We start from the raw sequence: 72,089 nt of genomic DNA on the forward strand, positions 1-72,089 counted from the left end.
TACTGCTCCAATAGTTCCAAGGTAAGAATTTCTCAATCTTCATGGCATGGAAATTCTCATCCATAAGGTGAGCTCATTTCTGCTAATTCTGCTTTCTGGTTCAGTGCAGTCATAGAACAGCAAGGTACTGTGAACATAATTCATTTATCTTCTGTCCTCCAAGCATGATACAAACATCACTGATGGGATAACTAAATAAATAGATAAGCATCTTCTGTTTCATATGTGAGTAAAAATGAAAAAGAATGAGTTAATTTCTTGTGATTCTACTGCTTGATAACTTAACCTGCATTCTTTTTTAAAAAGTGATTAAAAGTAATTAATATTTATAAATAACTAGGACAGGGTTAGTTAGCATGGTCCACAGTTGCTTGACTTTGCAGTGGGGGAGGGCAGATGAGGAATGCTCACACATTCAGCTCAGGCACAGAATAAATCACACTATACAGATAGGAAAAATCACTGAATTACATTCCATGTGTTTCTGTTTCACATTCTCAGTCATACACAATGACTCAATACCCCAGGTGATCTCTGTTTTTAAATCTTCTATTCACTTTTTACTTTGTATAACTACTTCTCAAAAATCACACTATGCCCTAGACCATGGATCTTACCTAAGATTTGCTTGCACTCTCCTCTCTATAGCTTGGTGTTATGTACCTTCTCTTGGCATGTTTTTATTTATTTCACATGTGACAGCTGGGTCTGTCTGCCCTGCTCTGTGCAATGCCAGCACCACTGAGCCTCACTCTCTGTGAACAACAGTGAAAATCAGTAATGAATCTGTGGCTCCATCACAATTTTGGAAGGCAAAACTGCTGCAGCATTTTAAGAAATAAAGCAAAATGGTATTACTTTGGTATTCACTCTTTTATATTTCTTAAAAACAGATACTTATTTATGAGTTAACGTGTACTTAAAGATGATTGGTCTGCTCCTCAGTTATGGTAATAACATTTTGACAGCATAAAGGCTCTTAACCAGATGGAAACCATTCCTTAAAAATACACATTCTGTGGGGAGCCCTTATCCTGCAGCCCCTGCATAGCCTCACAAGTGCTGTGAGCTTTTACAGAAGTATTGCTTCCAGAACCCAAATAAGGGCAAAACTGCGGTCTTCAGGAGTTTCAGTCTCTGGTCATCACATTAATCTAGGGAATTTGCTAAAGGAATATGAAAGAAAAGATTCATTTTTATCAAGTTTCAGCCCTCTGCACGCATGTCAAACCTCAACTGGAAAAAAAGTAAACTGGAAGATATCAAAAAGCATTGCAGTATCAGTCTGCTTCCATATTTGGACAAGGATAATGAAGTAAATTCAGGTAGAGAAAGCATAAGACTTTGTGCCAGGATGTAGGTTTTTAAAGGCCTGTCTATTCTCTGTCTATTCTAATTGTGACAGAGTAGGAACGCAAAATCTGGATTGTGTTAGAATGTGTGCTATCAAATAAAAAGGGCCATCTATAAAAACAGTTGATTAAAAAAATCTGCTCAGAAATATCCATTTCAAAGATGATTACAAATTTGTATTTCTTCTCTGACAGTCTCTTCCAAATTCCTCCCAGTGAGTAGAGGAGGTCATCTGCCTTTACTGCTAGCATTTGATGTACAGCAATTCACTGTCCTTTAGCGACATGAAAAGCCTCTAATCAACTGGCAGTGAGGACCCCAGCTGGAAAATGCTGTACACAGTAGTGAGGTTGATACCTGTTCAGAATGAAAATGTGCTGGACTTGCTAAAGCTACAGGTAGCAGATTACCTCTCCTTGCAGGTTTTCAGTTTGGATTTTAGCTTTAGAAAACTGGGGTTCTGAAAATCTGTGGAAGGTGCCAACATTTGTAAGAAGTTGACTAAAATGATTAAGCATCTGCATGCTACAATCCATTTTTTCCCTCTTTTCTTGCTCTTATTAATAATTCATGAAAAGTAAAAACACGCAGTTCTGAACGGCACTGTATTTACCTGACAAAGAAAGGAGCAATGTAAAGCACAAACATTTTTTTTAGTTTAGTTTTTAGTAGGAAACTGCTAACAACATCTCTTCTCAGACATAACTTAGTGACTAAAAAATACATAGACAAGATTGTACCAGTAGGGACAGGAGCCATTTATACTTTACAGCCTTACAGCTATACAGCCTTTATAGCTGTAGTGTATGATAATAAGTTGCCAGAAGATATCTTCATAAATGTGCTTAACAGGTCTATCAGATGGGATACTTCACACGCTAATTCCTCAAGGCATTGTACCGAAGAATTAATCAAATGTATGAAGAAGGATGCAGACAACAACTAACAAGAAATTGTGCACTTGCAGTTCTTAAATTCTTATGGTTTTTAGCAACTGCAGTGAAAGGGACCAGATAGCAGAGGCTGCCTTTATAAAAGCACATACAAAACCTGGGAAGTCACATTGTGCATAAGATGCTGCAGCAGTCAGCAGGGAGCAACCCTATGCATATAGCTGATAAAAAAGAAGCAGAAATTAGTAAAAACATCCATAAAACCTTAAAAAAAATAAAAGCAAAACAAAATCAGCTGTAATTAGACCATATGTAACTCTGCTTGTGAAAAGGCAAAGAGGAAAGGGGACAAGGTCCTACTTACTTATCTTCACTCAGATGTGAAATAGCACTCAGGTAAACTGTGGGAAGCTCCAAACTTCCAGCCTCACTCATGGCCAAGTCAAAGACAAATTGATGAAACACCAGGGAGAAGGCTACCTAGTGTCCACACTACTTACTAGGTCTAATCTACATACATACTGAAGTCTGATTATTCCTGCCTGTGAAACAAGAGTGCAATTTCTGCTAAAACACTAAGCACTAAACTAACTAACACTAAAACTCTAAGATGCCTTGGCCAAGAGGTAACCAGAGAATTTTAGATATGGACACTAAATATATTATATATATGTATGAAATGTAATATTAATATATACATTTAATATATATATAACATTCATATATACATATGGCTACACCTTGACCGTGCTTGGTTCTGCTGCCTCTTCCCATCTCTTCAGGAGATGAACTTTGAGCTGCATTTCTGCCTCCCAAGCTCATGTGTGTCAGCATTTGTGAAGCTTTTGCTCTCAGAGACTGTCAATCCTTTATTAAAATGATTTGAAATGAGCTTCCTTATAAAGAAAACATTATTCATGCATTCAACCAAAGCACTTAAAGCAAAAGGATAAAACAGGACAGGACTATAATAGGACTATAAATATTTTTTCCTTTACCAGATGCTTGATCTTTCAAGTATTATTACCTTTTCATTACATTTACTCCCTTCTTTGGCTAGGAGAAAAATACAGTATATTGTGTGAGACCAAGAAGCCCTGTCAGCACTCATGGACATTTCCAGGACAGTGCTGGGAAACTACTCAGCCCCCTTTCCCCCTTTTCCTCACCAGGGCAGGGCAGTGAACTGTGAAATTTTCTAGCAAGTTGGAACCAGGATAGCAGTACTCCACCCCATTAATAGCTTTCCCATCATTTCCCTCAGGACAGAAGGTATTTTCTAGATTATCTTTCCTATTACCGTATGTGAGGGAGGAGAGAGGTTTTCTCAATAGTCTCCATTGCTTTTAACTTTTTGTACAGAAGAAACTAAGAAAAGTAAACTCAAATACAATATATATACACAAATATTTTCTGTGTTCTCTTCCTGTCTGTACTTGCCATGGCTTCTATGAATTAGTGAGAGGAAGTCTATCAAGCAGTATACAAATATAACTGAAAAATTGTTTGGATTTAAAAGCAACATAGACGAATGTGCAGAAGGAAGCTCTTTTTCCCACTTCCTCCCCACCCCCCAATAACAATTCATAAATTCTTGTTTGTCTTCAGGCATCAGCTGCACTTTAAGAAAGAATGACATACTAAATATTTTTAAATAACTGCTATAATAATCAATTTCACGGGTTCTCTAAGATTGAGAGCAAATTAACCAATCAACCTCCACTTTAATCAACTCTTAGGTGATTAGGGGATGTGATTTGCTAGGCAGCATGAACAACATACCAGCTTGCTGAGTTTATGCTGACTCAAGAAGCCTTCTGTGTTTGCATAATAGAACCAATAAAGACTGAGAACTGCAGCTGTGGAAAACTGCCTCGTATGAAATACTCTGTGAAGGATGTTATGATGAAAACATGATGATGATCTTTCTACTGCTCTCAAACACAAAACTCAAGCTGAATATATATTTTGTTTGCACACATGTCCAATTACTGGCTAGTACTTCTCAGAATGCAGTTTTTCAAAGCATTTATAAAAACCATGGGCTGCCTCTATTTAACATTAACTACCTAATATGGCTAATCAAGCAGCCCTGTGCCATGCCACTGTGCATTCTCAGGTTAAGCTCTTTTGATTAACTTTAAATGCTCTCCTAAGAAAAACAAAAATATCTAAATGTGGGGATTTTCTCAGGATCAAATCCTTATCTGGTGACTGAGGGACCTGAAAGGCAGCTGCTGATGCTGTAAATGTTTTAAATGTGCATGACATATTTTTCTTAGAATTTAAGTGCAAATACAGCCCATGTTACAAATCAGTCTCTCCAAAGGTGAGACGGAACTCATTGGAAAACCATGTCTTTGAATCCTGACCATTTAAATCCAGGATGCAATGCAAGTTATCCAGAAGCCTTTAATGTGCTGAACACCTGTAGGCTCAGGTGTTCCCCTAAGAAAGATGCAGATGTTCAGCATTTCTGAAGACTTGTCCTAATTTTATTAATTGCAACAGCAATTGTTTGGGTATTTTCTCCAGAGAAAACATGTCAGAAAAATGAAATAATTATTCAATTGAATCAAGATACTTAACGGAAACTATTTGAAACTACGCAGTGCCTCAGATACATGTACTCAGCTTTAGGGACAGCCACACACTGCAGTGTAAGAAACACAACCGTTCCAGTGGAAAACTCATAGCTTGTGATGCCTGGTAAGCATGGCTGAGGTGGGTTTAAGCTTTAGCAGAGAGGGGCTGCTGGGAGAGCCAAGCAGACGCTTTATATGTTCCAGGCCGTCCTGGCACCTGTGTGCATTTGCCAGCAGCAGGGCAGTGCTGCACAGGACCCGCAGCTCCAGCTGGGCACTGCAGGGAAACTTTCCTTAAAAAAGTGCTCTTTTCTTATCTTAAGTGTATTTATTCACAGATTTTCATGTGTTTAGGTTCAGAATGACTGTTCTCAGCCTTAATCAGATGAACTTGCTTGTAAATGTGTATATTTTCTTCATAAACTTGTGTGGGCCGCTAACCTCAGTCACCCTTTATAAAAACTGTGTAGCAATTAACTCTAACCCACCCAAATATGTAAGCACTCTTATCTACCCGGGGCAAATTATCAGGATAAATCAGTTAGGTTATGAAAACAATATCTGGAACACTGCAAATATCTGGTTACATTAACATGCATTCCAGCATACTTTATGAAATTAAAGGAAAGACTATCCAAAGAAAATAATTACTGTTTATTCCTATTACACAGTAACTTCACTTTTTTTTTTCTTTTTCTTTTTTTCTTTTTAATTTCTCATTTTATCTCTTTAAACATTTTAAAATCAAGCTGTGGAAATGAGAAAATACTGAGTGGCAAATCTTATCAAACTTTTTGGGAAACCAAAATTTTCAGGAACTTGAAAAACAAGTCACTTGTATCATTTCTTAGAAACTTTGTGGAAAACACTGATTTGCTATTGCTGACAGACACCAGGGCCAGCCTAAAAGTAGTGGATGCAATAAAATACATCTGTTCATGCAAGTCTTCAGTCCCTCACCAGTGCTCCTGTGAGTAGGCCCCTGTGTTTTTGTGCTACTTCTAGAATGGGCTGCTACTTCCCCACGCAAGTATCAGCCCACAGACCTTGGAGCACTTGTCCCTTACAACTCTACTAACAGTGACACACAATAAAGCACCTGAGTCTAACAGAACCAGGCACTCAGCCACTATCTTTTAAAATCCTCTTCATGCCCAAGAAATAAAAACAATCACAGTTTAGTTACTTATTTACTACGTGTTGAATTAAAGTACTATTTGTATCAAACCACTTACATATCTGACTGATAAATTATTTTCTCGTTACTTGACACTTTTCTGATTTCTGAGAATTAATTAAAACAAACAAAAAACTTCATGAATATAAATGCATAAAAGTTTCAAGTTAAGATCAGTACAGCTTCTCCACAGACTACCATATAATCTAGGATTTTGCAATTAATTAGTTTGGACAGGTTTACTTTGTTCTGTGATAGGTATGAAAATTTCATGAAATTCATCTAGCTTCTCCGAATCAGCCCCACTCTCCTGCAATGCTTCTTTACATTCACTAATGTACAGAAATGATGCTAGATAAATTGAGTGCAAGAATTTAAGGTAACTCTTTTCTAAGTGAAAATTATGGGGTTTTGGCAAAATTTGACCATCTAAGAACAGCAAATCTTTTGTTTCAGGTATCTCAATATTAGTTTTTAAGTCCTATTTTCTTACTTAATCTACAGGAGCACTCCTCTGTTGGAACACGTTCGCCTCAGACCACCAGTGCATGGCATTAACGTGACTGCCACCATTGATTACTGCCTTTCTGAAGAAAGGAGGAATGTCATCAGAGAAGACCACGTTGGATCAGAACATACGAACGTCTGTATTTCTCAGGAGACACTGCAGGGACAGAGAGCTCAATCCAGAATATTTTCGTTCTAAATTTCCATTAGTATCAATGTAACGTATCTGAGGAATATAGGATTCTTATCAATTTTGATCAAAATTTATGTCCCAATTCTTCTAGACCTGCTTTGGCTATAAATTAGTTTTTTGAAGGTACTAGGGCACAGCAAACACATTCTGAAGACAGTTCAGTTTTCCTAGTTTGTAAATTAGTTGTTTACTCTTTGAAGGATAGACTCAGAGAACACACAAACCCACTGATTCATATTCAAGTGACTTCAGCTTTGCATGAGGAACTGGAAGTGAACTAATCTGACTGTTCCTACCAGGCTGAGAAATGCTTAAAGAAAACACGAAGTATTTCCCACTCCATCCTGATGCTTCTTACCAGATCACACTGTGCCTATAAGTAGTGTCTCCATTATAAACAAGAATGCTATGAAATCTGTCACTGTAAGTTAGAGCAGTTTCAATCAGTTATTAAATTGGCCCATTTGAGATTAGTAAGAAGCAATCAATCTCTATTTGAGAGTTTTCTACAAAACTATCTATGAATAGCTCCTGTTTGCGGATTGACAGAGAAGCCATGTAGAACATCTATCGATTTTGCCTCATAACTACAAACAAAACCATATTATCATCTTAACAAAGCTGAAACAGAGATAAAATATTTACTTCCAGTCTGTGGAGAGCGACTATTTTTGCATTTACATTCTGCAGTATATTTATGCTAGAAAATGAATGCTTACAGAGATGGCTGATCTTACATAGTTTTGAACACTGAAAAGAGGAAGTAATGTTCTTAAAAACAGTCTGCATAGTAGAGTTTAATTTTGTAGCTAGGGAGGCAGAACCTGGTCACTTTTCTTGTGTGCAAATTTTCCACTCAAACTACCTTCTGTAGGGACTACATTAATAAACTACGCAGGCCGTGGTTCCACATCTAACTGAAAGTTTGCCTTTTGCTCTTAGAACAGGAACTCTACTCTCCTGTAGAGGATAACAACGTGCCAGCTTGTGCCCTGGTGAAGAAACACCAGTTTGATATTTCCGTTTCTTTTCAATGCTTGCTCAATATGTAAAGGTAAGCATGTGCCTGCTCTCCTACAGTCTTGAGACCTACTTTGTCTGCACCAAAAGGAAAACATTAATTTTCTCATAGAATAGTTGCATAAACTGTTTTATGTAAAATGCTTTTAATTATATACATTCTTTCTAATAAAGCCATACATAAAAGAAACTAGCCGGAAATCTTTTCCTCAGACTTAGGGAATTAGAAACAAACTTCAACTTTAACTCTGGTCTTTAATGCTTAGATTTCAAAACATTTCTAAGAAACAATACATCTGGCATTGTAGTTCTTACTGTGTTAATCTATTCCAATCCAGTACGAGACCTGAGTTAACAAAACACTGATGGTGGTTATCATCCCCAGGGAAGTTTTGACTTCATCATGCTGTGTTTTACATTGATAGCATGTTGCTGCAGAACTAGAAGACACCTGCTCTGGCTCAAAAGCCAGAGTCTTTTGCTCAAAAGTCTTTTACATGATTCAATGAGTAATGTCATATGAATAGGAATTTATTACTGAACTTTACACACGCTAAAGTCAATATCTATACAGTGATATCTATCTGATAGATATAGTAAAATCTATATGATCCTTTAGATGTTACAGTATATAATCTAACAGTTCTATGCCAATAATCTGAATTAGCTCTGGGTACCAGAAAAGGAAACAGCCATATATTAACATGCTAGCCTGGTTAAGTATAATGTTGAGATCTAAGCAATTTTTCTAAATTAATATACCAGCCAAAATAATTTTTATGGAAATGTCATGTAATCAGATTGCTACTGGTTCTATTACAGAATCACAGAATGCTTGGGTTGGAAGGGACCTCAAGGATCAAGAATTTCCAACCCCACTGCCACATGCAGGGCCACCAACCTCCCCATTTATTACTAGACCAGGTTGCTCAGGGCCCCATCCAATCTGGCCTTGAACACCTCAAGGGATGAGGCATCCACAACCTCTCTGGGCAGCCTGTTCCAGCACCTCACCACTACCTCTGTAAAGAGCTTCTCCCTGACATCCAATCCAAATCTTCCCTCCCTCAACTTAAAACCATTTCCCCTTGCCCTGCTGTTATCAACCCTTTCAAAGAGTTGATTCCCCTCCTGTTTGTAGGCTCCCTTTAGGTACAGAAAGGCTGCAAGGAGGTCACCCCGCAGCCTTTTTTTCTCCAGGCTGAACTAGCCCAGCTCCCTCAGCCTGTCCTCGTAGGGGAGGTGCAGATCATCTTTGTGGCTCTCCTCTGGACCCTCTCCAATAGCTCTCTGTCTTTCTTGTACTGGGGGCTCCAGACCTATTTTTGACCTGGTTTCAGTTAGGACAGAGCTGATTTTTCCTTCATAGTGTTTGGTATGATGCTAAGTTTCAGCTTTAGGAAAAAGACTGTATTGATCTCACAGTGCTGTTTCAGTTGCTGCTGAGCAGTGCCTGAGCATGGCAGCCCAATTGCTGCAAGGAAGTAATTGTGGCCTCTGAGCTAGGATAGACTATTAGCTACTTTTAGTCATTTTCCTCATCACCACAATTTTCAGTCTTCATTGAAATTTATAAATAGTGAAATTAACTGGAAAAAAAAAAAAAAAAGAAAGAAAAAAAGAAAGGATCTATGATGTAAAAACTATGGCCTGGTGCTGGATAGATAATTATTAAAAAAGTCAGAAGAACAGCCAGACTTATTAAGCCTTCAGTACTATACAAGATTGAAAGCATCAACATGTCAGCACCAGAGAGGACCTAACAAGGGCTGAAAACTATAGATAAAAGAAATCATGTATTTAAAACAGTGTATTCCATTTTACAAATTTTATTACCTCTCTGCTAAATTTATTCTAAGAAAACAATTCCCACTTTCTCTTGCATACTGTATACTTTATATTTAGTTCTGTACTTTTTCCATCTGCATGATATTTTTAATAACATTCTAAGTTGCATATTAACAAAAACATGTAATATGAGCAAATAATATAAATTCAGCACCCTACATAAATTGTTTATTGTAAACAACTTATCAGAATATAACCTTCATTCCTTCTCTCATTCCTCTTCACTTTCTTATCAGTATGTTATGGCATATCATGTATTAACAGTTGGACAAGATTACCTTAGTCAGTCCCCTGTCAACAGGACTTGCTTGTCCCTACCGCATGCATCACCTCAGCACTAGTGTAAGCCTACAGCTTTCAGATACTCTTTAACTCCCAGTGCACTACATGATGTTATGATGTGGAATACTGATAACCAAAAATCATAAAACGATAACATCCACCTCAATGATTCCATGATTCTATTCAAGCCATACCTTAACTATAAGTGTAAATTATGTCTTCAATTCATTTCCATTGAACTGAAGTCCTACCTAGCAGTTTCACTTCCTTTACAACTATAGTGACATTCAAATTTTGATTAGAAAATCTTCTTGCTGACTCCATACAACTTATCTGCACTAATAGGATGATGTCTTGGTGCTTTTGCTCCTTGTTTCAGAGATCAGTCTCTACACAAAAATAAAGCAATGCAGCTAACCAGCTCTACTTAAAGGCCACCAAAGTTTCTTAACTGTTTTACTATGATAGGACAATTGTTTCAGAACAATCCAACTAAAGTCTAAAAAATATGATGTCTGGTTGTATTTATATCTGTGCTATTTTTAAAGACAAAGTCCTCTTTCTTTTCTTTCCCAGAGGCTGAAAGAGCAATCATTTTCTTTGGGTGAAAATGGATTTTTTTTCCCCCTTCATTTATAGAATTGTTCATTCTAGTAAACATTTTCTGTTATAGCTTGAAATCATCTTTCTTGTTTAATAGACCAATGTATTCACCATTTTGAAAGAGCTGCACTGCTTCCAGTCTCTTCTATATTATTTCACAGGACAATCCCTCAAATTATAACCTCATTTTTACCTCTTCTCACAACTATATTCCACTGGTAACTCATTTCTATTGTGATCAACTGAAAAAAAAACCACAACAGAAATATTCCTTTCCACATTGTGTCCAGTTGCATAACTTCTAGAATATAGTTTATATATGAACTCTTGCTTTACAGTTTTAAGAGTAAATTAAATCCTGCAGCTATTGATACAGACCAGCATCCAGCTCTACTGGAACATTCTTATCCCCCTGCTTGTAGGCGATGTCTCTCTTATCCACTTCTTTTCAATTGTCATTAGCAGTATCTAATTTCATTGCCCTGATCATTCATGAAAACATTACTGAAGATTAGCCCTAAGAGTGGTCCTTGAGGAGTTACTTGCCTGCAGCTTCACTTCCTCTTTCAGCACAACCCTCTGTCAGTTCCTTTCAGTCAATGCCTTATCCACTTTACAGTTATTGTTCTAATCCCCATCTTGCCTGGCTTTGCCAATAATTTCCCATGTGGTACCATATCAAAAGTTTTACAGAAGGCCAGAAAGATTAGAACTACCACATTTACCTTGTCTTCAAACAAGCTATTAGAGAAATGTGGGAACCAAGGGCTCCATTTAGATAACAATCTCAGAATGAAATAGGTACTATACTGGAGGGGATAGCTGGGAAGATAACACTCATGTTATGAAGAAAAAGGATAGGCACTGGGATGCTTTGTGCCTTCCAACTAAAACAGATGGCTTTTAGCATTTCTGTGAGTGAGCTGAAGGAGGAAGAATACAGCATAGCATTGGCTCTTTTTTTTTTTTTTTTCTTTTTTTTCAAGATAAAAATGAAGAGGATTGAGAGAAGATATTAGGTAATAAATACCCACGAAGAATTCTAGGCAATTAAGCTGTGGGTATGATGATATGTGAGACTTGACTCACTTGTGTTTCAAGCAGCAATCATTGGCATTTTTTGGATCACTAACAGAGATTAACTAATTACCCTTCTGTGTAATGTGGTTACAATACCAAATTAGTTAACTGAGGAGCATCCTCTCTCTTTTACTTTCCAACTTCTGAGTCTTTCGAGTGCATCTGCCAACTCTGACATGCCACACTGCATCCATGCACAGCACCTATCTACAAGTGTGTGACTAGTTTGTAGCAGATAACTCATGTGAGTAACTCAGATGCTTTATTTTTCCTGCTACTGATTTATTCATGTAAATTAAGAAATCCCCCCTGGCTTTCAGTGCAAACTTTTTGATATATTATATATTTCAGATAAAAACAATCTTTTAAATACCATAGCAAATATCTCCAATGGTGTATTTTCCATTGTAGAATGGGTAAATTCCCTGGGATAATATGAAACATTATGATATCATATTTCATTCCTTACTGCATAGACTTGTAACAAGTCACATTTTTAAAGTGATTTTTTGTTAAAAAAATCAGAACAACTGAATTAAAGTAAGAGAAGTAGTATGCTTGAGAAGCATATTATTTTCAACAAATATTTTCACTCCACATTAAAATAAAATAATTAAAGTTTCATTTAATACGTGATGGAGAATTTTTGAAGTGGTATCAGTCCATCTAATTCTTTTTTAATTTTTTTTTTAACAAAAATAAACTGCCTTGTATTTGAGTTTTAGGAAGTATGCATTTCTTTTTCTTTCCCCCAAATGATAGGTTAAGAGAGTTCATAATAAAACAAAGGACATTCTTATCAAGCTGTTCAGAGTGTAGAACAGCATATAATATTATGGTCTGGTAAACTATGCTAATTCATACACCCTGCATACTACAAATAGGAACTTTTTTTCAGACTGAAGGCAGAGGCAAAGGGGAGGCAACCTACAGAAATCCTTGAATGGGCTCAATACCACAGAGTGGTCCCAACATTCTTTCCAGCCTGGGAAATGAAATAACAGGTGTTGAAAGCATGTTGTAACCCGCATGTACATTGGGATGCTTGACTTTCATCTCCCTGCTACTTAAGCCTATTCAAAGACGTGATTATATTGGCTTTTTGTGGGTGAGGTAGTTACCCCTGCAGTGCACATCATCATAGTAACACCTGAAATACAAAACAGAAGCATTTTCTTAACAGTGCTAAATGTCCTCATTATTTAAAGGCATGGAAACAAGCCAGAAACCATTCAGATTACTAGTGAAACACTCAAGTCAGCTGTGCTAAAATAGATATTAAAACTCTTGAGAACATGCAGCAGAAAGTGACAACTCAGTTGACTGTAGGAACAGAGGCAATGACAGTATAGATAGAATATAGCACTTAGCTCCTATAGTCTGAAAGGTGAGAAAGGATCAAGTGGACTGTATTAATTGAAATCTATCTGATTTAAGGATTACAGTTGTTGCTGAGAGATAATGAAGCATACATTTGAAGTCAGTGAGTAAAATGGAGGGGAGTAATTTGTAATCTGATGTGAGAATAACCTGTCCCAGAAAGAATAATGTCTCAGATGCTGACTGACCAAGAAATGTTGCAAAGGCAAGGAACTTATCGTACTCTAATGTCCTACAAAGGAATGCCATTTAAAAAAGCAGCATTAAAAGGAATCAGTCTCAAATGGCTAAGGAGCTTTTTTTTCATTCTGATACCCCTAATGTTCTTCATGCTGTTTTTTTTTTAAATATTACAATCCTCAATTAACTCGTAAGTGCTGTCCATGCCATATGAATTATGCAGCATTTGATGCAAATTCGGGTTCCTTAGCACTGAACAAATCTAAGGCGATTTTAGAACCTTGTGTAATTACAAATGTGCTGTAGACCAAGGAAGAAAATGAGTATCATCTACTTCTTTGATCATGGTTGATTTGTATGACACTCCTGCACTAAGACCCCTTTGGGCTGCTGTGAAAGTGCAATTGCAATGGACATCCTAATACTGGTGTAAATGAGCACAGTTTAGGAGAAATAAATGGAGTTTCCTCAGCTCGCACCAGCAGTAGCTGTGCCTGTAACCAATTTTCCGATTCAGATTTTTTCCTTGGTGTTTTACTGAAACTCTCCTACTGAACTAAAATCTGAACAGAAAATACTACTGACAAAAGCAAAACCATCGTTACAATATACTACGTTCTTAATTATTTACATGTTGAGAGGTACTGCACTTATATAAAATACCTGCAGAAGATGAGTTCATTAAAATATACATCAACTTATAGGCAGGTAGACCAAAGAATCTAACTCTATCTGTATTTGTTTCTATAACCATAGATGCTGTTAATTATGAATATATACATTAGGAAGGAGTATAGATTCTAAGTGATTTCTGATAATCTTAGAATACTAAAGGTCTAAGATACTAATGTATCTTTAATACATCAGTAAATACTTATCTAATGAGAACACTGTAAATCATTTTCTAATCTTAGTATTTGAGAGACTGGATAATTTTGGAGACTGTTTTTAGGCTGCGAATATATTTATTTGGTCATTAAACATCCAGATATTTGCAATTTCTTCCAGATTTTAAAAGGAAAAGGATTACATTGCTATCCTTGATCCCAAAGCTATCTACAGGGAAATTTGGCTTAATATAAATCAAGACAGAACAAATGAATTTTGTTGAGGAGATTAAGATGAAATTTTATAAACATTTTTTAGCTAATGTGATATTTTCAGTTAAGAAAGGAGCAAAGTGACCTAGAATGGAGACTTTTAGCAAGACCCAGGGGAAGGATCTTATAATAATCAAGATGTCTAATTAAGAGAACCTGGACAAGTCTCAGCTCTGTAGGTGACTAAGAAAAAATGTATTTTCAGTGATCTATATAAACTTTCTACATGAGTTACATTCATTCTGTATTTGAGAACCTACTGAAGAATCCAAGAAAACAAAAATGATCCCAAAATTACAGAAAGAATGGTGGTTTTATCCACGGTTATCAATAAAAGGTTGTAGTATGAGAAGTGAAAGGGATTAAGAGCTCTGATTTAAAGTGGCTAGGATTATACTAAGAGCTAAATGTGCACACAAGTATCAGAGAGAAACATACCAGGATATTAGTCTGGACAGAAGAAAATGACTGATATTACAGGTGTACATCTGTGAGCCTCCAGCACTGACACTCAAGAAAAGTGAGATAATACCATTTGCAGCTGCCAGAGATGCAGAGGGAGTCAATGGCAGAGCCTGCAGAACCCTCATGGAGAGTGGTGGATATAGGGAGAAGAGATCGTGAGGAAACAGAGACAAGGAGAGGCAGGATGATCAGTAGAGATAGAGAAGACAAAAAGCAAGGTGTAAAGCAATATTTAAAGAACAAAATACAATGAGGCACGCAAAATGAAAAAGTCTTAAAGCCTACCTGCCTTCAGTGTACAGGCCTCGGTTCAAAATACAGAACTCTGCATTGAAACAAGTTGATGCCAAGCCTGACAGATTACTTTTTCTTCAGTATGAGATCATTCAAAATTGCAAGGCAACACTCTACAGAATTCTAGCCAGAAAGCCTCAAATCACACTTTAGTAGCAAACATACAGAGATTCCTAAAAAGTCTGTGGAAAGAAAGTCTAATAAGACAATCAGTAAGTTTAATGAGATGTTTTGAACTTAGCCTTAAATGTAAATAAAAATAATTCCTTTTTGAATTACACAGTTCTATAGTAGCCCAAACACATTCAGTGCTTCAATACCATTTGAAGTACTTAGAAGTGATGTACTGTAACTGGTGCAATTGAAAGAAAGCAGTATTTCTGAAACAAGCACACCAATACAACCAATAATAATACGATCTTCATCAATTTTTTCCTTGTATTTGCTGTGCATAACTACTCTACAAAACTTCCTAGGCTACACAAGTGAGATCAAATATGGGCTATAAGGCCAGGAACCTCTGGTGTTTAGCATCCTGCTATTGACTGCTATCAGTGATATTTATGCAGACATTCTGAAGTATTACCACAGCAACTTACAATCTTTGATACAAGGTATATATAAAACACAAAACCATGAATATTCCTACTTTTCAGAAGATAGGTGAGGATCAAGAAAGATGAAATGATATTATTTTTTGGTGTCTGGAAGCAAATCTGCAAAGTCGAGTGTACTGGATTCAGAACAGCCAGAAGAGAGTTCCTCATGTACAACAGGGATGACGTAAAATCTTACCTCCAGTTTTAGCCTAGCAATCCCATTCATTTATCGAACAAGTTCAGGGGGAAGAATTCAGCTCCTTTGTCAATATTCTGTAAATACATAACTTTTTGCAGGAGTAGAGATCTAACAAGTACAATTAATCAGATATTACGTGCCAGGTAATTAAAAAATATGACTTTAAAAAAATGGTTGATAATATTTTTTAACTTTAATAATCCTGGCCTCTGGGTGGTTGCATTTCCTCACTGCCTGTAAAAGAAATCATTAATATTATCCCTGCTTTGCTGCTGCTTTGTCTCCCCTTCCCCCTTCTTTCCTCTCTTCGTACAGAGACAAGTGCTGCAGTTCCTAGTGAGGGCTGAAGTATAACAGGCTAATTGTTAATCATCCAGCAAAGAGGGGCTGATAACACAAAATATAGGGATGGCTTCCAGATGAGACTGTGAAAAATAATGAATAGTTGATCTTTCATATACTTTAACTTATTTTTCTGGGTACTTTTAGCCTTAAAATCGCATGTATAAAATTAAATATCCTTAATTTTCAACAAATGTTTTTACTGCAATTTGGAAGTCAGTTGGTGTTTTGCATTGACTTTTACAGGACAACCACTTAAATGACTTGCCTAAGGTTGTACAGGAAGTCTGTGCGAGGATGAGGGAGATTTTATTAGCTGTGTACATTAACATTTTTCTCTGTCTGTGGCAGCTCTACAATTTATTGCCAGTCTCTAGGTAGTGCTCTGCATTGCTACCCTGCAATAATCTATCCAAAACGAAATTATTTGCTTTCAGGGTTCTCTTAAATGTCATAAAAAGATCAGAGAATCTAACTTTATTTCTTGGAACTTTTAAATAAAGTTGCATTGCTACTGAAACAAAATCTAGTAGTAATTACGTTTCTGTCTAAATATTTGTCAGTAAAGCTTTTCATTCTCCCCTCCCCCTTGGAAGTCTGCTCCATTCAAAGCAGTTAGTCACACCGTGGAGCACAGAGATTCCTTTCTACACATCAGCCATCCAATCCAGCTTTTTTTAGAAGCCACCAAGAAAACTGTGACCCCTTCCACACACTTATAATACAGACAGTCACTCATGCATTAACAACCATAAACCCCCAAAGGTCGTTTCCATGACAACCCCAGGGTCCTTAATGACCCTGACAGTTCAATGATTTTGTTTTGTTTGAGGGTGAAGGAATAATAAGTCTTCTCCCCTCTCTTCTACCGCCTCCATCGCACTGATAGGCGTTCATTATCTGATGCCAGGCTCAGCCCTGGAGCCAGCTTGGGAAGGTGAGCGCCACGCACAAAGCGCTGTGCAGGAGCGAGCGTGCGCAGCATGCTGCAGCAGCTCCAGCCTCATTAATTCCTGCACAGCCCGGTGCGTACAGTAAGTGCCGGGGGTATTACGGGAGGTTTTAGCAATATGTTGCATAAGTGAGCCCCAAATCACTGTATAGTTATTTAGGAAGTACATTTTGCATACCACTAGCAGGAGTGCTTTTATTAATGATGTGTACCAGAAATACAATGAGAGATTGCAGCTAGGCTGCAGCAAGACCTATAATTTTAACGATGTGATGAATAAGGCAATTAATGTTCTTCAATCTATTTCCCATATGTACCTTATTTAACTTCCGAAAATTAAAGAGATATCCAAGAGAAAGAAGGATAATAAGGCATCGCTGAGTGAGCGGGGTATTCCTGATGCTTCAAATGCATGCTTCTTCATTCTGCTCTTCTGCTGAACCTTCCATTCTTTAATTAGAAATCGTCTACAGGCATATGTGGACTTCCATTCCCAATATTAAATGCAGTGTTTTCATCCAATGATCTAGAAACAGACTCTCTGTTGGTCCTATGTTGTTCTTTAGGAAACTCTGGTAAAAGCTCCTTCCATTGTTGATATGAAATTACATACATTCATTTGATCACATTTCAGCATTATCTCATCATGACTATGCTCTTACTAGCACCATATTAAACCAGCTCTGTGGTGACCTATTTTATGGACAGATGGAAATCTAAATTGCCTTCGTTTTCCTTCATTTCATAGATTAACTGTGCAGAGAATGTAAATGGTATAAATTACAGCTTCCAAAAGGTTTTTCTATCTTGTATTGATGGCCAGTGGCCCTACGGTTGTCAGGCTGGAAGACACAGTTGTGCAGGGAAGCTACATGGTGCCTTTCTTTTCTTACATGTACACTGAGACCTCAAGGGCAGGATATTGGCACTAAAACACTGCTTGGCTGAAAAGACTCACCATAATTTCTTTTCATAGATACATATAGTGCTGTTAGCATCAGTATTACCGCCTAGATACAATGTTCATGAAAATGTGGAACAGCCTTTTCTAATGACAGAGAAAGAAGTCTTTAATGGATTTCGGATCGAGTCATATTCATTTCTCTGCATTTACTTTTATTGAATGAGGTTAAATCCTTCCATCTAGTTAAGTCCTTAACAAAAGAAACTTGGGATGGTACTACACCTCAAGATATAGTCGTCTCTCAGAACGTGGGTCCCATAACACACACATTCATGAAGTCTGTCCCCAGCTTCTAAGTTCAGTACTGCCTTTGATGCAGAAAAATATTTTAGACAAATGAGTATCCCTGAATAAGTGAATACCTTCAATTCCTGAAATTGATAAACTGCTTGAACTCGTGCTCTTTTTCATATGCTTATATTCAGTCCTTATTTGGGAAAAAGTACTTTGTGGGATAAAAACAAGCAAACAAAAAAAAAACAAAATAACCCTGCTTTATTCTGATGAATTGAATCTAGAGTGAATCAAACTAGCAACAGAGGAAGACAGAGTTCAGCCTGGAACACTGACACTAGACCCCTCTGCACTTTCCTGGTACTCAATTTCTACTCCCTCAAAAATAATGACTTGCTTTTTCATCTTGCCTTCACTCAGTTTGTTTCTCTTCATTGCAACTGAACACAAGGTCACTGGAAAGTCAAAGTAAGAGGCTGCACAGCAACCTCCAAGCCTCATGCCAGAAGGAAAAGATTTAAAGAATAAAGTTAGCATCTTTCTTCTGCAGCTAATCATTCTCAGCAGCATGTCTTGATTGTATACTACAAAGGAAATCCAAACTATTAGTTACGGGCATACTATATCCGATGTGCTCCCCAAATATGACATTTCTGCCTGTCTTCCATGCATGTTTCTCTTCACGCTGGCAGAGCTTTACAAGTTCTGTAGAGGTTCCCTACAGAGCAATGTACACGCCTTCCCAAACAAATCCTTTACCTCTCAATTTTATTACCATGTTCTATGCACAGCCTATGTTATGTGGAATCAACCTTCGTGTGATAGCAATTAAATATGCCTACAGGCATGGAGCTATTCTCCCCTCCAAGAGACCATGCAAGTCTCATTAGTGTTAATGGCAGCTACATATCTTCTGAGCACTGAGTAGCAGGAGGATTCCTAGAATTAGCCAACCTGGGGAAAACCTGGCTGGGGAGCTCAACTGTTGTGTGCACACACATAAGACACATTTCCCTTAATTTTCATAAACAATGTGAAGATGGGAGAATGGGCAAGAATGGTATTTTCAAAACAAGTTTTCTTCCTACCTAATTTACTTCAACAGTTCATGAAACAAAAATTACGCATCCAAGAGGATTTTTTTGTGAGATTCCCTCTTTCTTACATTTCATCTTGCAACAGTCATACAGCACAGAGTAAGAAACAATAATTCAAATTCTTTTTCTATCAGAGAACCAAAGACTCCCAATAGATTAGCTTCTACCAATTTTTAGGAGATGTACTCTCTCTAGAAAGCAAAAGACTGAAGGAATATATAAGACATGTCCTCGCGGCTTTCACCTATCCGAATAATCCTCATTTAAATTTGCTAGGTAAAATTCTAGAAATTGGTATTTTACACAATTACGTACAAAATGAGAATGGTACAGAAATAAGCAAAATGTGATTTAAATGGAAGGACTGTGAGGGATGTGCCATATCTGAATATGTATGAGGCAAACCTTTCCCAAGAGAATGTTCATAATGAGGGGAAAAAAACAAGTCTGCAGACCGTGATTCATCTCTCCCAATACCACAACTCTTAAGTATCATTTTATTCATTTATTTGGAAAACCTAGGATCTCAAGCTTTCACATATATATTGTCTCGTGAAATAAAATTGCTGCAAAGTAAAAAAAATCAAACAAAAACAACACTAAATCAATGGCTACAGCAGAGATCTCAGAATGAGGACTAAAAGATTTCAGTCTTTATTTTGCTATTGGCCTCCTATATGAATCTGAGCAAGTCACTTCACCTACGCTTCTGTGAAGCATGTCCTAAATGTCTCACGTGATGTGAAATGTACTTAGGCTTATAAAACATTTCAAGATAACCAGATGGATGAAGATCTAAAGTGATGATAATTGTATGGTTGTCTTAGGTACACATAATTATTTACATTAATGTAGTACATCCCTTTACTTACATAAATCAGTCCTGCACCAAAGTGGGAAATTTGTTGAAGAGGTATAATTCAAGGAGCCATTTGAAGCTCAAAAAAAAAAAAGCATTTACTTTTTTTTTTTTTTTTTTAAATAGTAGCGCTCATAGCTATAATTTCCATGGTAGTAAAAAGACAGGCACCTGAAATGAATGTGTTAGAATAACAAGTCTTTTCCATATCTTTGTTAAAAGCAGAACAAAAACTGCTGAAGTTCAGATACCGCAGACCTGAAAAAACAGTTTTGTTTCTTTTATTACCTGGCTTGCTGAAATGTAATCTCTGGCAATTTGCCCAGGCCTCCTAAGGTTGAATCAGAAGACACTACTGTTATTCCTCTCACTACCAGTTGTTTGTGCTAGTCTACGCACAGTTTGATGTCAAGAAAAAGGGTACAACTGCCAGGAAGACAGGTATTTAACACAAATTAAATTCACTGAGCAATAGTAAAGTCAAGCTTCGGTGCTCTACTTCTTTATCTGTTTTATCTATACTGGGATAGATATACACTGTATTTCATTCAAGTGTTTTGCCAGAGATAACATTTCTTCATATTTTATTTTTTTTTAACAAAGTCAAGTGGTTCTACATTGTTTCCAGAATTTCTTTAGGTTTTGTAACTAATGACAGGTGAGTATTCTTTAACTCATACAACAAAATTATCAAGATGAAAACAGTGCTTAGCACATTACTGAAAGAACACATCAATGAATGAATAAAGCATTTAGCAAATGTAAAGAACTTGTTTTTGTGCTCTAAATATTAGGGAATATTTTTATTTACTTGATCAGAGACTGTAATCCATTTTACCAAAGTTATTTAGGCACTCCGAAGGACAGAGGTTTTAGAGTTTTCAAGTGAATTTGTCAAAGGTCACAAGCACATACATGTGCCTACTGCCCTCCCCCAGAATGCACCGAAGTGCACCATGGAAATTAAGGGACGTTACTTGATTGCTTCTGTTGGATGCATTTGTTAAAAAAAAAAAAAGTAAATAAATCTCAATTCCAACTAACTCTCATAACAAATACATTTCAAAAACAAAAAACAGTTGCTGTAAACCATGGAGAAGCAGAGAAACATAATTCTTGACAGTACTGTTGAAAGCCATAGGTACTTCAAGTAAGCAACTTGTTCTCCTCCCTAAGCCCCAGAATATTTTACAAATCAGATGCTTTCCCATATCTCTTTTACCTACGCAGAACACGTAATGGGGAAGGACTCAAATTCTTCATTAATTTTACCCAGTAGCCTTTGTCCATATTTTCAGGACTAAATGAAAGAGCAAAGACATCACAGGGAATTCAGTGTTTTAATAAATATGAAGTATAGTGATCAATATTTTTAGGGATTTTTTTTTTTTTTTTCATACACTGCATAAAAATACAATTTCTAGTACAGATACTCAGGTATTTTTCATGTTTATCTTTTTGCATACACTTTCAGATTTCACCTGTTCTGTTTCACCTGTCATACGCAGGGCTAAATTTACTGTTTCCATTACTTCATGGACATTACAGTACACTTGTAGTGCTATAATGCAATGGAAAACATAGCAGTAATATCAAAGTAGTAAAGTCTACATCTACAGCAAAAGCCCAAATGCAGCAGACATGGCTGGAGACACAAAGAAAAAAAGCTATTTACCATTGGAAGGCCTCAGACAAGCAGGGATTTTTAAAGAGATCCTCCTCCACTGCCAACCCTGAAATGAGGCCTGGGAAGGGGTCAATACTGGCTCCCCCCCTTCCAGTCACTCAGGTACACTGCATACACCTGAGCTCCCCTGGGCTGGCCCTGCCTTCCCACGAGGTGCTCAATCACTGGTTCAGTCTGTGACTTTGCTTTTCTACTACAATGTTATTGCCAATTACCACATAAATGTATTTTTTAAGCAAGGCCACATTACACTTGTGAACCAAACACTGCAAAATGACTATGCAAGCCTTGAGGTGCTTTGAGTGTATTAACATTTACAGTACAACAGATCTTTGGCCAAAGGGCCAAGTAATTGATCACAAGGCTATGAACATCACTGGATTTTATGTATAAAAATTCCATAAAACTGGCTGTGCTTCATGCAAAATTAGTGCTGGCAGGTTTAAAAAGTTAGATGCTCTTAAGTGAATTCAGAAGCAAGCAATCTTTGGAGCAATTCAAGTAGAATAAGTAGGAGCACATCTCACTATGGTTACTATTTCTCCTGGATTCATGGGCTCTAACAATTAGGCAAATGTTTTACATAGGCTTATGTAGATATTATAGATATCTGTCTTGCTATAGAATGAGTGAACATGAAGAAAACTTCTCCATTGGGAGTGTTACAAGAAAATCACAGCACTGAGTTATGTCAATAGTAATTTAGGAGAAAAAGTATAATAAACTATCAGGAATATTTAAAAATATAAAGAGTTGAATTTTAGTTTCAAATGTAGATATTGAATAGAGAATATCAGATTCTTGACAAGGAATATATTATTATAGGATTATTGTTTTTTTTTCCTGTACTGTTTACTTTTTCCATCAAATCTTAGTTAGTTGTTTTAAAAGGTAAATAGAAAATTTCTGTGGAGAAGCAGAATGATACGCAATGAAAATAAACTGTATAACTTCCATTAAAATAGGCAGGATTTTTACCTTTAGAGATGGCACTATTAGGCACATATATGGCAATAAAGAGCCTTGCAGAAGCATGTTAGCCTTTAGTTTTACATCTGCAAAACACAAAATCCTTGACCCACAAAGTCATTTTGACAATTAACTTTGCACACTGTGTTAAGCCTATTAACATATCATCTCATCCAGAAACACTCATAAAGGCACATACGTGGGTCCTTTTCTGGAGCTGAATTTGCCTCCTTGACCATTTCTCAGCATAAATTGGGATTTTTCCTCCCTTTCTTCTATTGGTAGCTGAAGAAACAAGTGCAAGCGCTCCCCAGTCTGCTTTACTGCAGACAGACACCATCTTTTCAGAATGTGATACCATCTTCAGTACTTGTCACAAAGCTCCTCAATTTCCTTCTCTCAGAAGTACCAACTCATGGACTCTAAAAAGGGGCCTCTAGACACAACTGCCTACAGACAATACCTTTCTGGAACTTTCCTTGAATCTCTTCAACACAGGTCTATTTTCCCTTTAAATACCAACTCCATCATGTGTGCTGCTGTCAGGCAGAGGGAAAAGTGAGTGTCACTGTGCCCCAAGTAACAGCACTGGGACAAGAATCTCTTTTGGGAGTTCTGAGCTCCTCAGTGACACTACCAGTCATCTCCAAAATCAGATACAACCTCAGAGAAAACTGATTCATTTTTCAGAAGACCCACAATAAGCAAACTAGAATTCACACAATTCCAGCTGTTATTTGGACAAGATTAATGATGAATAAAGTTTTTTAAAAAATAAGCAGATAACAGAACTGTTTCTCAGATTTTACTCTGATAGATAACCTTCTGCACAGAAATATATAGAGGGGGTGGGATTCTGGGGATAGTATCCAAAAGCACTTTTCTAGAACAGAAGGCCACTGACACTGAATGAGTTAATTTAAAGTGCAATCTATTAATTCCATTTTTTCAATGATATAACTGGCAAATAATTTAGGAAGACCTGTGATGTGTAGTATTTACAGAGCCACAGCGCCTAGAATGACAGTAAACACTATTCATGCATTGCCTATTAGGAGCAATGCCAAACTACCTCTGGACAGCTCAATGGACCTGAGGAATACAAAGGTGGTTTTGGGCTTCTTCTGGGGTCCTGCCCTGAACAAAGGTTAGCCAGATACATCTAAGGTCTCAGAACAGCTAATGTGCTTTTCTTTGTGCTGGATTAGTAATTGGAAAGCTTTAGGAGCAGTGGGAGAGCAATCATGCAGTTCTGAGGGACTAGCTAGCAAATTTCATCTGTCACAGCAACAAGAAACAAATCACTTCCAATGGTAACGAGCCAACAGCAGCTTCTCTAGAATAGATATGGAACAGACCTGCAGCTGTTGGAAATGATAAAGACTTATTGATCTGCTTGCCCAGTCAGCTGCACATTTAAGAGTTTACAGGATATCTCCTACTGCTTTTTTTCTATACTGTTTTTGAAAGACAAAATATTGATGATCCCATGGCTTCACTTGATATTTTATTCCAGTTTTCACAGATCTCTCTGTCAAGAATGCTACTGTTGGGGGTTTGCTTGATATCCAGCTTAATTTTTTTTTTCAGATAATTTCTTGTTTTCTTGATAGTTAATCCCCTATAGGAAGGTTATATTGCCTTTATTCACCCAGGTTTGATATTGTCTCAGATATCACCATCTTCCAGATTGTTAGACTCTTATCTTATCTGAGTTCTGTGGGCAGCATAATTCTAGCTATTAATTGTCATGGATGACAAGCACAAAGAATAAGAGAAATTCAAAAGTAGAAGTACCTAATTAATAGAAAACTGGGAGAAGCTGGTAAATGCATGGTATTGGAGCTTAAAATGAAAATGGGGAAAAATGTCTCATGTCAGAAGTGCCCAAGGCTAAACAGCCTTTGGTGGATTGATAAAGGACCAATGTGTCGGGTCTTATTTAGTAGAAGAACCCAATTAATTATTGTACTGAATTAGATGCCATTTAGCATTGCTTATATTACTGATGACTCGCTAATTTGGCTGGCTCTGATGTAATTACAATTAATTTATGTCCTTAATCCTAATGCTCTAACCTGGCTTTGATTTAATCAGGCGATGTGGAGGTATCACAATCAAAGCAGCATTGAGCAGCTCACTGCTAAAAAGAGATAATTACACCTTACAAAACATATCCTTCCTACCACTCACATCTCTTGAAACACTAAATTAGAACAGTGAAAATTCTCAGTCAGAAAATCTCAGATTGCAAAGATTGATTGAAGAGAAGAGCTGAGGACACTGTTCAGGGTTCTTTCCCTTTTCTCAGATTATTCACAGCTCATTATATTTATTTAGCTGAAGTCTAATATTCTCTGGAAAATCTCAAAGAAAAATAAATCTTCATGTCATGCCACTCGGGACAGGTTTTATTATTAAAGCAGAGATACTTGTACCATCTGAAAGAATACATCAATGCAAACAAAAAATAATAACAGGGAGCTTGATTCAGGTTTGCTTGATGCAAAAGCAATTTATAATCTCCTTATTCTAGAATCACAGAATCGCAGAATCACAGAATCACAGAATGGCCAGGGTTGGAAGGGACCCCAAGGATCATGAATCTCCAACCCCCCTGCCACATGCAGGGCCGCCAACCTCCACATTTAATGCTAAACCAGGCTGCCCAGGGCCCCATCCAACCTGGCCTTGAACACCTCCAAGGACGGGGCATCCACAACCTCTCTGGGCAGCCTGTTCCAGCACCTCACCTCTCTGGGTAAAGAATTTCCCCCTGATGTCCGACCTAAATCTCCCCTCGTCCTACACATATCAACCCTTTCAAAGAGTTGATTCCCCTCCCCTCTGTAGGCTCTCTTTAGGTATTGAAAGGCTGCAATGAGGTCACCCCACAGCCTTCTTTTCTCCAAGAGATGCTGGTCTTTCTGCTATTATGCATTCTTAATCACCAGCTCTCTTCAGCCCTTTACCACTGTTGCAGCTTAGAGATAGCTGTCCCTATCATGTCCCCTTCTGTTTCATTCTAGGCAAACTTTACAGAGAATCCTAAAGAAGGGAGAGGCCTTTCAAAATTTGCTGGGGATTTGGGCTGGTTCTCTGGTGCAACGGAGATGGACAGTTTTGGGGAATTAATCTTCAGCTGCTTTCTGAGGAAAATGAATGTAAGATAATCATAGATCTGTAGCATGTTACTTTTCTGGATTCTCTTCCCTCATTATATCGCATCCTGATTACCCACTGGTCTGCAGATCTGCACCCAGACCCTTAGAACATGCATTATTTTCAGATATTACCATTCTCTTTTTACTCCTGTATTGCATGGTTCTGGTAATTTCCTGCTTGTTATATTCCTACACTTCTTAACCATTAAGGCATAGGATATTAATTCAATTTAAGTAATTATTGGGCATTTTTTTTAGCTAGTTGTTCACTCTTTAGCAGACAGCTAAACTGTGTTCTATTCTGAAAATTTTCTTGGCTGCTACAGAATTGGAAGTCATAGAAAAAAGTCTTTCCTTCTCACTTGGAGCGTGGCCTGACAGAAAAGGAAAATCACTTCAGCTGTAGAAAGACTACCACAGCAGAATTCACGTGAGGGCAGTGTGAACATGCTGCTTTATTTACAAATAACACATCTTACAGTCCAGAATATTTTAGTGAGGTTCTCTTAACAGTGGAAGGTAGAGAGTTCACAGGCTGGAATGCCAGGAGGTGTTCTGCTGACAATGCAGGGAAGTTAACTCAGCTACTTTGCTTATGTTTCTTTGCAACCATCAAATTGCTTTTATTTCCTACAACTGTGATGCTGTAAGCTGCAGTACAGCTAAAAAACACGAGTTACCATAGCTGATGGCAACAAAAGAAGCTGCTATGACACATTTTGTACTTTGCTATATAAAAGGAGGATACTTTTATAAGAAGGGACATTGGGCTCCACTTTTGCTTGCCTGCTCTTCCTCCTCCACATGCAAGTCCAAATTTGTGAGTCCATGTGAAAGAGTATCTTTAAAGGACCCACAGCTTCCCATCTCTTCCTTTTTTTCATTCATGGCATAAAACAGAAGAGAGGCAGAAGAGAGAGACTTGTCCCTTACCTCCCCTCTCCTTGTCTTCCTTATATATTCATGCTCCCACACATTCAGTTATCCCTGATCACTGCAGCACTGAATGTTACCAAATACATGCTTAAGTCCTTCCACAGTCCCTGAGAGTTAAACATATCTATATACTTTGCTGAATAGAGCCAAGCTGCTAAAGCAGATCCTCAGAAAGCAGCCTGCATACTCCTCTGTATTCTAAAGAGGTCCAATTGCAGGAAATACTTTCATTAAGATGATCTCTAAGACAAGCCTGACTTTGTCAAATTGTCACAGTTTGTTCAGAGGAGAAAGAAGAGAGGAAAGTTGAGGAAAGTTTGAGAGGGAAGGAGAACAGTTCCTTTTGGATATATGAAAACAGCTCCCCAGTAGCTGAAAGCACTCCGCAGATGTGTTGTTTTGAGATGCCTTCTCTCTCTCTCCAGTAGGCATGTTCTGGTGGAGATAATGGCTGCCATCCCACCGAGAATGCAGCATATGATGCTCTTTCAGTTATTTGAAATATGGACTTCACTCAGAGAATTCTAGGAATAGCTGCTCCAGCTGTTCTGGAGAGATAGAGAGCTGTCACAAGAGACATCATTAGACTCTGGTAAAATCAGCAGCTGCACTAAAGATCTCACATAGCTCCTTAATGGTTTATACCATTCAGTCATGAGTCAAAGAGAAGTGAAATGTGGTCTATGACTATAAGGTGGTTTGTATTCCATGCATCAAGGCTGTGCTTGAATTTGGCAGACAAGATAGAAAAGAACCTAAACAAGTCCTTTTATCAAGTGTCTGAGCAGTTACTTGATCTAAGGGGTTTGTATACCTGCAACCAGCAGTGTAAGTGTCTGAGACAAATTACAAGGCAGTAGTAGTGTTACATTGAAGGATGAAAGTGCACACAGAAAGGCAAACAAGCAAAGCATTACAACAGCTAGTTAATGGCAAACACATTTATTAACATCAAGTGCAATGTTTGTAGGTTTTGCCTGCCACAACCAACTGCAGATGCCAGCTACTTGAAAAGATGAAACAGTGCAGTGAATTAAATAAAGGGATTTTATTTATTTTTTTTTTTCACAGCTCAGTCTGTCTGCATTCCTGGCAGTGGAAGCAGGCTCCTAGCTCTGTTTTCCAAGGAATAAAAGCCATGTTGGCACACAGCAAGCAACTTAAATTCATAATGCCTCCTGGGAAGAATGTGCAGGAGCATGGCTCTGTGTCTGGAAGCCACATCCTTGAATAAAAAGAGGAGGAGGAAAAGGGCACAAAGGAAGAGGCACACAAGATCCCCATACCATACGTGAGAAGCTTTTACACACAATTGGACATCCTTGCCCAAAGGTGTTCAATAAAAGAAGTGTTCAAGGTGAACCACTATACTTACTGCACAACAGGACAGTACATTTCACAGGCTACTGTTCTTTTATTAGAAAAGCTTCTAAAAGGTTTTCTTGCCACCCATAGATAGTAAGTGCTTAGATTTTTTTTAAGCTGCAGAAAAATAATGAAGTAGTAGAACTGAATCAAAATTTTAAAATTCAGGATACATTAGAAAACATAATTCTTTCCTTTTACCTTTTTAATTTCAGAGATGTGCAGCAAAACCTCCTGTGGTGAATAATCCCATTCCAGTGGAGTACAGTTTATTTCAATTCAAAGGGATTGCATCAAATTGTATGACATAGAAAGAAAACTGCTAGAGAAATAAATGCATGACTCAAAGTAAATTCAGACAGAAACAAAGACATTCACGTTAGTACAGGATGAGCTCTGAAATTCAAGAGCGGTGGCTAACCTCTGTATGTGTGGAACTGATTTGCATTAGGACCTGACCTAAGGAAGTGATGAGACAAATAAAAGCTTGCTTGCCTGCTTCTGAACCTTACAAAATATTACAAAGTTCAATGGAGATGATCCTTTTCTTAGCAGGTAAATAAAGTTAAGGATTTTCTCTGTTTCAAAGTCATAGGAGAGTTCTAAGCAATTTAGGAATAGAAGTAAGGCAAATTATTAGCTCTGGAATTATATTGGTGTCTTGGCATATTTCTAGGATTGGTTTTTTCATTGAACTCTAGTGTATGTAGACTCATGAAGGGAATTAATTTGATCATTATACAGTGAAAATGATGACAAATTTCCTTATGGGCATATTGATGTTTTCTCTCCTTTGTTCATGACTGTAGATGTAAACAGGAGCTGCAAAAGAGAATATCTTCTCTTGTCTATTTTGTATTCATAAATCACAGGAGGGCTTAATCTGACAAGCCCCCCTTCCATAAGCGAGGAATGAGGGAGGCATGCACTCCCTGAAAGTAAACCTCTGGCAATACAGCAAAAAGAAAAGCACGTTCAGTACTTTACACAAGATTACTTTAGTCTGAAAACACTGTCAAAGAGTTTATCTTAAATATTAGCAGTAATTGGTGTATTGAATTATCTCTTTATTCTATTCTGAATATTTTAGTTGAATAATTCTGTTGACTTCATCAGGACTCTTGGTATAAGGAAGACTGTTGTAGGTCTTTTTTTTTTAGAGAACCGAGTATTTAAAAAGAACAAAAATTCTTACACATGACTTATTAGTTTTATGCCAAATCCTTGCTAGTTAGGAATTATTTTCCATATCAGTCAGAACATACTGCTGATTCAATATTGTAAATGTTGCTGCAAGTTTATGATAATTATGTATCCTAAATAAAACTATGTTGGACTGTTTACGGTGCTCACCTTACTTCTTTGTTGGCTGATCACCTTGGGTTAGCAGTTTAAGTAGCTTACTCTTAGGAAAATCAAATAATCCTATCTGGGCACCCACTTTACATTTTACTAGTCTTTCGTTATTCAACTCTAGTACAGTTGATCTAAATAATAAGATTCTTGAGCCTCTTAGGCTTTTAACTTGTTTCTCTTAGATTTTATGTGTTGTATCTTACTGCATCTGCTGTGTCACTAATGGTCCAGTTTTTTTTTTTTTTCATTTTAACCAGCCATGTAAAAATACATTATGACTCTGAAGACAGTCTTATTCTTGCAGATGTAAACTGAAAAATCTTTTTATTTCAAACATGGGCTCCATGGGAATTGGCATATTTATTTCTAATCCGCTTTTAAAATGGCATCAATCAGAGGTGTTTAACCACATTACTTCATTTTCACTCTGTATTGGTATTGATTTCTAATATTCTCTCCAGATAAAGGACATCACTCAATAAAGCATTTTATTTACTTAGCAAGTTTATCTGTCATCAATAAATAAATAAATAAGCAAAAATCTGAGAAATCCTACTAATATATTTGTAAATTCAGAACAATGACTTCCTTCACTGATGAGTTGATATGGATGTTTACCACTCTGATAGCTAAGTATACAAACAATATTTTTCAAGACGTTTCTGAACTAAAATTGAACACAAACTACTAGCATAATTTGATTTAAAACAAACAAGCAAACAAAAACTCCACAAACAAATGAAAACCTTTTAAGGCAGACTCTATGTCCGAGCTCCTCCTCTTTTCTATTCAAACACTAGAGTTCCTTGGGTCTACCGTCTTAAGTGATAAATAGTAAATCTTGATGAATGGCAAGAAGAAATAATCAGATTTACAACAGTAATCAAAAAGTTTGCTGTTCTTTTTTAATGCACCTATCATTTTTCAAAAGACTGTCAGTCAGTTCAGTGAATTCAGTCATGTCCTTGAGAATGCAAGGTCTTGTCACGGACAAGTACCAACTGGATATAAAGTATGCATATTCACAACAGTAAATATATAAATACCCATATAGAGTATGCATTTGATCCATGCTATCTTCAGTGTTTAGTATAAGATTTCTAAATTTCTATTTACAAAGATGGAAGGTCTTATTCTGAGTAAGGTTAGAGAGTCCAAATCAGAAAAATCGATTATTAACTTGTGTAGTACACCAAAAATAATGTCAATACTTTTTGATTAAGAAAAAAAAAAGAGTGATATATCATAGTAACCTCTTGAAAGAAAGAAATAGTAACATTTCACAGGAAGTCTTTTATCCATGTAGTTGAAAAGAAGAGCTGGATAAACAAAAAAATTCCCTTAGCTATAGCAACTAAGTTGTGTTTGAATATATCTGCTTCTGAATTCACTGCTCTGAAAAGTTTCCTCAGTTTAGAGAGAATGAGAATCAGAAATGAAGTTAACAATGTTTTCATAGTAGATGTGGAAATTTGCTCCTAAGGATTACTATTATTGTCAGAAAAAAAAAAATCATCTATGTATGCAGTCAAAAAAATTAAAATCACAAATACAAATGATGAATATCAAATACTCAAAGGACCAGTAACAGAAGAACATTTTCTCAGCAGTTCAATGCCTGAAATAGATAAATAATGAATATTTGCTGAGTAATTCTAAACAATAAATTTATTGAAACACATCCAGTTGAAAGATGATAGGAAAAGGAAGACAAATATATTTATTTTCAGTACTGTTTTTCTTTCAGTACCATTACAAACATGAAACTGGGAGGGTTATCACTGGTCTTGCCACTATGATAGGGTCTGCCTCAATGTTCTTATTTGGTCATCGCCTGACCATCAAAATGCTATTCTTTCAATCTTGGTGAGAAGCATGAATGCTGTCCTACACAAACATTTGCAACAAAAATTGTTACTGGTCCAGCATTCTAACTCTATCTTGCAAAGCTTTGCACTTGCATCTAACTACGTAATTTATAAACACAGTCTCACTCATATGCATACACTAACAAATATCATCTGGTCCATCATGCCTAAGGTACTGACAGAATTCCAGCTATGCACAGTTAGCTGCATGCCTTAAGAAAATGGAATTATAACCTAACTTTCATGTTAAAGAATGAGCCGATTTCCCACAGACTTAATAGAAATATCACTGTTCCCAGAAATGGTATTCCTCTCCTCCTGAAGTGAGAAATATTTATATTGAAGAGAGTACGTATGTTTGGAAACAAATAAGAAACATGAATAAAACTGTATAAATCAGAAAAGACTTGGCATAAATAAACCAATTACACAGGCTCTTGAACTGAAATCCTTAATAATTTATAAAGTAAAACAGACACGCAGCAGAGCTAATACTTGCAAATGAGCAATACTGCAAAACAAAATACTGTAAAGCAAGGATAACATAAAGAATATTGTATCTAAATACAATCTCTCCCATTCTCCCCCTAAATAAACTAGGAATAGGAAAAGAGAATGATTTAATGAAATAAGATTAAGAAAAAGTCAATTCAAATTACATTTAGAAAAAAAATCAACAGACTAAAGAATCTGAAGTCTAGTGGAGACCAATATATCACAGTAAACCTACTGTAAATAAATTAGCATGATTCTTCACAGTCTACATTACTAGCTCAAGCTTTCTACAACCCATCCTCTCTACTGTTACTCAGTTAATTTCACTCAGTCAATACATATGTACTCAGTTAATTGGTTCACAAGAGTTCCTGGGATTAGCTCTGCTCTTTCACTTTTCCTGTTAAATCTGAACTGCTCTAAGGAGCTGGAACTACAGTTTTGAGGGCTAGAAATCCCTCTGCAATTGCAGAAAAGCCAAGACAGTACAAGTTCCTTCATGACAAGACTGCAATGCACTTGAACAGTAGAGTGCATTTAGGTGGCAAAAGGCAGCAGGCTCTCCCACTGGTCCATGCCAGTGCCTCTCCCAAGGCCATAAGGAAGGGCACAGATCCATGGATTGCACAGGGACACATGAGCAGCTGGTAGGAAAACACACCAGCAGTTCCAAAGAGTTGTTCCCTCTGATAAGTCCTTTAACAAAGATCCACCCCAAACTCCTGTGATGATTACAACTATGATTGCAAGGCACTAGAAGAAAAAAAAAAAATCATTTTTCATTCATTCATTCAGAATTTTAGACTCTTGCTCATAGACTTCCATATCATAATCAAATCTTCGATCAAAACTTTTACAGTCATCAGGTTAAAAAAGACTTTTATCTGTACCTTGATACCTATTGGTACCTGAACAGTTTCAAGATAAGCCTGCCCCAATATCTTCTGCTACTTGATTTTGTCTTGCTGTGAGAGCTATTGCCATAGTTGAGATGGGTGCCCGGTACAGGGATGGTAAGTCCAAAAACTGAGGTGGTTGCTCCCTACCAAACTCATTGCCTGAGTCCATGCTTTAGTTATGGATCTTAATTAATAACTCAACCTGCTCCTTAATTGGAACAAAGAAACAATATATATGTTCTCTCACTCGCAGTGGATTATCTGTGATTGACTGAAGTAACTGCCTCCAACGTTCCCTCATGACCTCCACCTTCAAAGGCTAGTTCCTGCCCATGGTTCTGATACATACCCAGTCTGTCTCATTTTTTTGGAAACCCCAAATCAAGATATATTCATGAATTTTAAACAGTTGTCATTGAAAAATGCAGTCTAGCCATAGTTATTTTCTTAATGAATTCCAGTAATTTTTGCTATGATTTCACAGCTGAATGTTGGGCAAAACTTAAAAATACTACAGGAGGAAGAAATATAGTGTACAGAAAAATAAAGTACTTAAAAAAATCCGTAAGATAAAATAGGTTAAAATCACAAACAATGTAACTTAGAAAAAATGGAGGTTTGGGGGGAGGGTAAAAAGAATAAAAAGATGTGGCAGGAAAAGAAAGAATATGAGAAGAGGCTAAGTGAAATGACACAGAGAATTTAAGAATGGTGCAGAATATGAAAAGCCTCAAGAAAAAAATCCACTGTCAAGCTAAGACACATAGCAGAGATGTAACTGTTCTTATCTGCACTTGAGGGCATGAAATAATTCCTTTTTTAATTTTGCCTTTTTAATCCTGTCAATTGGAGCTGTCACTATAGATGTAATAGCAAGTATCCCAATCACAATATCAAAGACACTTCACTGACACTCCTTGAAATAGCATTAATGTCTGCTCACTAAGGATAGTACATTTAAATGTTCTTGTACAATGTTGTTACTCCCCCTTAGTCAGGTATCAAGCTGATATTTCATGCTCTGCTTGTAAAATTATTAACAACTGGCCTAATGTTAGATCAACTGGAGTACGGTTTTCTAGAACAAGATAATGCTTAATCAGATTACTTCCTATTTGATCAATTATTTCCTTTTATTTCCAAAAATCAGCAATGGCCTTTCAGCTCAAAGCAGGATCTAACTTTCAAAGAGGGACAGTCCTGAACCAAAATCTCAGACTTTGATTTCCAGAAAAGTTGAATGTTTAAAATCTAAGTTTGGATCTACAAATGTTCTCTGCACTTAACAATCTCATCAAAATCCATGTTACAATAGAAATAACTCTTGATCCTATAACATTTTATAATTTGAGTTCCAGGTAGCACTTTGTGCTACTATCTACTTAGGACACCATATATTTCAAGATCAAAAAAGACTCAACATACAACCTCAAATTTGTCTTGAACAGACCTATTAAAATCCAGAACAGAAGATTTGTCCAATGCATCTTCTCAGTGTGGAAAATTCACACAACAGTAATTTGGATCAAGATTCAGTCTCACCAGCTATTGAGTAAATCAGAAAACAATAACTTAGTCTTTGAATCAAAGAGTTCACTTTGTCTTCAGGTGACCACTTACATCCACCAGGTCCTTCACCATCTTTATGACTCTCCACTGGACCCTTTCCAAGAGATCCCTGTCTTTTTTGTACTGGGGAGCCCAGAACTGGACGCAGTACTCCAGATGAGGCCTTACCAGGGCAGAGTAGAGGGGGAGGATCACCTCCCTCGACCTGCTGGACACGCTCTTTTTAATGCACCCCAGGATGCCATTGGCCCTCTTGGCCACAAGGGCACACTGCTGGCTCATGGCCAACTTGTTGTCCACCAGGACACCCAGCTCCCTCTCCGCAGAGCTCTTCTCCAGCAGGTAATCTATGCTGCAATGCTAGAAATGAAATGATTGACCATACCTAGGATTTTTGTCTCAGACCATTGCTAGTACAGACATGTTTCAATAACAGAAATGTTACATTAGAAGTAATAAGGTTATGTATCATTCTGATTCTTTCTTTCTGACACACAAGAACATCTAGCTGAGGTTTTTATTATCACTGGGTTTTGATTGTTTGATTAGGAAGAGAAAACTGGTGTAGCTCTATGATACATTTTCTCAGAGATGCAGCCTCTTCATTTTTCACAACACTACCCAAAGAAATAAGTGCAGCTGTACATATATAACTTATGCAGTGAAAAAATCCAGGTTAAAATAACAATAAAAGTTGTGCTTTTTAATATTTTTTTTAATTATTTTTAAAGACAGTACATCAAAACTTCTCTAAACTCTCCGCCAGTGGACAAGTTCTACAGAGAACTTCTACACATCAAAGAATATTTTGCAGCGGTTCTGTGTACTGCCAAAAAATTAATTAAATTAGCAAGATAATGATACACTGTTTTTCATGCCATTTTCAATTCTGTTTTCGCAAAGGCTATCCAAACAGGGGGACAGGTTTCCTGCATGAAGTCAGCTGAAACATATTGTTCGGTAATGATTCAAAGAAGAACTCATCTTTAAATAGCAATTCCCTAAATATTCAGAGCTTGGGTACAGAAGAAGTTAATGGAGGAACACATTATCAACCTCAGAAAATCAAAATCTGGATATGTACCTTTTGAATTTAAATTTTTGTACAAAGAAGAAACAAACAAATGCTGTCACCGCCAAAAAACAAAGCAAAACAAAACAAAAAAAATCCAAACCCACTAGCAAATATGTATAATTGAGGATCTAAAGCTAAACACAATTTAGCATTCTGAACTATGTGTAGATAGTCACTGTGACATGACTTTTCAACAATTCAGTCACTTCTATCAGAAGTGATATTTGTTCAAAGCTAAGCAGAATGCATTAAAGGCCTGTATTCTGCAAGCTTTCATTACAAAAATTTGTCTGCATTTCAACACATTCAGATCATTCTCTCATTCTAATGGTGCTTAAATATTTTGGCATATTTATTTCTACTGGAATATTTATTTTTATTTTTTTCTTAAACTATTCGAGAATGAATTGTTTGAAGAATATTGTTTGTGAATGTACAGAGCATGCTGCAGTCAGGTCATCAAGTAGAAAGTGTTATACATGAGACAAGAGCGGGGTTTATACTTCTTAGAAACTTATCCTACCACTTTATTTGGAAGCAACGTCTGTCTGTTGAGAGCCAAGATTCTATTAAAATATTCTGTGGGTTAAAAACTATCTGCAAATGATTGTTTCCTTTTACCTTTCCTTGAAATTACAAGCATAGAATTCTCAAAATCTTATGGCTTTATGATTTTGATTATTGGTATTCCACATCATAACATCAAGAAATGCACTGGGAGTTAAAGAATTAATGCTCCAGTTCCATGGACTGCCAATATTTCCAGGTACCTGGTTCTCAGAAGAGAACTATACTCCAGAGGACCTCGCGATGTTCTGTTTCTGTTTTCCTTTCAGAGGGAAAGATAAAAGCTGTTTGCAGATCACAAGATATTCTCTCTTTTCCCTTTTTGCTCATCCCAGCTAAACATCTCATCTTCAGCATTAAAATAAGCCCTTTGGGGCTTATTTTATTAGCTCATTTTATTAGCTTCAATTCCTGTGAAAGTGCACTATATTGTGTTACCTTGCATTCCGATATCTTTTTGAGTAAATTAGCTTTCCTCCTCAAATTGTTGTCACTGTTTTGATTTTAGGCCCATCTCCCAACCCATTCCCTTTTCCTCTTCTTCCCTTTCCAGGGGTGTGGGCCTATGGGTACCCCCACTCCGTTAGTCAAGAAACTGGGCCAAACCAGCCTGTAAACTATTGGCACTAAAATATCACCAGAAAGTCTTTTGGCAGAAAGACAAGAAAAAGAAAATCAGAAGCAGAAGCTCAGGAGATCTACGCAGGTTGCTCTGAAGTAATGCCTCCTATTAATTTCCATGGAAATTACAACAGATATGAACAGCACACTAACAGCACTTGATTGAGCAAATTCTCAGCAACAAAACATTATTATTCAATTTATTCACCACCATTAGCTATGCATTTTTGCCAGCTACAAACAATGTTTATGAGCATGCTATGCTCATAAACTGTGTTGATGCACGTCCATAGGTGACATTTTCTCCATATGAAAAAATTCTGTTCCACACCTTTGCACAACATGGTCAAACACCATTTTTCAGACTGCTCCTTTGCTGTTATCTGTCACATGGCAATAAAATATGACAGGATGTTGGTGAGGACGTTCAGCCTCTACTGCCTTACTACCAGCATCTGCCTCAAATGTTGTGGGTCAACATAATAAAATAGGAGCCATTACTTCTGGAGAAGCTCTCATATGTTATAATTTAAATTCAGATTCAGAACCTTGTGTTGCAGATATAATTTTCATTAACTCAGTGTGCGCTGCAGACAATGGATACCTCAAGAGACTACTAGTGGAATGCCTGAAGTTTCTGCACACAGTTGTGGCACAGTGAGTCTAAAAGATGTGCCCTGTCTGGCTTTCAATCTCTCAGCATTGGCTGGTGGCAATGCAAGCTGATAGCTTGAACTGGAGGAGCACCAAACCCATCAGCTGGAGTGAGGGAAGCAGTACTGGCACAACACTCAGCCTGTGATTTCTTTCCCTCCATCTGAACAACTGCTGGGTCCCTTGCATGTATGGGTGGAGGGCAATGGGGCCAGGGGCTCTAAGAATAAATGAAAGTAAAAGAAAACTGAGCGTATAAGGGCCAGCAGGAAAAAAGTGGGAGGAGGTGCTGACATGAGGAGAAATAATTAAGGGCTAAAAAGGCTAAAATGCAGATGTAGAGGGAGGTGCCAGATTTCAGCAGAGAAGAATTTCATATCTGACACCTGTGAGAATAATTTCATCATGCTACGTATAAAAAATGACACAGACTATAAGTGATCCTTCCACTGAAAATGCTTTGCAATGCTATGTTATTTTAATGCCATTTATTGGAATAAATTTTCATATGGGTACTTATAAATTAAGAAATAAAATAAAAAATTCCTATACAAAGAATTAACTTATTCAGATACGTGCAGTACTGACTGATAAGATGGTAGAAAATACAACACAAAACTCCTGAAAATATAAATTAAATGTTTTAAAAGCTTTTGTTGTTGTTCTTGTTTGTTTGTTTTTTTTTTAATATTGTATGCTTTGAGTGTGTAAAATATTGGCCACCTCTAATAGATGCTTACCGTTTTGGTTAATGCTGTTGTGCTACCACCATCATAGAATCTGGAACATGTAAAAGGATATAAAAATAAATAAAAAATCTCACATAACAATTCAGTAATTAATTAGTTCACACAGGCAACCATGTAAGAAAAGTATTAAATCACACAATTTGATGGTCAAGGATATGCATGAAAAAAGAGTGATTTTCTAACTCAATGTTACATTTCCTTTAAAACACAGGTGATTGATGCTGAATGACCTATTCACTCATATCTACTTACAGGATGTTGTCCTTAATTGTTTCAGTGGATTTCAGCTATATTAAATTTTCAATATATATATTTGAAGAATGATAAAACAGATTAAAACTGTCCTGCTTGTATGAAATATTTGTCTAGGTAAATGATAAAGGAAAAGATAAGGCATGGGGCTCAGAAGCAGGTTTTAGAATTATATAGAAAGATACAAAACAATCTATGCTAAATTCATTTGGAAAGCATTATTATACTCTCATTATTATTTCTGTCATCATGATTTCATTAAGAATTTCATAAAACTGCATTACAATTTGATTTGCACTGGAAGATCTGTGGGAGTGTGAATGGGTGAAGTGCTTGTCATCTTCAGTCTGGAAAAACAGTTCTTGTCTAGCAAGAGTAAAGCTGAGTATTCGTTTACATGGTCTATCAGCAATCTATCAGTTTTGCCACCAAGTACAGTTTAAAAACAGAGAAAATAGTCAGTGCAGCACTTCCATAGTTATATTTTTGAAAATGCACTGAATTTAAAATTTTCTTCATTTATTAAGTAGGTACAGAATTCAGATATCAAAGATTGATATCTTACACATTACAGAACCACAAGAAGATCTAATAACAAAATGAAGAAAGTATGAGAGATACAACTATTATGAATCACAGCAATTTGGGAGGTGCTCAAGTTAATCTGACAAGAATCATCATCTGGCAGTGAATGAATTTGCATTCACTGATTTGTAATATGCATTTCAAGTTGATTGACATAACTCCTAGACAGGAAACTCAGTCACTTGCTGAATTTAATAGACTAGTAGTACTTTAAAAATGGGGTTAACATCTTGGAGTGTATAGCTGCATACAGGCTTACACTGAAAGAAAAAAAAAAAACTTCAAAAGAGATGCATAAAAGTATTAAAAGTAAATAAGGAATTAAGAATTTATGGATTTTTCTATATAGTAAATGAAAGATTTTCATATTTTTAGATAGAGCTCTAGGGAATAAAGAAAGCCTCTGGATATTATGAATTCATAAAATTACACCATATTAATTCTGAGTGAGAGTAAAATTTGATATTTACCCATACACAACATATTCCTGCTGAAGTAGGATACCTGCTTTCAAGATATAACATTATTTTTATTTTATTAAAGCTTTTCCACTGGGGTAGCAATCTTAATTTTGCAAACACTGCCATTAAATTTTATTTTCTACAACGGGGTCAGGATCTGTTCTTCACCTGTATTGCAGAATACATACAGATATCATTACTCTGGTCACTGAACACAAGAACTGATTGGGAAATGTATTAGCAATTTGTCCTATCACAACGATGAGTTCTGTTTTCTGTACACTTCTTTCTCTACCCTACTTTCAGACTAACATGGTATGCTGCCTTTTGCTCAGAAGCTGCACCAGTATCTTGCATCCCTCTGCCCCAGGCTCCACTACCCCCCTTCCCCCCCCACTTCTTCACGTTTGCATTCATCTCCATTCCTGGGCACTTTGAAACTTGCTTTACAGTCATTTCTGGTTTGTCTATGGAGGATATAGATCCTTATTATATCTATATTTAAAGCTATGGAATGGAAATAGTTGCAGGTATGTAGGTAGGTAGGTATTATGCTGAAAGTTATTAAGGGAATGTCATCAGTTGTTTTTTATTGTTACAGCTTTATCTAGGCTAACAATTATTTAGGGTCTGCTGATCAGATTAGAAGCAATATTGCCTGTCTCTAACATTTTCCTGTGCTTTTCTTGAATTTTCATTAAAAAGAACAAAAAACAAAAAAAACTTACTTTTGTTGCTTACTAATTGTCTGGATATAACTTTACATTTAATGCATTGACATCCAGTGCAAGTACTTGAACTTTTCTGCTAATAGTAAAACATTTAAAACACATATGTGTAAGAAGGGAATCAGTCTCCCGAAAGAGCCTTGCATTAGCACTGCAGGTTCCAGGCTTGGTGATATGTTGGGCTGTAGCTGCTTCATGGCCAGCAGGCAATTGGTACAGCTACATGCATAGCTAACTACCATGAAACACAATAACTCAGCTCAAACTTGCTTCTGTAGATCACCAGAAGGCTGATTAAACCACAAGAGTACTTCTCAGATTGGAGCACTGCAAACTGTGGCTCCACCATGGCTATCATGTCAGTACAGCTGGACTTCAGAAGCAACTAGCTTGTATGAATTTCAACAGGAATGTCAAAACTCCGGAATTAGAACTGACCAAATAACACAAAATATTTTGGTGGAACGTGTCCATGACCAACATCCTGCTAATGCTGCCCCAGCTTTCCAGAAACAACATGATTATATCATCAAAGAAATGTAAAGAATATGTGTAGTTCTGATCATTCATATTTCAGTACTTTCCTGATAAAAAAAAGTTGAAGGATATTTCTGGGTTGGTTTTTATCCTTCCAAATGAATTAATCTAGCTCTGTATGTAAGGGCTGCTTGTACCTCTAAGTTCACAAAACAGGCTGAGGATATTAACATAAGCAAAAATTCGAACATTAACAAAGCTCATTGACTCAAAGTTGTTCAACCCCACAGATTACTATAAATCTATATTGAAACAATGATTTTATGTTTGTGATTTAGAACCATGATCTAATTTCATTGTATAGAACAATGCGTACGCCATTTTCATTTTTGAGAGCAAAATCTAAATTTCAACAAAGACTTGAGATGATAAAGTCAGAGGCGTTCCTTAGAGAGAGAAAGCAGAATTCTGGAAGGCCACAGATGTAACAAGAATTTGAATAGAGAAAGCGCATGGTATGAGAAGGATCACTTGCTGGTGTAAAACACTACTTCTGATTCCCAAATCCCTGCCATGAATGCTGAGCATATCTTCAATATGTTGTTCAAAGAGTCATGGGTATCATACATGTCTGTCTGAAACAATTCCTAGTACTAACATGCCAATATGGGTGGCAGAGGGAAGCATGTGGGCAGCACATCTCTGATTTTTTTTTTTTTTTTCCAGTAGTGACATCTATTTGAGTCAACCCTGCCCATGGAAGAGGATTGAAGCTCAATGATCTTTAAGGCCCTTTCCAACTCAAGCTACTGTATGATTCTGTGCAGGATGACAGCATAAGGAATATTCATACAGCAGAACTTATCAAGATGGAAAAAATGATGAAAAGATTTAAAGTAAACAATTTGAGACATTTAAACTTTCATGGTGATTTCTTATGTGTCTTTTCAGTGTCATAGAACAAGTATAACATCCAAAATTTTCCTATGTAAAATTTATCTTCTGAAAGTGAATTGTGCATTTATTTTATATTGCTGAATCCTTAAAATGCAGTTGCCCATGAAGTAAATGAAATTTATTCTAAATAATTATTGCTTTTTCTTTATTTACTGAGGTATAGACTTCTTCAAATGAAATTATCTTCAATTTTGAGCTTTCAGGTCATTACTAAAGTATTTTTGTTGGCTTTTTTAGTTTCTATTTTTTCTTTTTCCATTTTTATATTTATATCAGAAATGTCAAAGAGCCAAAATGATAAGCCAATTGATATCAGAAGATCTGGCCTAGTTTAATTTTTTTCATAGCTGCAAAGTTTCCTTCCTATGCAGAATATAATGAAGAATATTATAAAGCTCTTTTATTCTTTAGAATTAAACTAATAGCACTGGAATTTCAGTGGTGTTTTCTCTGCTTACATTGACCGCAACCACAGAATATGGTATCTGCATATTTCCAAAGAGATCCCCAGAGGACTGGCACTTGAAGCTTATTGCAAAAGATTGAACAATGAAGCAGGTCAGCTTGTCCTATGAAATCAGGTCATTCAGCTGTATCTCATGTTATCATTTTGACAACAGAGGATGGGGGAACTGACACAGTTGTAAGCCAGTTCTTTGGAAGAACAATTTTATAGAACGTAGTAAGACAGCAAACACTATTATTGTAAAAGCTAAGTTCATTTCTAATATGGTACACTATGGGTGCTTGACTCTCAAGCTTTTTTCTTTTTAAGCAAAAAACACACACTGAAAAGTGATTTCTTGTTGACGTTTCTTTGTTGTTGTTGTTCCTGTAGATTTTTTTTTTATTTGGTTTGTTTGATTTGTTGTTGTTTTGTTTTCATTTTTGGAAGGGAAGCATCACTATTCAAATATTCACCATGGAGGGCATTTTATCACTGTGGTTATTTGCAAGAACACATGGAACACATTTCATCAGGGAATTTTAGTTTGCAGCAAGATGGCCAAAGTAAGAGAATTCCCTTAACTATGAACTAGAGAGTACATACAAGATTTCTTTCTCTGCAAACATCCACAGATAATTCCAACTTTTTCCAAAAAAGTCAATGTATCTTTCCTGAGTAGGCTAATTGCATGCTTTTGGTAGATCATTATGTCTTTGTCCTGAGGTAGCAAAAAGTGAAGCCAGTGAAGCTATGTTATATAGTCCCTGCACAGATGGCCTAGTGCAGAGAATGCATCGGAAAAATACTGAACAGAACTATAGAGATGGCTGATTGTTTGGTGCGCCCTCTGGGTATGAGAGAGCTCACAGAGATGGAAATGAAGCTGTGATCAGATGACAAGTTGAAGCAGCTGGAAATCAGATCACTCTTCAAAACTTCTAAGAGCTTAATTAAGATGGGAGTTTTCAAAGCTCTCACAACGCTATTGCAGATCTATAAGTGGATCTGTATCTACCAACAGAACTGTTCTTAGTCCTTTTGTACAAATTATCTGATGTGCTAAGATTTTAACTGTTTCTGAAAATTATGTCTCTACAACTGTGGCAAATATAAAGCAAATCAGATCAGATTGATAGGTTTTTAGTATAACAGACAGTGTCCGTGACTCCTAGAATTAAACCAGCCATAGAAGTCAAACATAGGAAATGGAAATGTTAAAAAAAAAAAGTTTTGGGGTTAAATATCATTACTGTATTGGAAGTTTTCTTTATTTCCTGTTGATAGGAAGCTTATACATATACATACATACAACACTTTCCAATGGTTTTCTATTATGTACTCCTCTTCTCTATAATACCTGCTTAAGTTCCTTTTGCTCTCAAAAAATGGGCAAAGTATAGGCTCATTCAAGTGTACATGAAAGAGAAGGTAAAGTCTGTTTGACACACTCTACTGAAATGAAATCAGTACTCTGAAAGTGTTTCCAAGTGCCTAACTGAGCAAACACAGCAGAACACAAATCATATGATACATCCAAAACATCAACTGACTGTGATTCTTGGCTTGCACCTACTTAGTTGAAAACAAATGTGAGAGCTCAGAAGTTATGAAAATGTTGGCAGGGCTCTATATTGGCCTAGAAATTGCTGATTTTGTCAAAGGAATGAAAACATACTGCAAGTCAGCAGGACCAAACCAGGTTGGAAGAAGTGGTGTTTGAAGAACACCACATACATGGAACTTTGTTAAGAGATATTTGTTCTGGACAGGGCATGAGCAAAAACGCAAGCTGGGGATACCAAAGACTATGTATTTGTACATCAGATAGATACACTGGCTAGGTGGCCTGCTAACTGTATGCAACTGCAGAGTGCTGGGCTGTGTTTTGTGTAACAAGACAGGAGTATCTAATCTAGAGATTTTCCTCTTTAGATGGCGTGTGTAGCTCCTACTGCCTAGGTCACTGACCACAGTTGCAGTACTTGGCTGCAGCTCTACTAGTATCGCTTCTTGAATAAAGGAAGTCACACTCCCAAACTGCGTAGCATGGCAAATGTCTGCCTTAAGGACCCTATATTTTTTACCAGCTGAGAGGAAAAATCTTGGAAGGAAAAACAGGTTTTTTTTTAAAGACTACTTACATATAACAGAAGAAGCATTTCACCACAGTTTAAATAAGTAAATAAATATTAATATGAAAAAAAATCTGTAAAGGAACTCTCTACTGAGATAATGTCCACTAATCTAAATCTTTCTCTAAAACAACATGAAAGCTTATTGAAAAATTAATTACTTCTTTGTTCTTTGACTTTTAATTCTGCCAAAGTTACCCATACAAGCTTAAATTCCAGGCAACATTTAAAAAAATAAAAATAAAAAGGCCCTGCTGATTCTTCCCAGATAAACCAGCAATTAGAAAAACCCAATTTTCAGCAAATTTCAACCAATTTTGGTTTAGAAGTTAATTTGTGACTACAACACCAGGTCCTAAGATCTCTGCAATCTATGAATTGCTACCGATGTCAGACATGAAAATCAATTGGGAAAAAAGGCAAAAATATTTCATGTGCATCTGGAGTACTTAGGAACATGGCTTCATTTGATGGTAACTTCTATAATGCATTGACCATCAGGCATTCAAAAACATGTTATTCAAGAGACACTGTATTAGAGAGGATAAGAAATAGTTGAACCATGATAAGTCAGCTGGCATTTGGCAGTAACAGCTGCATTCATTTCAACAAGCTTGTCTTTTAAAAGTCTATTCTCTCCCCCTCAGTATCCCTGAGGAATTAAATATGACTACAGCTAGTTGCATAGAGAATTCAAAATATCCTTGAATGGAGCTGTGAAATTCTAACCCCAAATCATAATAAAAAAGGTGCAGAAAAAACATCTGTGGAGCTGTACAACAAAGTCTTCTAAATATCACAAACACTCTGGTCAGAACATTTGGAAGATGCATTATCTAGATAAGCATTAACAGAAAGGCCTATCAGAGAAATTTCACCAAAACTACCACCTTTTATTAAACCCAAGGGAGATTTTAAAATCACCCCATTGTTCTGATGGTTTTACAGGGCCTGTTTTCTCTGGCTAAAACATGAAAGAGATTTGGCAGAGACAGATTGAAAGAAAGGTTTTAATCTTGGCAGACTTCACGAAATTTGAAGTGGTATCTTTTGTCAGCCTAAATGCCAGCTGCTTGGCTAGCATTGTAAGACTGAGCTCTGTATTGCACATACTTAAACCTCACCCACACTGACACTCGTTTAAAAGCTTGGGATTCCTTACAGAATTCACAAGTCTGGAACACCTGGACTGCGCAAGGTTTTGTTGTTGTTGCTGTTGTTTTAATTTAAGTCCTAGGCAGGCAAAAGTGTTCACAAGTGGAAATAAATAAAATAAAACTCTCCAGAAAATCTCTGTATCTAAGAGATAGAACACTCACATTTTTTGAGCCACATAATGAGGTAAAAAATATCAATGATCAAAGAATTTGAGATGACAATTATGTTTTTGAAAGCATGAAAACATCGTGTTTACAACAGTAGTTAGAAATTATTCCAGCCTAATTTTAAAACATAATTTCTGTTGAAGTCACAAAAGTGCAGTTGCCATTTTCTTAGAGTGTTTGTACTCAGGATAATTTATGCCTTTAAGATGTGTAAATGCTTGAACACTGGAATGATTTTGCAATCTGAGTAGAAAAGTATCTTATTGTAAGTGATTGCACATACGCAGGAAAGGAAAATTTGGAGAGGTACAAGGTGATACATATAAAAGTGTTAAGAACAATTCTCCCACAAATGAATGCTCATAAAAAATGTTACATAATTTGTTTTGATAACCTCAAAAAACCACACCCTTCAAAGAACTAAATTAATAGCAGAAGAGTATGTAATATTATATAACATCAATTTTGCTACTAGTTAAATCTTTGCTCTCTAAGTCATGTTAAATTCTTTGGAATGACCTCTAATCTGTATCAATGGACAAGGGAAAACTACCAATGTCTTCTGTCTGGACTTCAATAAGGCCTTTGACATTGTAACCCATAACACCATTCTCTCCAAATTTAAAATATATGGATTTGATGAGCAGATTTTTCAATGGAAGAAAAATTGGCTGCAGGATCAAGTCCAGAGAGTGGTGGTCAATGGTTCAATGTCTGAATGGAGATCAGTGACGAATGGTGTCCCCAGGGGTCAGTGCTGGGATCGATACTCTTTAATATCTTCATCAATGACATTGACAGTGGGGTCGAGTGCACACTCAGCAAGTTTGCTGATGACACCAAGCTGTGCAGTGGACATACCAGAGAGACAGGATGCTATCCAGAGGGACCTAGACAGGCTTGAGCAGTGGGTTCAGGTGAACTTCATGAGGTTCAACAAATCCAAGTGCAAGGTCTTTCACCTAGGTTTAACCAACATCTACTACCAATACAAGTTGGGGGATGGAAAGGTTTGAGTGCAGCTTTGCAAAAGAGACCTGAGGGTACTGGTGGATAAGAAGCTTGGCATGAACCAGCAATGTGCCCTTGCAGCCCAGAAAGTCAATTGTATCCTTAGCTGCATCAAAAGAAGCATGGCCAGCAGGTTAAGGGATGTGATTCTGTCCCTCTACTCTGAGCTTGTGAGGCCTCATGTGGGGTACTGTGTCCAGATATGGAGTCCTCAGTACAGCAGAGATATGGACTTGTTTGAACACATCCAGAAGAGAGCCACAAAAATGACCTAAGGGATGGAACACCTCTCCCACAACTGAGAGAGCTAGGGCTCTTTATCCTGGAGAAGGGAAGGTTCCAATGTGACCTGATTGCAGCCATTCAACAGCTAAAGGGGAGTTACAGCAAAGAAGGGGACAGACTCTTTAACAGGGTCTGTGGTCATAGAACAAGGGAAAATGGTTTCAAGCTCAAAGACAGTAGATTTAGGTTAGGTGTAAGGAAAAGGTCTTTTACAGTAAGAGTGGATACTCTGCTCCTGGAGACTTTCAAGGCAAGGCTAGACCAGACTAGCTGATCTAGTTGTGGATATCCCTGTTCACCACAGGGAAGCTGGACTAGATGACTTTTCAACATTCCTTCCAGCTCTAAGGATTCTCTGATTCTAATTCAGCCTTCCAAACACAAATAATTAGATATATGATGGACAGAAACCGTATTAAAGACTATTTTGAAATAATACATGTGCTGCAAAATTATTAACAAAGTGATTCATTGATGTTTATCTACTGTCCATGTTACCCTAATGAAATACAGTACATGAAAACTGCCAGCTATGTCTTTCTCTTCCTTTGTAACTTTGCTCCAGAAAAAAACCAAACCTAATGCTAAAGGTGTGGGAGTATAATTAACTTGTAGAGTCATGTGCCTTAACATCAGCACGACATTCCCTAAACATGAGGAATCCCCCAGTTATCTAGAGATGTTTTATTTCCAATGAGGCCTTCACTGAAGGCATTATCAGGATATGCTGCAAAGGTTCTGAATGAATCATCTGCATTTTGGCAACTATCCTAAATATCATTCTCGAGGGAAACACTTATGTGTTTTACTATAGAATATATCTGGGATCCATTTAACATAAACTACAGGTGTGAAAAACAGAAAGGTAGGCTTAATACAGGTGTGAAAAACTTAAAGGTATCTTAATAGCATACCACCCACACAGACACACAGTTCACCTTGGACCAACACTACTCAAGAACAGAGCAGAATCCAACCCAATTTGTATTTTATTATTTATGAATAATAATAATATTTGGTTAAACGGTTCTCAGTGAACCTTCCTAGAACTTTCCAATTCTGTGCTATTACTGTAAACATAAGATAAAAATAAGTTCATATGTCAAATGAACGTTTTTTTGTCACTGCATCAACATTGGGTCCACACAGAAAATTAGATGGAGACATAAATGCATTTTTTCCCCCAAATATTGGACTGCAGTTTAAAACAAACAAATAAATACATAAATAAAATCTCTAAAAAAAAACCCTACCACTTCACCCTTTCAAAAAAAAACCAAACCAAACCAAACCAAAACAAAAAACAACTAAACAAAACACAAATGAAGAAACAAACAAACAAAATTTGAAAGGCTAAACACATCCACCCATATTTCTCTTTCCTGTTGGACAATATTTGGTTCACACTAGAATCAGGAACTTCAAATGCATTTTCACCTTATACCAAATACATTCCCTTTGAATGTGAAGTTGCTATAACTATGGGAAATTAGATTTAGCTTAGATTAATTTCCTGATAGTGAATTTAATAACTATTCATTTATACCTCCTTCACAACTATTTGCTGAAGGAACAGGAGAACTAGCACCTACTCTATTATAATATTGCATGTAAACTCTGCATTATTATTTTCTTCAAAATTCCCCCCAGCAGAACTTAGGCCAGGAGCAGAACTGCATGCCAGAGAGGAAGGAGGGTCACTCTTTCCAGTCCTATTTGTTCACGATCTTCAGCTTAAATCTTGAGTAAAGAGCTATCTAGCAAGGGGCAATGTCAACTCTGTTTCTTTCTCCATCAGAAATGCTGAGAGAACAGAAAGGTGAAAACTTGGCTTTGCACCTGAATCACGCTTGTTCTAATTGTGTTTTGATAGAAATCACAGACTAGTTGTGTTGAAACTGTAGAAATTACAAACACTTGTGCTACATTGTGCCATCAGTTTTTAAGCAGATGGCTCAGGTTTTTTTGGCAGATGTCCTGGTAACATGATCTATTCCACTGTTTAACTACAAAAATAGTGACTAGATTGACCAAATCTAATGGATTCATGAAAAATTCTCCTGTTCTGAATACTTCTCAACAGGAATATTTCTGTGTTACCAGTTTTTGTGAGTACGTATCGCTGCCTCCACTCATGATCTCACAGTCTTTCAGACTTATGTATTAGTTTTCCTCTCCCAGAGCAAAGTGCCATCATCTCTGTATATCTCCACTGTAAAATGTGGGAGCGAAAATTATGCTATGAATTTTTTATGATCTTATCATTCTATAAAGCACAAATGTCTAAGTAGGCTTTGGTGGAATGCATCTGTTGGTTGTATCCATCTCTGATAAATACTTGCGATGTGAGCTAGAAACAATTTCAACACGTTAGAAACGTGTTTTAATAATACCCTGTTCAATGGTAGATAAGAACACAGTATAAAGAAATTGTGAATTCTGTACGTTTATATTAGTTTTACTTTGGTTAGAAAATGCAGGGGTTTTGTTCTCTTGTTTGTTTTTTTTTAGAGACCGCTTACAGATGAATATCATCTGATGTGAAGGAATTCATTGTACCCTGATTTTTTTAAATACATATTTAATTTTGACATCTTCATTACTCTTGTGTTTGATGTAGATTGAAGAATTTCACGTCAACTTGACATAATTTAACAATTATGGCTTTTAAATGACTTCATTAAAAAGCATTTATAACTCATGACACTCAGTGCATTTAAGCAGTGTAAAATGCAGATATTGCAGTGAATTAGTGTTTTTGTTGCCACAACTATTTTACTAACTACTGCTTTGCCTTTCTTAAAATATAATCAAGTGATGAAATATGGACATGCAAAGTAGTGTGAGGCAGCCCTTTAAAATGTGTTGTTGCTCACATATCCCTACACATGCTATAAACTTTAAAGCTAATCTTGCTCCCATTTTGTACATACTTTCATTCTTACACTGCTGCTTTTAATAACACTTTGAACCATAAATTATGCCTTGGAGAAAAGTGTGACTTGCAGTACACCTGTGTTCTTTGTCTGCATTTGCTAAATGCTGTATGAAATGTGAAGTTCTCTAGTTGATACCCTTTTTATGACGTATCTAGGGAACTATTCAGATGTTTAAAATTAAGCACATTCTTAAGTTTGTCAATGAAATGATTCTTGTATCTGTAAAAGATTTTGCTTGCAGAGGAACAGGAGCTTGGGGAGTAGAAAATGGGAATCACTACAGTGTAGAAACCATTCATTTCAATACAACATTATATGTTGTTGCAGTCTGTGGATCTCTTGTCCCCAGAGAAACTTGAAAACAGAATTGGGCTAATAGTATAATGGCCACACCTGCAGATGTGGTACAGGTTTACAAGCATCCCATACAAAGCCTATAAATTTCCCTCTTGTAAATTAATACCACCTATAATATAGTACATGTGCAACAACCTCAGCGGGTTGCATAGCACCCAAAATTCCAGGCAGTTTACTTCAGCCAGACACTAAAAAATAAAATAAAACAAAAATCTAAAGACCAGCACAGTCTTCGCACAGAGATTGTTATAACTGACACACATAGCATAGCAACATCCTGGTTAACTATTTATACTATCCTCCTTTTTGCTCTATAGCAGAAGCAACCATGCTCATTCTTGATAGACAAGGCAAACTGCACAACATTTTCTAAAGCATCAAGCCTATTACTTTACTCAGTTGATGATAAATCAAACTACACCTACCCAGAAAATCTGTCCACCCCTATTCTCTGACTCTTAAAATAACAATTTTTAAGCACAGTTTCAGTTCACTATTTCATTTTTAACCAAAGCAATAATCCTCTCTGCTTCTAAATAATTTGTACAACTTTGTCTCCACCTTGCTTTTGTTTCTTCAGAAATAGCAGTTGGATATTTTACAACAGCATTTAAATTACATGACACAAATGACTCCAATTCCTCTCACGTTCATTCAGACGTCAAAGCTAAGAAGAGTCAAGAGTATGGATGTTCTTCTATACAAGACACAAGCCTATTAATATTACTTTTCCCATTTCATTCTTTTCATGGATCACAAATGCCTTAAACATTGGGAAGGCTTAAATTTCAGACTAAAAAACCTTTATAACTTGCTAAATTTTTGTTACAATTTAAATAATTTTCTCAATACAGTTGCATCTTTGACAGATCCCTATTTTCAGAGACTATTAAAATATATTTCACGAAATTTCATGTTTTAGTTTGAGCTGGAGATTTGTTTCTATCAGTTTTGCAAAGATGATAATGACATTCCATTAAAAGACTTAACTCATCAAAAATCTAAGTTAACAAATAAGCCTGATTTGAAAATTGCTAAGTTTCCTCTCAAGTTCAAAAAGAGTTTAATTTAATTTAATTTAATTTAATGTTACGAAATCCTTATTTTTCTCTGCAGCTTCTCTGAATTGATCTGGTTAATTCAATGTAATTGCTACACTCTGTCTTCGCTGTCAAATCTCCTAAGAAACTTGGCAGAGCCTCTGCTATTGAAATAAAGTTAACAGTTAGTAGGTGACTACCTGAATGTAAGTAGAGTGTAGGCATCTATGCTGATCTCTAATTCTATTTGTTCTCTAGGATTTAATTGCAGCTTAGAGATAATGCCTTTCTTATTTCATAATTACACTAAGAATCAGAAAATTCCCTTCCTTCAGATAGGAGTGCCAGGGCATTCCACTGATGTTAAAGCCTGGCCAAACAGTAGTGAACTGCTGTAGAAGGTGATTTGCTGATGTCAAATATATGAAGGTATACTAATGTTGGCTATCACTTCATTTTAGTCAAACTGAAGAAAGAAGAAGGGATCATCAAGAAACAGTTCCTAGCTACCAGGCACTGTTTATTTGCACACCAGTACTTCCTTGCCCCTCCTAATCTCATCCTACTCAAAGAAGACATGGCAGTTTAAATCAGAGCCTTAAAGAAATGAGCATTACCCTAATTCAGGATTCATGGTTGTCCAAGCACAAGGGCTGATCTGAAAGTAATGCCTCTTATTATATTCTGATGGCCCATGACTTCACAGTCAACTCCATTGGTGCAGTTTTTTTATGAGCCCTGAATGCAGGCTTTTGTTCATCATTGGCAAAAAAAATGCATGTCTAATGGTGACTATGTTGAAAAATAGTGTTTTGTAGCTTAGAATTTACTTTATGAAATAGTACTATTATATTCTTCATTGATGTTGTAGTTTCCATGGAAATAAATAGGAAGAATTACTTTCAGAACAAGCTACATCTGTGAAGTTCTGCCCTCTGCTTCCTTCGGACACGGGGCTCTGCATGGTGCTACCCTGCAAAACGTGGACATATATTAAAGCAATGGTACTAATGGAAAACTACGAGACTATGAATTAACAAGCTCTGAAACAATGAGACGTGGTTTATCTTCAAATTACTATTGGTTTTAGGCTCCTAGCTTGGTCAAGACTGAGTTATGTGAATCCATTTTGAATCTGGACCTCTGAATCATGTTTTTCAAACTTATCTGAAGTTCATAGCAAAAACACAGATTAGTGCCATTAAAACAATAGGAGAAAATTATTTTTCACTGATGAGGTACTACACCAATGAGCTTGAAGAGAAGTATCAAAAAAAGGAATGAAGTTCTGTGAGAAACGTAAGGCTGGGAAAGGAATAACTTGGAGTGTGAAGCTGCAGCAAAGCAAAATGACAAGAGTGAACTACAGTTTGCGAAAGTAGTTCAAAGCAGCCCCAAAGAAGCAAAAGTCTGTCCATGAGTTTCTCATTATGACTCTGTTCCTCATGTTTAGACCTTTTAGGCTATAACCAAAAGGAACAGCAGATAATTTTTTTACTTCAGTTACAGGACATCCTTGCTCTTCTGTTACAAGGTATTTCATTCTGCTGCACAAGGTCACTTTTAACTATGAGCCTTTGAGTGCTACTTTTGTAGAGCTTGTCAGTTTAACAATTCCCATCAGTTTTTTAGCCACAAGCTACTGTCCACAGCCCCATTCTTGCTTCCCAATGCCAGGCTTTACATTAACTGCTTGATTGTCAGGACTTTCAAAACATCTTGTCATTTTGCAAATTTTCTTTTTTAAATAGCCACGATTTATCATTACAAAATAAGAAAGATGGATGGTGGAAGAAATACCCACTCTAACATTCCTATAAAGGCTTTAAGTTGCAGAGCAGACTGTTGGTAGTCTTCCTACCCACCATGCACACACCATATCTACATGGAGAATTAATCCAAGAATTATGTGATTATAAAAGCCTGAGCTGAGGCAGACCCAGAAGGCAAATAAAACAGAAGCATATCACAGCTAACAACCTTCACATCCACATCCTCTGTTTTTCTAGGATTCAAGTAGCTTTTTGAACACCTCTCTATTCCATCCTATCTCTCCACCAAGCTTTTAACTCCACCTTCTCAAGCACTCTCACTTCACCAGTATCAGATGCCAGGTATCCCTCCATGACCCCTTGCTTTCACCAGTTTAATATGAGAACTCTGTGAGCCTTCCTTTCCAAAACCATTGAGGTTTTTAAAAGGACAGACAGGAATCTAGAAGGATTTACCAGCAGCCTAACAGCCATCGATTTGGGTGCAATACAGTTCTGAAAATCCCACTTTGAGCCTATTTCCAGCCATAGGTACCTATAACTCTTTAAAACATGATTGCATAAAAGTGCACAATAAGGTCATTTAAGGAGATCAAATAAGCTTTAAGTGGCATATAGCTATAAAAGCAACAAAAGCAGCTGTTAAATGATGGCAGCTTTTGGAATGATCCACAATAGCTGATGTGCTTTTCAACTGGTCTTTCATATAAGATAGAGATGAATAAAACAACAATAACAACAAAACAAAATAAAATAAAATCAAAAAGCTGTCCTCTGAGTAGAAACCTACAGCTAGAACTAAGAAATTTCACAGCAGTGATCTTTTTCTTTAATTCCCAATATACTTTATTCTGCACCATTATTCAAAACTATTAGTAAAGAATAAGCCCAATTGGAAAGAAATTTAAAGTAAGAATTAAATCTCAAATTAAGTAGGACAGAGAGAATTGCTGTTATTGCTACAATAGGAATTGGGGGAAAAAAAAATGTTGTTATCCAATATTTATCATAATCAGATGAGAGCCTTGGTCACTGAAATCTGGGCAAAACACAGGGTTCTTGAAAAGAATCCTCTGCAACCACCACCACTGGGAACAAAGCCATTTACAAAAAAAAAAAGCCTCCCCAGTTTCCTCCCCAGCTGATTCCTGTTGTGGTTCACAGAATACCTTCTTACATCCTCCCCCTATTTCTCTTCCATATGACAGCAGCCCTACTTTCTCTCTCCGTGTTCTGGAGAGGAGAAGGGGAGAAGCGGCTTCTTGACCCGGTGATGGCTCCTCTACGTGTAGGGGAGGAGTGCTGTGGAGAAATGGGTAGGCTTACCCTGCAGCTGCAAGGGTGAAGGAAGGCAGGAGAAAGGGCACAGGGATAATTCTCTGGCCAGAATCAGCTGCCAGCACACAAATCTTGGCTTTTCCTCAAGTAGGAGTAGGAAGACGTCAGCTGTCTAAGCAGGATAAAAACACAACTAGGCAATTTGTTGTTCCAGGCAAGTGACTACTTTGTCTATTAAAAGTTCCTAATGGAGAGGTACTTGTGGAAAATGATACAGTAAGATGAGAGCACAAAATAACCTCCAAAATAGCAAAAGCATAATACAACATTTTTGCAATAAATCATAACATGATCAGTGACAACAATCCACTCTGTTAACTCACTATCAAAGATATTCTATGTATGAATTATATTCTGATCTCCCTCTTAGTTACTTAAAAATGGGCTAGGGAGAAATGTAACTGTTACTAAGTAGAGAAGGTAAGTGACTTACCCAAAGCATAAACAGCATGTGTGCTCCCAAGCCAGATGTGGGGCTCCAGCATGCTATACCTTCACAATAGGGGGTATTTACTACATGCCTTCCATCATATTGCTCTTACACTGGCCTTAGCTGACATTGTATCAGACCTGTGTGAAACAAACAGAATTATCAAAAACTCAGAAAGTTTTTTTGTTTGTAAAATTTATAAACTAATCTTCCATTTGTTAACCTTCACTGAGTTAAACTCTGTTTTCTGTGAAAAAATAAGAAAATCAGATCTAATAACCACTATTATTCAAATGGATTAATTTTAGTCAGAACTGCAAAGAACATGGAATGAAGTGTCAGTTAGAGTAGTGAAGCATGCTGATAACCAAAAGTCCAAGCATTTTCTTTCTGCAAGGACATCTGTAAAGTACAACTAGTAAAATTATGGTTTTGTGTTAAATTAATATCCTCCTCCCCCCTTTTTTTTCCTTTTTAATCTCAGCTGCTCTTACAAGGATTTAGACTGCTTTCAGCAGTAATCGGTTTGATCTAAAGTAAAAAGCTTGAAGGATCTCAACAATAATCACCAAGTTTTTCAAAGAGATTACAAATTACAGTTCTTTGCAGCACTTAGAAAACAAACAAACAAAAAAATTTCAGAAATGCCAGATACAGAGTAACTTTATTTTTACGATAAATATTTCAGTGTTAATTTATAAACATTACAATAAAGAAAAGAGCAAGCAAGAAATCTGTGTTTTTACTAAGCTGCATTGGAACAAGTATTACTTTTGAGATTCTTTTTATGGCTATTCAATGCATATGACACACATAACAAATATATATTCATATATTGTTACATATATATTATATTTAACAAAAAAAATATATATACACAAGGAAACAGAAAATATTGGTATTAAAAATAGTGCTTTCTAAACCTGTTCTGTGGACAGATAACCTTATTTGTAAAAGTATCCATTTATTCATCCACTAAAATCCTGAAACCAAATACAGGGCAAATAATTACTAAAAGGTGAGATTATCACTTCTTGTCAAATAACTAAAAGCAGACACAGCAACCACTGCAGAAAATTGAATAAAGATACCATCATTTCAGTTAGAGTAAACAGTAATTTTGATTTTGCTAACATACATGCAATTACCTTTTCACATTAATTATCTTGTTACAGTACAAATGTAGAAATAAACGTCCACTAACAACAATCACAGCTCCAAAGGAGTTATGAGTGTTTCACTGGTATCTTGACACTACTATCCAGAGCACAAAACTTGTAAAAATGCACAAACCCATGATCTTCAGTGTCTCTCTCAACAGTCTCACAGATACCTTTTAATCACTCCATTATAATCCATTAGGCCTGCTCTAAAATGCAAGGTAATTATTAATAATTACGTTGTTGCTGTTTATGTCAAATAAACACTCCTTCCATTTGGATAGCATGCAGTCTCAACATGCAGTATTCCACTTCCTTCCATTTGTGCTTACATTACTGTTACTTCACTAACTTGAATCTATAGTGGTCCATACATTTCAAAATAGCCCAAACCACCAGCCAGTACCTCCGCATGCAGAGCCCTGGATGTGGCTTTGCCATCAAACTGCACAGAACTTTATTTAAAGGCATGAAGATTAGAATCCAGCAGACCTTATGCATTTTCAGACCAATGATCTGTTACCAGCTTCCTTTCATTCGGGGATTTTTGCCATGAGGAAGCATTCACATTACCTCTAGGGAGGTGTTTCTTTCATCTGACTATTAACACTTGCACCAATAAAGGATTAAGCACTTCTTCACCCAGGCTCCTTAGGAGCCTGAGAGCATCATATTCCTTGTTCATAACAGAAATCAGATCAGTGTTTTTTCCTCATCACTGATTATAAAATGAAATATACTAGCCTGAAGGTATGTAGTCCCTTCATACAATATCTTATCAAACATTAATATTATACATAGAGTTCCAGAAATGTGGAGCATGCTCCCAGAATGAATGAAGCCTCCTTGCATATTTGAACAAATTTTTATGAACCCCTCAAAGACTGATCCAAACAAGAAAATAGTCTTTTAGAAAGATGATGCAACAGTCCTTTCGGAACAGGAATTTCCAAAACTTGCTCTTCCACCATTCCCTGTTGCCTCGTCAATCTTTCTGAACATGAATCTTTCTGAATATTTAATTTGGTTGCCAGAGGAATAGTTTTTTGAGCATTTGAGCTAATGGAAAATGCTGCCGTACACTCAGCAACATGGGTTGATGGGCCCACTGACTCACAGAGGTATAAGCTTCAGCTATTCCATATATTTCTGGGCCATTTTACAAACTCACTCTCCTCAGTAGGTCTCCTGGGAGTAGGTTTCCTGAGCGCACCCTGCAGCTCTGCCTTCACTCAGAGCTCCTCCAGGGTCTCTCTGCAGCTCCCTAGTCACTAGACTTGTAGGACAATATTCACCCTAGCAATTCTTATGCATCTTGCTGACAAGGTTTGGAAGCTGACAAAGGTTTTAAAAAAAAAATAGTTGGGAGAGTCACAGGCTGCCAGACACAGACATAGATACATAGGCCTTCTTCCTACAGAAAACAAACCTAAGATTTATTTCATGCTGACTTATTTATGGATTGAATCAGGATCTCCAATTATACATCTGCCTGTCTTTGATTCTGATCTCACTGGCCAAACTTTGGCATCACTGTTCATTATCTTTCCTGTAGATTATGTTGTGAGAAAAAAGTCTTCCTACACCAAAGAGAATCTGTCTGGATCAAAATAAGTAAAGATTTTATATTCTAATTGAGGTACATTCTAATATACATCAAAATACTCAATCGTCTTTAAATGGATTTCAGTCCTTTTCCATTTCCAGAAGAGACATAACAATAAAGGTATACAAGTGGAGATGCCATAACCAAAACTTCTCAGGTTCAATCTTGAATGAGGAAATACAAAAATCAGGGAAGCTTGTTAAAGACAGCTCAGCAAATATGTTCATATGTCCACCAGCCAAGAAGTTATACAACTTTCAGCTAAGGTGATGAATCTTTAAATTCAAAGTGTAGCATAGTGTAACGATATTGTATTTCAACACAACAAAATCTTTGAACTTAGGCTGAACCCTGTTTGGGAGCTTTCTACTGAGAAAAGAAACTACATTTGCATTGATTCTCCTAGCAGCTATTCTCTTCAGAGCAGTTGATTTTGTTTTCTTGACGGTAGGCCAAGAGAGATGAGGTTTTTTTTGCACGGTATTTAAATAAACAGTGCAAGCTGTAGATTTCCAAGGCTGAGGATGATTTCCTTAATGATCTTGCTTTCAAAATATAATATTTAAAAGTTATAAATTCTTGTCAATAATAGTGTATCTGTTGTTCTATCAAAATATTTTATATTGAAATATGACAAGCGTAAGTGCTTTTCCCTACATATTTACTCTAATACCAGATACACAACATTGACAATTTTCCTTTGTGAAAATAATTCAGCCCTTTTCTTTACTTCAGTGACTAAAATGGAAACAACATAATTCATCGATTTTTAATTGTAATTAAATTCACAGGAAAATCTTTAATTGAAACAACCAATTACAATTTGATTTCTACTTGTATGTTTTAATCATTTGTTCCAAGAAATTTTCCATCTTTTTTTTTTTTTCCACTTCAGTATTCTTTTATGCCGCATTGAAGCAGTCCTACTGTATACATTTATCTTTGCAGTTATATGTCACTACTCTACTTGTTTCATTTCTAATTCTTAGCTTTCCTATGTTAGAAAATATGCATGAAGTTCACTCATCACTGTTAAGTAGTGACTTTTGATACATATCAACTGTAGTTGATGCATATCAATTAGAGTGCCTTGGGAATTGGAAACTGCTTAAAATTAGAATTTTGAAATTGTTATACAAAACAGTTCTAAGTATACCTCATTCTTAAGAAATACAAAGTACCAATTGTATTGGTACCAAAAATTATTTTATAAACTAAATAATTCTACAAATTAAATGATTTAAAATTATTAATTCCATTTTTTTGCAAGGACTTTAGAAACCGTACATCTCATTTTTGCACATCTAATTCCTAAATGTAGATTGGAAGATGGAAAAATATTTGTTAGATTTTGTTCTCCCAACTGCTTTTAAAACTTTCAATGAACTAGTTATTAACTACCAAATACAAATAAAAAAATACTGAAACCCTACAATGAAAATATTCAGGCATATAGGGGAAGCGGTGTCTCCATCAACACCTAGTTTAATACTTCAACAAACTGATTTCTATAAAAATTTAATAAAAGACTGCAGTATTGACTATTTTTAAAAGTATTTATTATTTTTATTACTATTACTATTCATTACCATTTTTAACACATAATGATAATAGTTTAAAGCAAGTGCAGTTTTTGTGTAGGCTATAATAGCTTCAAATTCTTTATATATCCATATATAAAATGCACACTTAAAATGTATGAAATACATACTTATAAATGAATGAAAATGAAAACAGATTTCATTTGCATATAGCTCTATAAAAATAAAAACTGCCTGCATTTTTCCTAAGTCTATAGGAGAAACCCGAAAGAAATGAAGAACTGGAACAAACTCATTTGTCAGGAATTGTACATATTCTCAGAAATTAAATGCATGAAGCACGTTAATTATTATCTTGCATTTACATAGATATTCTTTCATCCTGATGAATCCTGAAGCACTTTGCACATACATTTGAAACATATTTTCACAAAGATCAACCAAAACGGTTTTGTGCATCGGCTCAAAGAAACCTTCTGAAAATTAGCCACTCATACAGCTTCTCTTTTTTTTTTTTTTTTTTTTCTCCACAAAATAGCCATTAGCAACCTCTTTGGCAATTCTGACAAACAAGATTCTGAAATTCTTCTACTGGTAGCACAGGAAATTAAAAGCATCTCACAAATTACTCCAGTCCCTGCTATAATTTACAAGTCCCTCTGGGCCACCTGACATACTCTACTTTGATCTTCCCTTCCCCTTGTAAACCACACAGTCCCCACCCCTAAAATTGAAAACACAGGTTTGCACCTCCAGTCTCTGCCACAGTGGCTTACCCAGTCATGCCATGCCTCACAGCATCTTCAAGCTCTAGGATACTCATATTCCACAATATTATTCACAAAATATTATAATATAGTGAAATTTTTTCTTTCTTTGTGATTTTCATTTACATTTGGTGGCTCCCTGAGATTCTGTTTTGAAAAGCTATGATTAATTGGTGAGGATCCCTGTTACTAAGCTGTTTAACCTGTATCTGTTGCTTTAAGAATTCAATAGGAGTCAGAGATGTGAGGAAATGAAGAACTGCTGCATTCTCCATAAACAAGTAAATCCTTCTAACAAAGCAGCCCACTACACCATACAAACACAGCAGCTGTCTCACTGTCCTTTCTTTTGCCTGTCAGGTCCAGAAGTTTGTCTCCTGTAGTGTCCAAACACCTCATAACACATCAAACACTTCAAGCTTTTACACAGTAAATGAAATTTCCTTTCTGATCTCTGCAGCAGCCAAAGTCTGCTTTTGGCTGTCTTAATATTTCTAGACAACTAGGATATTTTCAACTTTGCTATGAAATATGTATAAAATTTAGGATCCTAGGAAGCTTGTTGTTTTGTAATAAGGGAATGAGGAGAAAAGGCAGGAAGAAGCATCTTTCTTCTTGTACTACAAGTCAAGCAATAAGCACATTGGCAGCCTTTGTGCATGACTAGGTGCATGCTTTGCTACAGTTACTCATGTATTTCCTCTTCCCTTTGTTTTTTTAAAAATACATGCTTCCAAGGGAGGAAATAAACACAGAAAGAGTTCAAGTTTTCTTTATATTCCTCTACAAGGTACTTACTGAGATTAGGCACTTAAAAAGTAAAGATTCAGATTTTCCAAAGAACTCTAAAAGAGCTATGACAAAATCAACCAAACAGGAAAACTACTCATTAAGCTTTCTGTAGTTCTGCCTAATATACAGCATAATCTCACATCTCTCTGAAGCCCTCTGGGCTCAGAACTAATGGAACAGTTGCAGATATCTTTTTTGAGTCTAGCAGTGATGAACCAAATGTTATTTTACTTTTTAGTATTTGACTTTCCATCTCAGGTCAGTGCTTTAACATCAGTCAGACTGAAGTGAGTAACTAGAAGTGACATAATTTGCAAAATATACCCTGCAGCACAATGAAAAATGATGTAGTTAAATGAAAACAAACAGTGTGCTGGGTAATTGGAAGCTGAACTTATTTTTTACAAACTGAATGAGTCCACAGATCTTGTTTAGTGCAGCTTCTAAACATAACTAACAGATAGAAAGGGATCACTGCTGTCCTTAATGGACTATGTGCTAATTTCTCTACTTAAGAAAAGCTGGCATCATCATGAAACTAGTAAAGGAGCTTCAAACATTGTTTCCTGCCTTGACCAAATGCTGAGCAGGCTCCACCATAAATAGTTGAACCTGAAAGTTATCTTAAATTGAATCTTAGCCTCAACAGGCTACAGTGTAAGGCACTATATTCACTTACGTTACTGAAAATTCACCAAAACAAACAGTAAACTGATCACTCATACTTTCCCTTTTAGAACAAAATCAAAGATGGTATACACAGGTTGCTGCACTTACCAGCTTTGGCTAGAGGGTCCTTCGCTCAAAAGCAAAAAAAATCCCAAAGTAGACAGTCATTTATAAAATTTAGATGCCACCAAATCTAGTTATTTCCTAATGTCCATGGGGCTGAGCATTCACAGTTACTATTTATTGCTGACAGAAGCATGTGTAATCTGTCCCTTTTAAAATCAGGTGGCATATCCTCAAAATAATAATTGTTTTCAGAATTAACAGTTATATATTGAAAGCTTCTGAAACTAATTGGCATCCCCCAGAAAAGAACATCATCATGAAGGATGATGGTTTCAAATCTTTCTGTTTCTGAAAGTGTTTTACATAGTGACATCCTTTTCCCAAAAGTTGTTTTTTGTGAATTATTAAATTATCAATCATCAGGGATCATATAGCATTGATCATTTAAGCTTTGCATGATTCCTCTCTAGAAACAAGCCATGGCACAAAAATGCTGTTTGTTCCTGGAGAAAATTATTCTGTTTTCTTTTTATTTCCAGGAGCTTCCTATAGCAGCTTGGGAGTAGGGTCCCATGACAGGTATCTGTGTGATACAAGTTGATGGGTGAAATTGAACTGTATCTTTCAAGAACACGTTAACTATACTTTCTACTGTTACTGTGTTTAGAAGAATACTAGTTTGGAAATTAAAAAATGAATAAATGAATTACTAAGCACAAACCAAAGCTTTCCATAAAGTAAGAGATGATCAAGAGAAAACAGAGAGGTACCACCTGAAACCCACTGCTGGATATAAAACAGAAACATTAAACCATTTGATCAGTTGTTTTCTTTGCTGGGGAAAAAAAAAAAAAAAAGGTACTGGGGTCTCTTAAATTCTTTTTTACTGCTTTTTAGTGTTTGTCAGAGTTGCATTACTCAATATAGAGAAAGCTTACTTTAGAGAATGACATTGTGTACAGCTGGATGAGTGGTGGCAAAACCATACAAAAACCACCAGGTGAGTCAAATTTATTTTTGATTCAATTTTAATTTTCATATATTTATCTCAGTAAGAAAAATGTCTAATTGTTTGAAACTGACTGCAAGGGACGTATGTTTGAGGCTCACAATTGTATTCATTCCCTGAGGGAAGCAAATCTGTGCTTTGGGACAGCAGCTGACTTCTTCACAACCCCACATAAACCCATCACCTTCCTTCTTTTCAGACAGAAAAAATGTTTTAAATTCACCACACTGTGTCAAAAGCATTGTAAATTGATCATAGTCTCCCGGCTCTTTGTTAGCCACACTTAACCAGTCAGTGCACAAAAATATTGCCATGGTAACGCAGTGATAGTAACAACAAATAACAAAGGCATAAGGAGAAAATCATTTATGTACAGTCCAGAGGCTTTTACTCACTTGGAACATCGCTGATCAATTCAGAATATCAAATTACTTAAAATTAGCAAATTTGCAAATAACAGAAATGAGAAAAAGAAGGTAGGGATCTTTTCAAAGAATCATCTTCTCAAACTCCATCCATCTCTGTACATTTGTAAACTCCCTGCACTCAACTTTCCCCTGCTGTGGAGTGCAGAAACTTTCCATATTTGACACCTGGTATGCACATCAAGACTGCGTAGGATGTTGTAAACTTTCCAGAAAAATGAAAATAAAGTTAGTTGTATAACTTTACATGTAGGTGAGAAAATCATTCTTGCAGAAAATGACATAGCAACACCAATCTCTCTAAGAAAAAAAAAAAAAGGAAAGATCTGCCAGAACACTGGTATGCCAAACAGCAGGACAAATTCTATTGAGATTTACACATCTTGTAACCAACATGTAACTCAGACAACCAGTGTCTGACAAGCCATTACGACAACTTGGAAGAAGATTACTTTCACTGTTGTTATTCAATGTATTTCAAAAAAGAAAAATCAAAGACGTTCAGGGCATAAATGTAGAGGTGGCAGAGACACTGACAGCATCAGGTTAGCAAAAGATAACGAACCAGTGCACTAGGGTGTCTGAATGCAGATTCCAGGACAGCAAAGCATTGTCTCCTAGAGAAATGTAATACTCTGCACACCTGTTATCTCACAGTCCAGACTGCAAAATGACTGCAGGCCCTGCAAGAGTCAGTTGGGCACAGAAGCTTTTAGAGGGATATTAATTGCAGTGGTGCTCCCTATGCAAATCAATGGTCTCACTGCTACTGGGTCTAAATGTTGGATTAAAATAAAGTAATGCCCACACAAAGCTGAAGCAATTTTTCTTGTGAACTCTTTCCCTTAGTTTTTACAAATCAAGCCCTTCCTAAATGCTTCACCAAAATGTAAAATGCTTTCTATTAAACAATAACAAAAATAACATATTAGAATTTTTCCTGTTAGTCCTGGGTTTGACAACAATTCAGAAAAAACACCTACCACTAAAGTTGACTGTATTACGGTAGGATATTCAGTCAGTACTCAAAAACAGTTTTGTTCTCTCTGGGCAGTATTAATCAGTGAGGAGAATTACAATGTTTGGCTTGGCAACGTGGTGGAAGCATCTCATAACTCAAAGTGAGGACCCAAAGAGCAGTTTCTATTACTGGTAGCTGGTTATGTCATCAAAACATTCTCACATGTCAAGAGTAGGTGTTCCTGCTGCTGCCTTACAAATAAAATCATTTTCAGTCAGGATTTGGATTTAAAATCAGCAAACAACAAAATCTTGCATCTCAAAATAGCAGCATGTAGGCAAAGAAAGAAAAATTGGTAATTTGAGATCATAGTTAGGAAAAGCAGGTGAATGGTATGATTTAAAGACAGAAAATTTAGCTGTAAGCAGAACAATTTGAAATTAATGCCATGTAATAAGAGCTTGAGCAGTTAAAAACACTTCAGAAAAAGGATAAAGGAAAATAGTCTTTGAAAACAAATTAATGCATAATTAGGTTAAGCATGTGTATTTGGAGAAAATCAAACCAAAGGCTTATTCTCAGACTTAAAACCAAAGCCAATTAAAAGTTTCCACAAGTTGGAAAAGTTCTGTTAGTATTTCCATTCTTACGGGCATTTCTTGGTTAAAGTAATTGAAGTTTTAATGCAGAAAAAGGAAGCACTTCTCAAAGCTTTTACTGAAGCATTTGAATGTCTACTCAAACACGCATGCAACCAAACTTGTCTAGAAATCAAAATTCTCAATGTTCTCCAATTCTAAACAATATCATACTAACTTAAGCTTGATCGGTAGTAATGAGAAACAATCAGCAATTTTTTCCATTTCAGCCTATCAGGTAGTATATTGGGTTCAGGTTGGAATTTTTGGACAAGTCAGAGAAGAAAGATATGCCAGCGGAGTGATGAGGCACTCACTGGTGTCATGGAAAATAGGCTGAACACAGGAAAACAAGGAAACAAACATATATCCCACATCTCCTATCATTAAAGAATGTACCTCTCAGTGCCTGAGAACTCTTCTAAGCTTTACCATGAGAAATTTCCAAAGGTCTTAATTTCATGTCAGTGGAAAGGGGGAAAAATAACCAAAATTATCACATTTCTTTTGCAAACGTACATTAAGGCTTCTTGCTCAAACTGTTAAGAATATAATTGCTGTCACATTTCCTTGCTGCTCAACTCATTGAGCTTCCAGTGAGTCTCAGATAATTCTATACAAAAGAGGGTCTAGTACCACGACATTTTCTATCTTTGTAAAATAAGGAAAGCAGTTAAATCAGTTTCATTATCTTGGAGATAGTAGCCATTTCTAAATAAAACTGATCAAAACAGACCGCAGTTTAAATTCTGTTTTTTCTCTTTCTTCAGAAAGAGCCAAGGTGCACCCTAAATGCCCATGTGTATCTCTAGATCACACAGTGCAACGGCAACAGTTTTTCTCTCACAAATACATCTGCTACACCAGGAACAGATATTATTCAGTAACATTCACCACATCTAATCAAGCTAAGCATCAAGAAACAAAGCAGTGTGAGAGTGTAATGCTGACTGTCAGGTTGCCATCTAATCCTTTGGGGATGATTCTCCACCACATCTAACAGGGTGCTGCATGCTGTGCACTGTATGCATAGTAATTTTGTGCAGAGCATCCCTGACAGTCTAGCAGAAGTGAAGGGAGAAGAAACCAACTGCACATTCCCATTAAGCAGCTTTTGGAATGAAAAGGGAGAGGAGGAGAAGGAGGTGAGTGAGAAAATTGAGAGGCAGCCTTGAAGGGGGAACAGAGGAGTATTTGAATTCCATCAGTATAAAACTAAAAGTAACACAATGACTAGTTGAATTGCAGGTCCTCAAAAATCAAATCCATTGCCTAAAACACAAGACCAGATGGTTGACTGATGTAAATAAATGCTACTTCACTGGCTTGAAAAGAACAGTATCACTGTATACCAGCTGAGGTTTTGGCAAATCCTCTTTCTGAGCTTCAGCACACACCTATTCTCACATCAGTGGACATGGAGTTTTAAAGATTTATTCCTAAGTTATCGTGGTAACAAATAGATATTGCCAATACTTTCTTCTCATTTTTTACCATAATAATTGCTCCATTTTTATGCCAGAAAAATACTCATTAACATAACCAAAACCAAAATTTGGCAGGCTCTGAGAGTGTCCACTGCATCTTTACTGCCAGCTTCTTTCTGTGACTTACCACATTACGTAGGAAGCAATGCAGAGGGAATTTCTGAAATTATCTTTATCAAAGAAATACAGTTGATTTGAATTAACAATGAGATATGATTTTCATCAGCAGCCCATTAATTAGATATCTTCTCACTGCATTAGTACCAAAGAGATCTTTCCTTTGTATCCCAGCTGTAGGCCTAACCCTGGCTGGGAATAACAATTTCTAGCAGAAAGGATTTCAGTCTCACACATTCATTTAGTCCTTGGACTGTGCTATGAGAATGCAAATTATGCTGCTGCTCAAGTGAATGACATCTGTGCAACTAGTAGAAGCGCACATGTAACTGAACAGAAATCATTGACTTCTGTCAAGTCAGCAATGATTCTTTATGAACAAGTAGGACGTGAATCCTGAACTATATAACAAAGCATGTGTTCTACAGCTCTGTAATCCAGGCCTTATGCATTCAGGGAAGCCTAATGACTTAGGCAAGAACATGATGGATAGCACAATTCTATCAGATTCTACTCTCTTTTAGCTCCAACCAGCATATTTGATCATTCCCTACAAAAAGAAATCACTGTATATCATGGAGATTATTTCTCCTCCTTCAGGTTTGAAAACTTGTAAATATAGAGAGTGGGAAATGTGGGAAATAAGAACTATTATATTTTGCACAATGGAAGTAGGGAAGTGAGGAAGAAGAGTTGCTTTGATTATATTCCCTGAAAAGAAGTGAAGAATATATAGGGAACACAGTACATCAGTGCAGGTTTTCTCAATGAAGTGATGATACATCCAGATAATTGGATTACAGTGTAGGATTTAACCCACAGTGTAGTTCACAACCAGAACACAGGGATCATTCCATATTTTGTCTGAAAAATCCTGACTGAAACTGATTTCTCCTGTAAGATATAGAAATGTCTAGCAATACCAACAATTTGCTGGAAACAGTTACGTATGGATTATTCAATAATTTGATTTTATTATCCAATTGTTTTAAGAAAACAATCCAGTTGTGCCTTAACAGAAATATACCATAGTCACTTTGAAAGTTTAGTACAGTGAGGACTGAAAATTTACTGATGGCTAGGCTTAGAATGGGGTAATCGCTGGCAAAAAGTTTAGTTGGAGGCCAGTAGCTATCAATGTATTTCACAGCTCAAGATTGGGACTGATCCTGTTTAATATCTTCATTAACCATCTCAGCCCTGGAACAAGTGACACAACTTTGGAGATAGGTGGCTCTGCTTGGGGAGGGGTGTAAGATGGGTGAGATGATTAACAAAGGTCCCATCCAACCTCAGGCATCCCATGATTCTGTGAATACAAAAGCTACTCTCTAGGAGTGGCAGACACTCACAGGGTTATCCTGTCATCACTTGTAACCTGAAAACACATCACAAGGATTTGTCATGGGAAGATGCTGAATAGTGAATTTAGTATTTGTTCTACTTCAGTAGCGAATTTCTATGTTTCATAAAATCCTGAATTATTTTTATTTCAGAGTGCATAAATAGGAGGACTAAGTGCATTATGAAAGCATAGGCAACGAACACACGTTCCTCTAGAACAGGTAGAATTGATAAAACATCTACAGTGCATTGCTAAAGCATATAACAGAACAGCAACCATCACAAAATGGTAATTCTTATCCAGACAAAGGGAAAAGCTGTAATAGGAATACTATTATATATGCTATATATGCTCTTATTTTTTGCTATGAAATATTCTAAACAGCTTCTAGGAAGCTCTGAAGTTCATGATTTTTCTTTTTAAATCTCAACCAAGTTATCAAGATCTACTAAACGTCCCCAGCCTAACTCACACGTGCACAAACAGGAATTTACGTGTATCTCCACCACTCTGGCTTTTTAATGTTTTATTTCTTTTTTGATATTCAGGTACTAAAACCAAATAACAAGTATTCAAAGAAAAGAGCAACAATAAAGGTAAATTTACATTGACTTTGATGTTTTTTGAAAGTGTGAATTCAAAAGACTACATACTTTGAGCTTTCAGTACTTCACAATTAACATCAGGTAGGCTCCATTAACCAAGAACAGGTTGGGAAACCCTCTGCAAACAATTGTCCTGAAACAATTTGTTACACACACACACAAAAAAAAAAAAAAACAAAAAAAAAACTTCTAATCAGAGAACAAGTAGAATAGGCAAACCTATAACATTTGTTTCTAAATCTTCGTTTCTACCTCTTTATCTTATCTTATCTAATTTAAATTCTATCCACCACAACCTCTGCTCTTTTCAAATCCTTTATCCCCCTCTGTGCAAATATGCCATTTTCCTGGCAACTGCAGAAAGAACCTTTCTGTCTACAAACCTCAGCATGGGTCTCATGCAACAGCTAAATGGCAAGGCTTGTGGAAAAGAAAATTGGATATCTTTTGCAGGGGAGAATAAACCAAAGCAAACTTCAACACCTTGAAGATTTAGTTCTCCACATACACCATATGTGTTTTTGAGAGTATTCTATTTTGAAGATTTCCAATAGTCTTGTAAAATATCTAATTCTAGCTTTCTAGATATGTTTCAATTTAAAAAAAAAAAAAAAAAATTGATTTAATTTTATCTTTGTGGATTTTGGTGAGGATAATATTACCTCTGCTAAGCATGGAAACAGAATAACTGTACAGTGGATCAGACCACCCATCTCAGAATACTAGAGCTTAGTGGATCAGCTTTGACAGTTGTCAGCAAGAAAGAAAATGCTTAAAACCCAGAATGAATAGATCAAGTTTCTTTGTTTCTGGAATTCAGTACTTTGGGGAACTCCTAAGTCAGAAGATTTATCAGAACATTGTCCTAATAATCAGCAGTGGAGGTGGTTTTGTCACTTCTCTTCTTGTAACTTGTTTTACTCCACACTGACATGAAGATGCTTATTAATAAACCTTTTATAATACCCTTTTATAATACCTTTTTTATAATACCCTTATTAATAAACCTTTTATAAAACCCTTTATAAATAAACCTTTTAAAGCTTTATTTAAGATGCCATAATTAAAAAATATTAATTTGTTCCTCTTATTATTCTTAGTAAAATTTGACCAAACAGGTTAAAAGGACAACCTGCACTTCTACTGGAAAACAAGGATTTGTTTGCATAACTATCTTCACGATTTCCTCCTCACACTACCTCTGGAAGCACGTGGCACTGCTAATTACTGCTTAAATCCCGCCACACTTCTACCACATGAGGAAGTGAAGTGCTTCTAGGGAGGGGATGGTCCTACTAGCAGAGGAAATCTACGATACTTCCATTACCATAAGTAATGGACTGAATGTTTGGACTGAAGTAATGCAGGACTTAATGGGTTCAGAACTGGTCTGTGCAACAGCCAAACATAGTGTCTGTGATGCACTTCCAGGATGAGTACCCACGTGCTGTTTGGCTTTGGAGGAAAATCCTTTCAACCAAATTTTTGCTGGTAGTTATGTCTTGTGAAGAGCATCCCAGTGATCATATCACGTATCTCAGTTGCATACAAGGCCACATTTCTGACCTGGTCCACATCTTTAGGTATGGATTAATGAGAAGTAACAAAAACACATGTGCAAGTGGCCATAATAGTGAGGGTGCTTTAGAAGCACTTTCTTAATAGCTTTGTGCAAGCATTGCAAAAATACAAATATTATTGACCTAGGAACATCTTGTCTGTGTTGCTAAAATCTTGTTAATGAAAAATATAGGAAGAGCTATCCAGGAATACATTTTGTAGGAACTCTAATTGCCCTAATATATATCTTTAATGACTTACAGAAGAATCTGCAAACAGACATTCCAGATATGCCATCAATCTGTAATCTTTGCTGAACAGTTTTGCTACCTTTCTTTACTCCTTGCTTTAACTGACTTGTTTATTTTTGAAGTTTGGGTTTGTTTTTTTTCCTTAAAAACACTAAGTAATTTTCCTTACCTTTTCAGGGTCTACGCAAATTCTATTTGGCAAGAATTAAGCTGACTAATTTTTATTTACCAGCTGATAAGATTTATGTTCTGATGCCTTTCTGGCAATAATAATAGTTCTGGCAAAGCTTCTGAGGCTGTTTTGCTCTTTTTCACCATTTATGTATGATAGGCTTTTAGTCATATATTATTATGCAGATTAATAAACACACAAGTCAGTTTTTAAATATATATATTCACGGAATGATTTCACTCCATATTAGTATCAGAGACTGCTCTTTTCGGCAGAAAAGAAGAGATAAGCACAGACCACTTCCACATTTTAAGATGATTTAGAACTTACTTTAGACATACAAAACCACTCTTTCAGGATAAATTTAAGATGCAAAAATCACCCTTTCATATGCAACATTACCTCTGAATTGCAGAAACATTTTACAAATGAGTCCAAAGCTCTGAGACACAGACTAAACTTCACATATTTTTTTCAGCAAAAGGGCAGGTAAAAAACAAATAGCTTCACATGAAAAATTTGCTTTGAAATATAGTTACTATAAACTGTAAAAAGAAAGTAAGGTTGAGCTTGGAGGTTCCTTTTACATTTCAACAAGTCAACTTGTCTCCTTACTATCACCACGCTTTTTACAGCTACTTAATAATTGAGTTCTTTAGTCTGGAAAATACAAGGCCAATGACAAATGGGCCATAAATCAACATTGGTATGAGTATAAACAAGTAAATGCTGAAGATCTTCATACTGACATTAAGGTTGTTTTTAGTACTTGTAAACTTTCTGTACTACCAAAGAAATGACCAAATTCGTAAAGCATCAACTGAAAATCATTCAGCCAGTCTTAGATTGGATTCATACTGGGACACGGGGGACAATAAGCACAAATTTAGCCTAAAATTTTAAGTCACTGTACAACCTCTAGTCTACGACACATGTTCACTTTTAACTGTCGAATGAGTAATAATGCTGAGACTTTTTTACGCAAAATTTTCAAGTTAAATAGGAAGTTTCATTTTGTTCAAAATATCTCCACAGTATCTTAAAAGAGTGTAAGTCAAAGTAGCAAGGAAAAACCAGAGAAATCTTTGGAAAATTTTTCACTAGAGGGTCAAGACTTCTAAAATGAATGTTAGAAATCAGGCAATGGTATCAAAGATTTTAACAGTTTTCAAGTAATTATACTCCTTGCGAAATTTTCACACAAACAATATTTTCTATAGTCTGACAATATGGAAAGTTGCATTGCACTTCTACATTATATTGTAATTATCTTGAAAGTGATCTTTTTTTTTTTTTTTTTAATTATACTTATGATTCTAATAAATTTCCAAAAGCTCTCAGCTGAAAAATATCACATTCCAGTACTTGCGGATCAAGATAAAAATGTGTAAACTTGTGCAACTCTATCATTCAAAAAGCAAAAATTGTTTTTTATAAGTGCATTTTCTCCAATGATATCATTCTAAAGAGCTATAAACAGATGGAAATGGAAATCAATCCAGAAATACATTTCTCCTTCCTACTGGTGTGTTTTGAAAGCTTAAGTATATTTAATGTTGATTTTTATTGCATAGACTGAGTCACAGAAATGGCATTTGAGAGAGTGCATGCAAGGCACTGATTTTTTTAGAAGATTATTCTTCTTTACAATTATTATTCTTTGCCTCAAGATACACTTGTCAGAAAAATATACCCAACATTTCCATTCTCAGTTTTCCAGACAGACTCAATGTCTACTCATTCCAGGATCACTTTACAAATAGATTTGAATAATTTTTAAAATCCAAACTAGCATCCAAATACAAACAATCTGATAAATATATGTGTGCTCAACATATGCTTTAAAAGCAACTGGACTTTTATTATTTCTGCTTTACTATCTTCTTATTAACAGGAAGAAATATAATAGTCTGATGAAGCTCTCACAAAAGTGAGTTGAAGATTTTCTATCTAATTAAATAGGAGCAAAGGAAAGCCTCAAATAAAAACATAGCATGGAGCTGTAAGTGTATCTTCAAAATAGTAAAACAGTTTAGAGAGGGAACTGAGCTCCAGATATGCTCCAATTTCCTATGTCTTCTACTCAGGGAAGAAAAATGAGCAAAGCAGACTTTGCTCTCCTGTCACTCACACTCAAATAGCCCGATGTTGGGTAAAGTTGATGATCTCCCCCATCTGTTTACTCCTCACAAAAAGGTCAA

The sequence above is a fragment of the Tetrao urogallus genome (assembly GCF_951394365.1).
Source record: "Tetrao urogallus genome assembly, chromosome: 5".
In the NCBI taxonomy this organism is placed as follows: domain Eukaryota; kingdom Metazoa; phylum Chordata; class Aves; order Galliformes; family Phasianidae; genus Tetrao; species Tetrao urogallus.